The sequence below is a fragment of the Aethalodelphis obliquidens genome, unplaced genomic scaffold, assembly GCF_003676395.1.
Source record: "Aethalodelphis obliquidens isolate GAN/ISIS:26980383/991018 unplaced genomic scaffold, ASM367639v1 scaffold6, whole genome shotgun sequence".
Taxonomy (NCBI): Eukaryota; Metazoa; Chordata; class Mammalia; order Artiodactyla; family Delphinidae; genus Aethalodelphis; species Aethalodelphis obliquidens.
Window position 1 is genome coordinate 57320370 of NW_020837950.1, and position 72089 is coordinate 57392458.

At 39.1% G+C, this 72089-nt stretch overlaps 1 protein-coding gene and 1 long non-coding RNA gene across 3 annotated transcripts in view; both read left to right on the forward strand.

Annotated features, from left to right (window-relative positions):
* The first annotated feature begins 25089 nt into the window (after positions 1 to 25089).
* Positions 25090 to 58103, forward strand: LOC113619081 (uncharacterized). 2 transcript variants are annotated; one of them, XR_003432270.1, is made up of 7 exons: positions 25090 to 25140; positions 31698 to 31824; positions 35499 to 35605; positions 37820 to 37875; positions 52681 to 52855; positions 56306 to 56355; positions 57373 to 58103. It is a non-coding gene; the product is annotated as an uncharacterized LOC113619081 (long non-coding RNA). The 2 variants fall into 2 exon arrangements; XR_003432271.1 differs by lacking the exons at positions 56306 to 56355; positions 57373 to 58103 and adding an exon at positions 55344 to 55941.
* An 8907-nt stretch (positions 58104 to 67010) lies between these two features.
* FGF2 (fibroblast growth factor 2) overlaps positions 67011 to 72089 on the forward strand; it is a 54713-nt gene continuing 49634 nt past the window's right edge. Inside the window, exon 1 of the mRNA XM_027103653.1 lies at positions 67011 to 67624. Coding sequence (XP_026959454.1) covers positions 67447 to 67624 — 178 coding nt within the window. The 5' untranslated portion in view covers positions 67011 to 67446. The remainder of the gene's footprint in view (positions 67625 to 72089) is intronic.

Genomic DNA, 72089 nt, shown 5'->3' on the forward strand with positions numbered 1-72089 from the left:
GAGGTAAAATACAAATATGAATATAGACATAATCTGAACTAATTTTTAAAAGAAATACATTGTGGTGATCATTTTGTAATGTATAAAAATATCAAATCACTATGTTATACACCTGAAAACAACATAATATTGTAAGTCAATAATACTTTAATTTAAAAAAAAAGTACATGAATCCCTGCTATGCCAGCTACTAGAATGCCAATCTAGTAAAACCCTGTTTCTTGGGGTTCAAAGGGAAAAGTAGAAACTCAGACTTTCCTAGCATCTTTCTTGACTATATTCCTCCTCCCCAGTCCAGGTTAGGCACCCCTCCTATGTTTTCTCAGCAACCTGTTCATAGAAATACCATGTACCACACCCTATTACAGTAACCTATGTATTTATCTCTCTCCCCCAGTAGGCTGACTATAGGCTCCTTGAAGGTGGGCACCTTGTTGGATCATTTTATGTCTCCAGGTTCAGGGGAATCAGGCACTGGTGTTTTTAAGGGCTCCCCATGTGATTGGAATGTACAGCCAGGATTGAGAACACTGACATAAAGGGACGATTTCCCCCTTGTTCAGTGGTTTTCAATCTCTGGCTGCACTTTAGAATCACCTGGGGAGCTTTTAGACAAATTAAATCAGAAGCTCTAGAGTTGGGGCCTAGATATCTGGATTTTTAAGGCTTCCCATATGACTATTATGTGCAGTCAGGATTGATCAGCACTACTATAACTCAAATAGAATATGAAGAGATTAGACAGAATATGAAGAGGTATTTTTAATACAAAGTAATTGCTAATCTTCCCTGAGAAAACTGTGAACCCACACATTCCGGGGGAATACATGGTTGCAACTTTGCAAAAATATGAAAGTCATGCACTTAGGTCCAGGCTGGGGAGGATAATGTAGGAAAAAGTCACAGTGACAAAGAAGGATAGGGAAAGATGACAGATCTTCATGCATTATTTTATATGAAACAGCTGGAATTCTAAAATATCAGATATATATAATCAACTTTAACTCAGCAATCTAAAGAAGGATTGCTCCTGGCAAAGTGTCAATCATAGATCACAGCTACCAATAGAGAGCACTTCTTCATGCCAAGTGTGATGGCGGACACTTTACAGGCACTGGCTTACTTGATCTTCACAGCAGTTCTGTGAGACAGGCTCTACTATTATCTTCATTTCACAGATAAAGTGAGGCACAGAGGCCGTGTCTTGCCTTAAGTACACAGCTATTTAGAAGTACAGTCTGGCAGTGGAACTAGAGAGACCCTAATGGCAGCCAGTGGTCTCTGAAGAGGGGCAGGTGCAGAGATGAGAAGGTCCATTGGGGTGCAAGAGGAATATAGTAGAATTTCTACTTCCTTTTGCTTTTGTTTTCTGTAATTTTAATTTTTTTATGTTATGTAATTTACATATCATATTAGTTTAGTAGGATATATTATTTATAAATAAGCAAATGTGCACATATTGGGTCAAATGATGAGACAAGTTTGAAGACCATTTCTCTAGGAGCTAATGGGTATACAAATAGCATGTGGCAGAATATGAGTCTGTTTTGAAAGAGTAGAAAGTAACCTAGGAGCAAATTTCCGCTAAAGGGAAAATCAGATGGATTTTGGTTAGCTCTGTCTTCTTCTATAGGTAAAAACATTGAGACTTAAAAAATATATATTTTAGTGACATACTCTCAAATACTTTGAACTACTTTTCAATGAGCCATTCTAAAAAATCTAGTTTCTTTGTTACTTTTAAATGAGTTTTCATCTGTGACCACTTAGCAATGTGTTTTTGTGGAGTTTTTTAGACAGCATAGGTCTTTATTTAGACTAGAGAATTTATTATCTGTTTTAGATTGACCCCTGGGGGAACAAAATCCACCTTGTGCAAAGCAGCAGGCGTGCGAATTTGCCCGTGCTGCTTGTGACCTCAGGTCCATGCGCCTCGATCATGTCGTACAGGCTCTCCTACTTTGCACCTGACTTTATCCTTCGCCAATTTGTTTGCATGTTCTGGCACCTCCATTCTTCCTAAATACTTTTCTTTCTCTCCTCATAGCCAGGCCCCATTCTTTTTATCTTTAACTATGGATTGTCTTTTCCTCTTCCCCTATTCACACTTCCATCCTGGGATTTATTTTAACACATTAATTATTCTTTCCATTATTCTTCAAGAACAGTTTTAGAGGAAACTCTTGATCTCTTTTCCCCCCACACACGAAGGTAACCATTATTAATATTTGGGGTTTGTTTTTCCCAGGCCCCTTCTGTATGTATGGATGTAGATGTGTTTTTTTATAATCTCTAAGTGGGATCATATGGAACACACTGCCATATAATCTACTTCTGTCAAGTAATATGTTAAGAAATAGCCCTAATATCATTAGAGGTCAGTAAAATAGTTTCAGTGGCATCATATTATTACAGCACAATAGCCTACTATAATTTATTTACCCCATATCCAATCAGATATTTAGTTCAGTTACAGCTTGGCTGCTATAATAAACAAGGGTATAAAAATGTATTTATAGATGAATCTTTCCTCTTAATGATTATATCATGTGAATAATTCTTAGAGATGGATACTGGATCAACAGGTAGGTAGACATTTTAGCTTTTCTAATATATTTTTGCCAAATTGTTCTTCCAAAAGGCTCTGTAAATGGAAGAGTCATTTCCACAGCCATTGTCAACACTGGATATTATTACCAAAATTTTGTTTCACTAATTTGAGCGAAAATGCAGTCTCATTTTGATTAACCTTTCTATGATTATTAGTGTGAAAGAAAGAACAGTGATTTTTATTTATTTATTAATTTTTTTTTTGTGGTACGAGCCGCGCAGGCTCAGCGGCCATGGCTCACGGGCCCAGCTGCTCCGCGGCATGTGGGATCTTCCCGGACCGGGGCACGAACCCGTGTCCCCTGCATCGGCAGGCGGACTCTCAACCACTGCGCCACCAGGGAAGCCCTTATATTTTTTTAATGTTTGTAAAATGTCTATGTTTTCTTTTGATTTTCTTCCTTTGGTGTTAGGTTTAGAAAGGTCTTTCCAACCCCAAGTTTACATTATAATCACCTATATAGACTTCTAGTAATTTTAAGGTCTTATTAATCTTTTACGTTTAAATATTTAACCCATCTGGAATTTATTTTAGTAGATGATATGGCTCTAAAAGAAATTTTTCTAAATGGTTATCTAGTTGTCCCAATATCATTATAGGGTTTTCTTTGTCCATTCAGATATTTCTTAGCAGTGAGGTGGAGATACCAATAGAAAGAGAAATACCATGTTCTCAGTTGCTATGAAACATTTTCATTCCGGGCTAATTATGGATTCATGCTGTTCAGTGTTCCATCATTCTTTTCTGCTACCATATACTACTGAAAAAAGAATGTAATAAAAACTTGTCACAACAACAGTGATGAGAATGAAGGCAGAATCCCCTTTATAAAAGTCTTCCTGTGCTATATTGAGAGCTACTGTCTCAAAGAAGTATTCTAAAACACTTTTGCTTCATAAGGGGCATCAGAGCTTTACTCTGAAAACCCTGAAACATTTCTTCTTTCTTTTGACCTGTAGGTGGCAAACTTTCATTCTTATGCTCTTTTAAATTTTTGACCTGCTTATTTAAAGTCCACAGAAAGAAAGATGAGATTATTTTAGTGTGGGTTAGCATAAATACAATGGTAAAGGAGATTTAAAGTAAAAGGACCAGTAAAAGTAACAGGCAGTTCCTTTTTAATTATTATATGTTTTGAGATGGTCAGCACAGACCTGGGTCAGAGTCCCAGCTCTGCTGTTAACTAGCTGGGACTAGGGAAGGTGATTCAAGTTCTGTTAGCCTCTATCTCACCTTTAAATCACAGGGTTGAATGAGGTCATCCCTATTATACTTTCCAGCTCTAAATTTTATGATCCTTGTAACACATTTAAATCCCTGACAGATTTTTAGTGACAGTGAAACTCGTTTGAAAGGGAGCAAAAATGTCCAAAATTCCTTCTTTAAAGATTATAATGAGGGCTTCCCTGGTGGCGCAGTGGTTAGGAATCCACCTGCCAATGCAGGGGACACAGGTTCGAGCCCTGGTCCAGGAAGATCCCACATGCTGTGGAGCAACTAGGCCCGTGCGCCACAACTACTGAGCCTGTGCTCTAGAGCCTGCGAGCCACAACTACTGAGCCCGCATGCCACAACTACTGAAGCCTGTGCACCTAGAGCCCATGCTCCACAACAAGAGAAGCCACGACAATGAGAAGCCCGCACACCGCAGTAAAGAGTGGCCCCCGCTCGCCACAACTGGAGAAAGCCTGAGCGCAGCAACGAAGCCCCAATGCAGCCAAAAATTAATAAATAAAATAAATAATTTTTTAATAAAAGGTTATAATGATAAGGACAGACTTTAAAATTGATTACAAAAATCTTTAGTACATGATGTGTATAACATTGGAGCTTCAAAAATTGGCCAACTATAGTTTCAAACCATTATAATAACTTATTGCAAACAAGGAGTAATACAATAGAGTGAGATAACTTTTTTCAATGATATGGAAAAGGAATTAACTTAGATCTGTTGTCACTGCAGCCAAATTAGTAGTAATGGGTTCACAAGTAGAATATAAAATATAAATCTGCAAGAAACCAGAATATAAGATATAAAACCCAAAGAAGCCAAAATAGTATATGTGTCGCTTTTGTGGATGGGAGATAAGTTAGTGGATTTTAAAAAGCAGAAGAAGGTATTAACACAGCATACATTTTTCTGCACTACAAGAATAAAAACATTTTCAAATGCCAGGAAGAACTAAGTGTGACACACCATTAAAAGCTTACTATTTTAAATGTATGAATATGTATAATCTGGGCAGCAATTGGGGTCTCCCTAACTTAAATCTAGTCACTCTGATATCAAAAGGCCTTCTGAGAATTCTATTGTGCTCCCCAGACACACCACACGCACATGCACACGCACATACACATACAGTCCTTTTGCTTCCGTTTTTCCTTTATCTTAACACCCTTTACTTCTCTAATCTTAGTGTCTACAGCTAATCTACCCATTCATATTAAGCACTTTATGGGCTTTTAAAAGTACTTTATTAAAGATCTGAGTAAGTTACAGAGAGGGCAGGATTCAGAATGTGGAGTGCTGACCTTTCACTATTTCCTCATTACTCCCTCCTTTCTTGCTTTTCCTCTCTCACTCTCCCCTCTTCCTTAATCAATTAAATCATCCCTAGTTTCAGGAAGAGTTCTTCTTACATTCACCCTTGACTATAAACGCCCATTGTCCCAAAAGGACAGTTCTCCCTAAGAGGCATATTGGTAAATAAAATTTTTACCATCTAATTTCATCTATAGGGTTGGCATTTAAATTCCACTTTAAAAAGGAGAAACAGTTTACACAAGGAGACATGGAAAATGCACAGCTTGCTCCTATAATGCAGTGTTTGCTTTAATGCAGCATTGCATACTAGAGTAGAAAATATATAAAAGGTAAAACTCAGTGTTGGTGAGCATGTGGGAAAGCATGCATTTATATACATTGCTGGAGAAAATGCAAATTGGTTCAACTTTATTTATTTTATTATTTTTTAAATTTAATTTATTTTATTATTTTTTTAAAATTTATTTTATTTATTTATTTTTGGCTGCGTTGGGTCTTTGTTGCTGCGCGTGGGCTTTCTCTAGTTGCGGTGAGCAGGGGCTACTCCTCATTGCAGTGTGTGGGCTTCTCACTGCAATGGCTTCTCTTGTTGCAGAGCACGGGCTCTAGGAACACGAGCTCCAGTAGTTGTAGCTCGTGGGCTCTAGAGCACAGGCTCAGCAGCTGTGGCACACGGGCTTAGTTGCTCCGCAGCATGTGGGATCTTCCTGGACCAGGGCTCGAACCCGTGTTCCCTGCGTTGGCAGGCGGATTCTTAACCACTGCGCCACCAGGGAAGCCCTGGTTCAACTTTAAATTGTTCTTGTACACAAGTGTTAATAGTAGTATTATAGAAAGTGGAGACAAACCAAATATTCCACAATGGGGAATATTTAGATGAATATATTAATATGATGGAATGAGTACTGTACTGCTTTTTAAAATGTCAAATATGCATTTTACTTCAACACATAAACAAATTTATAAATAATGACAAATTAAAAATCAGAACTCAAGATAATATTAACATTATGGCTATGTGAAAACAGTAACAATGACTGGAACCCAGAAGAATGTAAATAATTTCAATTCTCATTAATTTGTAAAGTTACGTTCCAATTTTTAGAAATGACAATAATTCTAACTACTAGTCAGAATTTTATTCTATCTTGTACTGTATCTCTATATACACTAAGACCAATTATGCAAGTCTATTAGAGTTGATTCTAATAGTTTGAACCACCTCCCAAAGATTTTTTTTCCTTTTAATATTGCTGTAAGTCAAATTTTTCTAGTGCATTAATTGAATATAGGAATAAATCAGGGGGCTTTCCTGGTGGCGTAGTGGTTGAGAGTCCGCCTGCCAATGCAGGGGACACAGGTTCGTGCCCCGGTCCGGGAAGATCCCACATGCCGTGGAGCGGCTGGGCCCCGTGAGCCATGGCCGCTGGGCCTGCGCGTCCAGAGCCTGTGCTCCGCAACGGGAGAGGCCACAACAGTGAGAGGCCCATGTATCGCAAAAAAAAAAAAAAAAAGGAATAAATCAGGGATGTTTAAAAGTTTGTTAGTATGTGACATTCAAAAAACTGTCTGACCAGCACTGCTTAGGACTGTCAAGGTTATGACAAAGCAAGGAAAGTGTGAGAAATAGGCACAGAGGGGTGTAAGGAGACATGATAACTGAAAGTAATGTGCTGTCCTGGCTGGGATCCTGGGACAGAAAGTGGACATTAGGTAAAAATTCAGGAAATCAAAATAAAGTAAGGACTCTAATGAATAATTATGTATCAGTACTGACTCATTAATTGTAATAAATGTACCATACTAAAATAAGATCTTAATAATAAGGGAAACTAGATGCGGGGTATATGGGAATTCTCTGGGCTATTTTCACAATTTTTCTATACATCTAAACTATACTAAAATTAAATTTTAAATTTTAAAGTGTATTAGTACATTCAGACAACTTTAACACCATCTCATGTATTGAACTAATGCATTAAATAACAGAACCTAGTTTACTGTTAGTGTCCAGCTGCTAAGATGAACGATTATGAGGTCATGTCTATAATCAGGCGGTAGAACGAGAGAACACCTCTTGTTATAATGGAAGATACCCTTCAGTAAAGAGAGTGATACATTATTAAGAGCTGAGGATCTGGAAAGTGCTACATAAAGCCCTGCCCTTGCACCTGGTTATATAAGCTGTCTCCATCAGGAGCAGGTGATAAGAGCACATTACAAGGGCTATTACTAGGGCACGAAGCAACCTCTAGCTTCTAACAAAATGTTCTTACTTCTCCGTATGTGAAGTTGTTAGTATCATACTACGATATGAAATGAAGTCTGTTTCAGACTATTTGGAGATTTCTTTTTCTTTTCTGAATTTTCTTTTTCCTTTTCCATTTTGTTTGCTATTCTTCTTGGCAATTGCATTTTTTAAATTTCCCAATGTGTTTATCTGGTGATGTGAAGAAGATTCTTTGTACACTTTCCACTACGAACAAAAAGCAGTTGGGAATTGCACAGTCTGTTGACAGCACTGAGACTTGTTTGACGTCTAAAAAAAGTAGACCTGTTTTCCTGTGTTAACCTCAGAGCAGGAGGTGGAAAAAGCTACTTCCCAATAGGTTTCCACTTTGGGCTACTATCAAAACAAAAGAAGTGAGGCAGATGTAATACATTTTTCTCCTCATCATTCTAAATTATATGTTAAAATAGTTTCTTTTTGGTGTATTAAAAATATTTTAAACTAGCATTTGTGTTTTCTTGTTTAAAGGCAGTAGAAACCTCTGTTGATGAAGTCATTTATTTTCTTAGTAATAATTATTGGTTTCCTGCAGCATTTCTGAAACTGTCTTATAAGGAGCACATGAACCTCTTGTCAAAATGCAGATTCCCAGACCCACCCGCTGAAGATTCTAATTCAGTATGCCCCAGGGCCCAAGAGAATCAGTCTTGTTAACTAGAGCCTACTCCTGGTGAGGTTAAGTCTTCTGATTAGTTGTTTGTAGTAGTTCCTAACCCTGGCTACACAACAGAATCATCTAGAAAACTTTTCAAGCTGCTAATGCTCCTTCTACACCATCGAACTGTCATTTATTTATTTGGGATGGGGCCTACACATCAGTGATTGTTAACTCTCCCTGGTGGATACTAGTGTGCAACCAGGGTTGAAACCACTAGTCTTGTGTATGGAACCAAAATTAATTAGAAAAACCTGTGCTTTACTCCTTAGGCTCTATTAAAAAAAAATTGGCTGCCAAACACAGCGTATGGGTCTCACAAGCATAACAGTGAACAAAAGGTTGCTAGTAGGCACAGGGTGTTTGGCAGGGGGCCGGAGGGGAGGGGTGGTGGTAGAAGTGTTCTGGAACTAGATAGTGGTGACAGATACACAACATAGAGAATATAGTAAAAAAAAACAAAACAGACTGATGGACACTTTAAAGTGGGGGATTTTACGTTGTGTGAAGTATATCTCAATTTTAAATGCTACTAAGAAAGAGAGAACACATGGTTTAACCATTGTAAATTTCCAAAACAGGCATGTGTAAACCAGAGCATTAGAAGTCAGGTCAGTGGTTATCTTTGGGGAGGCAGGAGGGGTGGCGATTGGCAAGGAGAACAAGGAGGGGTCTTGGGTGCTGGCAGGGTTCTTATTTCATGACCTGGGTGGTGGTTACAGGGGAGAATTCACTTCGTGATCTTTCATTTTTGAGCTCTATATTTATGATTTGTGCTTTGGGAAAACTGAGTCATCAGGAAAAGTTTAAAAGATATTCAGGCTCCTCCACTTGAGAATACAGGAAAGATTGACTAAGATGCTATCTTAACCTATGAGAAAAAGCAAGTCTGATGAAACATACAGTGTTTGACAGTAGGGTTCATTTAATATTGGATTGTTTACCAAAGGCGCTATAGAATCTTTGTCCTCAGAACTCTCTGAAAAACAGCCTTGCTGTAAAATCTGTTCTATTTGGGGATGGTATCTTATGGTAATTGGCCAAATAATATTTTGAGATTTAATCCAGTTCTTTGAGACTACCTTTAGTTTATAGTTACTTTTTATTCTGGGAAATTTGAATTCCTATAAGGATACTTACCAAAGAGAATTAGCTAATTCAAGTAGTTTTAGTTACAGGAAACCTTATTGCAATCTGTTTTTACCAATTATCAAACTGAATTTCCCTAAGCTCAATTAAATTTTTTCTTTTATATTGTTGCCAGTAATTTTTTCTTAATTGCTACTGATATGCTGACAATCCTAGATTCTCCTTCCTTTCTTTTTTGCTTATTGCTTTTCCAGGCTCTATGAATTTGAACGTTTCCCACTTTCTTTCTTCATATGCTCCAGAGTTTCATACCTCTTTTTATATTTCTTTAGCACTATTCGTATTTCTAAGACCTTTGGTTTCTAGAAATGACTACAGTATTGTGAGGTTCTGGAAAATGTCCTCTTCCTTTTGCAATAATGTTTGTAGGCTAAAACAATATGGTTCAACAGTGACTCCTCTGGTTCCAAGATTACATGTTTAGAATTGACTCAATTTAGCATTGCCACTGACTTCATAAGCTCCGTTTTGCAAGCAATCTACTTCCTTTGAAATCTTTTCATGAATTTCCAGAAGTCCTTCTTTCCATTAGCCACTTGTAGATTATGCCTTTATATTCTTGCATCTAAGGTTTTACTTATTTTATAAAGAAAACAAACATCATTTTAAATTTGCTTTGTTCTTAATTGTTCTAATTTCTCTGAGGACATCACCATCCTGATCATAATATTAGCCAGATTCAGAGATAATGAGTATTTTTTTCTAATTCTTAGTTTTTCCAATTGTTTCTTCACTGATTGACAAATCTTATGTCAACTCTTTATTAAGGATGTTGTTTTTTTCCCGTAAGAAAAATACAGTTACAGAAAGAAAAGTACATCTTGGTTCTTAGCTACTAAGCAAATGTATGTAAAACACATATTTTAAAAAAATATGTATATTATATATATGCATATTCCCCTTTATTGAGGACCAAGTCCGTGTGGTGATATTTTCTAGCTACAAGGGATTTTATAGATTCTCTCCTCTAACCTCCTCATTTTACAGATAAAGAACCTGAGGCCCAGAGAAAAATCCATATAGTTAGTTGCTAATAAAGCCATTTTTATCTTCCACAATTCTTTACTGTTTCGTTTTACTTAATTTACATCTTCTTTTCAAAGCAATATTTTAACATGTGGGCACATCGAGCCATTCTGGCTTCTTCTCTTGTTTAATGTCTTTAAAACTTTTTGGTAAATCATTTAGCTCTTTTTCAGTACCAGTTGTTCAAGCTAACTATTTCAGCACCATCTATTACATTATCATATATATTAGCACAACTTTAAGAACTTCCTCAGAGCAACATATTTTTCTTTGTTGTTGTTGGTTTTTCAAGTATTTTTCCCCTCCACCCTTACTAAATTTTCCAAATGTAACTGCTCCAAGAAAAGATCCATCCCTTCACACACTCATACTCTATTTCCTTTTTTAGATACCCATTGGATAATAATAACAGCTGACAGATATTGAACTCTGTTGTTCATTGAACAATGTTGATTGTCCCATTTTACTGACGAGATAACTAAGGCACAGAGATGTTCTTCATGGCAGAGTAGGATGAGACTTAGGCTTCCTTATTCCAGATCTAGTATTTAACTTTTTATGTGTTCCTTTAATAAATTATACTTTTATGTATTTCATAATGTTCATTATGTACTTATATGTAGAACTTGTGTATAATTTATAAATTTATAAAGGTAAAGAATTATCCTCATCTAAAGAAAGACCTGGCCTTTTCCCTCAGCTCCCAGGAGATGATCTCTGAGCCCTCGAATGTCCTGTCTGATAAGAGTGTCTCTATTTACCTGGCGACCTCAGGCTACACTGGATAGTTTAACTATCTGACTTACAGTAGGGACTTTCAGCCATACAGTAGCATTGGCTTGACCTTCAAGGGCTCTGGACGCTAAAGGCATGACCAAGCCCCAGTAACAACTCTGGACACCAAGACTCCGGTGAGCTTCCCTAGTTGGCAGTACTCCATGTGTAATGTCATATATTGTTTCCAAAAGTTAGCACTATTTATGACCCTACAGGGAGAGGACAATTGGAAGCTCTATCCATGGACGCCTCCTGGATTCGGCCCCGTATGCATCTTCCCTTTGCTGATCTTAATCTGTAGCCTTTCACTGTAATAAATCATAACTGTGAGTATAACAGCTTTCATTGAGAGCCGTAAGTCCTTCTAGGGAATTATCAAACCTGAGAGTGGTCTTGGGGACTGCCTGAACTTGCAGTTGTTGTCAGAAGTGAGTGTGGTCCTGGGGACCCCCCAAACATGTGATCAGAAAAGTTTGGAGCCCATTAGTCTAGGCCATATTAGCAAATGATTATCTATTTTCTTCTTAAAGGTCTATGGAGATGTAAATTTCTTCAGTGATCTATATTATATTATGATGATGGTATACGTGTAAAGTCACTTACAGCAATAACCAGTGAAGGTCAAATTTCACCTGCTCTAAAAATGTGAGTCTGTTTCCTTTTTTTTTTTTTTTTCGATTTCCTTGGGTTATTTTGTTATCTTCCTGGTTCCTTTGACTGCATTAAAAATTGTTGATGGTTCCATCCCTCTTAAAAAAACTTTCTCCTGGATGATGCCATAGAGTCAAAGGCCCCAGTGGGCTGAGACCACAATTTATTTATATTTTTAGTCCCAGCACTTAACACAATGCCTGAGTTTCCTTTGTTAGGAGAAAAAACAAAATCATGTCTCTAGTGTACAGACAGTATTAGAGAAAAAGGTTGATTTCTAGTCCCTGTTTTTTTGTTTTTTGGTTTTTTTTTTTTGCGGTACGCGGGCCTCTAACTGCCGTGGCCTCTCCCATTGCGGAGCACAGGCTCCGGACGCGCAGGCTCAGCGGCCATGGCTCACGGGCCCAGACCCTCCGCGGCATGTGGGATCTTCCCGGACCGGGTCACAAACCCGCGTCCCCTGCATCGGCAGGCGGACTCTCAACCACTGCGCCACCAGGGAAGCCCAAGTCCCTGGTTTTTTATTTGCTTTGTCAACAGTGGGCAAGTCACTTACCTTCTCTGAACTGTTTCATCCTCTGTTGAACAAAGAATGTGGTACTCTTTTCAAATAAAATCTCACACAGAAGCTGGGTCGAAGCCCAAACAGGTTGAGGAAGCTATGGGAAGGCCCCTGGGGCTCTCCTGCTCAGAGCCCTCCCTCACCCTCCCTGTTGTGGCTCCCAAAGCCTTGCAGGCTCTTTGGAGCAGCACCAGAAACTCACTGGGACAGACAGTGTCCACGGTTCTCTTTGTGTGATTCAGAGTTTTGCTTTGTATTTTTTAAATGATGTTTGCATTGTAAAACATTCAACCTGAACTCTTAAAGAGATGGAACAAAGAACAAAGTAAATTGGAAGCCAAATTTGTCGTTTTCCTTCTTTTCCAACTTAAGTCCAGTAACACTAAACAGATGGTGAGTAGTTAACAAGGCCAGAAGCCTTCAATGACATGGGTGCTTCATCTTGTCAGGAGGCTGCCATTCTTGATCTGCTGGGAGAAAAAGAAATCATTAAATGAGTGGCAGTTATGGAAAGCCGAGTACTGAACTCTCTAAATGCTTTGGAAAGTATCTTCCAGTTGGTTTGTCTTAAAGGTCATTAGCAAAACCTGAACTTGGATTGAGAGTGAACATTTTGTGTTGTAACTAATAAAAATTTACATGGCATCTAATTTCATTTAAATCTTAAAACTTTATGAGCTGAGTATTAATATATTATTGTCATTAATTTGTGCTGATAAGTTTAATATATTTATTTTTATTGTGATTAGTAATATAGTTGAACTTATGTTCACCACCTTTTCTGTGTTTATTTACCATGAATTTTCTTTACTTCTTATTTTCTTCTTTTTTGTTCCTTTTTTAAATTGAATTATAGTTGATATACAATATTATATAAGTTTTAGTTGTACAACACAGTGATTCACAATTTCTAAAGGTTGTATTTCATTTATACTTATAAAATATTGGCTATATTCCCTATGTTGTACTATATATCCTAGCTTATTGATTTGTAGCTTATTTATTTTATACATAGTAGTTTGCATCTCTTAATCCCCTACCCCGTGTTGTCCCTCCCCCCTTCCCTCTTCCCCCTGATAACCACTTGTTTTTTATCTATATCTGTGAATCTCTTTTTTGTTATATTCACTAGTTTGTTTTATTTTTTAGATTCCACATATAAGTGATATCATACCATATTTGTCTTTCTCTGTCTAACTTATTTCACTAAGCATGCTACCCTCCAAGTCCATCCACGTTGTTGCAAATGGCATAATTTCTTTTTTTATGGCTGAGTAGTATTCCATTGTATACATATGCCACATCTTCTTTATCCATCATCTGTTGATGGATACTTAGGTTGCTTCCATATCTTGACAATTGTAAATAATACTGCTATGAACATTGGGGTGCATTCTCTTTTCAAATTAGTGTTTTCAGGGTTTTTTGGATATATACCCAGGAGTAGAATTGCTGGGTCGTATGATAGTTCTATTTTTAATTTTTTGAGAAACCTCCATACTGTTTTGCATAATGGCTACACCAGTTTATAGTCTCACAAGCAGTGTAAGTGTTCCCTTTTCTCCGCATCCTCACCAACATTTGTTATTTGTGTTCTTTTTGACGATGGCCATTCTAACAGGTGTGAGGTAATATCTCATTGTGGTTTTGATTTGCATTTCTCTGATGATTAATGATGTTGAGCATCTTTTCATGTGTCTGTTGGCCATCTGTATGTCTTATTTGGAAAAATGTCTATTCAGGTCTTCTACCCATTTTTTAATCTTGTTGTTTGGTTTTTTGATGTTGAGTAGTATGAGCTGTTTACGTATTTGGATATTAACTCCTTATTGGTCATATCATTTGCATATGTTTTCTCCAGTTCAGTAGGTTGTCTTTTCACTTTGTTGATGATTTCCTTTGCTGTGCAAAAGCTTTTAAGTTTAGTTAGGTCCCATTTGTTTATTTTTGCTTTTATTTCTTTTGCTTTAGGAGACAGATCTAAAAAATGTTGCTATGATTTATGTCAAAGAGCATTCTGCCTATGTTTTCTTCTAGGAGTTTTATGGTTTCCAGCTTTACATTTAGGTCTTTACTCCATTTTGAGTTTATTTTTGAATATGGTGTTAGAGAATGTTCTAATTTCATTCTTTTACATGTAGCTGTTCAGTTTTCCCAGCACCACTTATTGAAGAGACTGTCTTTTCTCCATTGTTTAGTCTTGCCTCCTTTGTCATAGATTAATTGGCCATAAGTTTGTAGATTTTTTTCCGGGCTCTCTGTTCTGTTCTGTGTGTCTGTTTTCATGCCAGTACCACGAAATTACTGTAGTTCTGTAGTATAGTCTGAAGCCAAGGAGAATGATCCCTCCAGTTCTGTTCTTCTTTCTCAAGACTTTTTGACTATTTAGGGGGTTTTGTGTTTCCATACGGATTTCAAAATTATTTCTTTCAGTTCTGTGAAAATTGTTCTTGGTATTTTGATACGGATTGCATTGAATTCCCAGATTTCCTTGGGTAGTATGGTCATTTTAGTGACATTAATACTTGTTTTCTTCTTTACAGTCTGTTATTAATCTACTAGATGAGAAGAAGGTTAACATATTATTTCTATTCTTTTGAGTGGTTACTCTTCAATTTTAATATGTATATTTAATTTAATAAAATTTAATCAATATATAACCCTTCTACCAAACAGAGATCCTTAGTATGCAACTGGCTTTCCTCCATGCCTATCCCTGATAGATGTTGGAGTTTTCTGGGCCCCATTTTATGGCCAAAAGGCCATTTCTGAGCCTTTTGGGCCCCTAGGTTTATGAAGGAACCTCTGTCTAGCACCTAGCATGCATGGGGCCATACACACCTTAACCTGTTTCCTCCTATTATTAGAAATCCCCAGCCCGTTAGTTGTATATCTTGTTCTAATGCCCCTGTGAGTGTTTTTAGCTCTCTCTCACTCTCTACATCTTAGCTTCTTGTTTCCTCTTTATTTTATTATTTGGAGAGCTCTCCTTCTTACATTCAAGCCTGTTTTAAAACTTTGTGGAATGAGTAGATCTCCATTATTGGCCCAATCTACCATAATAACTGGAAGTCTCAGAGACACTTTATCATCTTCTTTCTAATGTGGAAATAAGCATAAAGAAGTTATGACTAGCCTATGCCGGTATTAAAAAAGAATAAGCAGACTTTCCTTCAGACCTTATAACTCCAAGTCCAGTAATATTTCCATAATATTGGAGTTCTCTCTTTTCCTCTTCCTCCTTACTTATCCCTTGAAGTCATTCCTAGATTCCTATTGACTCATAGCACACCAGTCTATTTTTACCCTTCCAAGGAAAGTCCTGTGCATTCATTATGGTCCCAGAAACTTTAGCCCAATCTCTGCCAGTATAATTTTTTTTTTTTGCTGTACGCGGGCCTCTCACCGCTGCGGCCTCCCCCGCTGCGGAGCACAGGCCTCCGGACGCGCAAGCCCAGCGGCCACAGCCCACGGGCCCAGCCGCTCCGTGGCACGTGGGACCCTCCCGGACCGGGGCACGAACCCACGTCCCCCGAATCGGCAGGCAGACCCCCAACAACTGCGCCACCAGGGAAGCCCCCGTATAATTTTTTAGAGCCACTTACACGCATTTTTTTCCAAGCTTGTATCAGGAAAAAACTAGAGCTCTAAGGCCTTAGATGAATCATGAAAACTAAGGTTTACTTTAGTCCTCTGGCTTTTACCTCTTGTAGACTGATACAAAGCCATGTGACTCTTGTCCCCTTTGTTTATAAGTCCACACCTTTTTTTACCCTCACAAATAAGAACGAGTTTTTTGGACTCCTGTGAACCCTGCATGAGAGAGTTTGCATACATAGCCATCAATGTAGTTGGCTTTTGAAAAATTACACCTGTATGCCATTTTTAAAGGCATATTCTTCCTCTGAAGAATTATTCTCATCTTCACTATTACAAATATTTCCACTACCTAAGCTCACACTATTCCAGCTTGTATCTTAATGTCCACTATTCATTCAAGAAACAGTTTTTGACTGTTATTCTGTGCTAAGCGCTAGAATCACAAAGACGAGGGAACAATTTTGCGGTGAAATCAGTGCTGGTATAGCCATGGGCAGATTATGCTATGGATATGTAAAGAAGGAACATTTACTCCCTTGGAAATGGAAAGGGTAGGGAGAGAAAGAGGCTACAGCATGTGCAAAGGCATCAAAGTCAGGGTACCTTTGGGAACCTGCAAGTCTGTCTGGGGCTGGAGATCTAAAAGAGGAAGGAGGACTCGCAGGGAGGAGCCCAGAGAGGCTGGCTGGCAAGAGCTGGGCTGTCTGCCCCAGATATAGGTGTTTTTGTTTCATTTTGGAATCACTGGGCAGCCTTGGAATAATTTTAAGCAGAGAAGTGGATTAAAGTAGGGAAAGCTGGACCCAAGGTGACACATGGGATAATCACAGTACCTGGCTCATGGTTAGCACTCAGTGAATGTCAGTTAAATTGTTATGTTTTTATTCATGAATGAGTACCCCATCCTCCATATTGACCTGCACAAATTTAAAAATCTTTAACTGTGGTAGAATGAATGATATCTGCATAAGGTAGAAACTAGTTTGGCTAGACCACTTTCACTGTTGACATTAATAAAAACGGGCTCATTTAGTTTGCTATTTACTTGGAGCAGAAGTAGCACTCTGTGTGCCCAGAGTGGGCAGAATCCTTGCTTAGGTTTTGAACACAGGATGTTTGTTTTCACAAACTTTTTGGTTACTCAGAGCTTCTGTTATTCTGTTTATAATTCAGGTCTTTGCTTTTCTTCTTATTCCTTCTAATGTCCAGTGTTTTACCTTTTAGGGACTCTATTCACATTCAGATAGTGGAGAGAATGAAAGAAGAAAATAAGTTAATTTTTATAAACATTTTGAAGTAGGAATTTTCACAATAAGTTTCCCTAAATTCTATGTGCTTCCTTAAAGACTTTAATATCATAGGTGTATTTATGCACTTCTGAGAATCAGGTTCTTTTGTAGAGACAATATCTGTTTCACCCAAATTTTGTTTGTATGGAAAAATATTTACATGGTAGTGAATTTAAATTCCCAGTATTACTGATTTATTTTTCTGACTTTTTTCCTTTGTGAACAGTTAACAATGACCAGGAAAAAAAGAGAACTCATGAATTTTATCTTAAATATTTCAACAACTTGGAACCATTTATGTCAAAGTATTTGCACCTTCACTGACATATGAGCTAAAATTTCAAATATTTACTGTACTTTTACATCTGAGTCAACCCAGGCTATCTTTCCATAGCACAGGTTTTTTATTTATCTTTCCAGAGCACAGGTTTTTTATTTTTATTTATTGGTGGTACAGATAAACTTGTAAAGGTTGGTTAGGGACGTGGATGACAAATAATTGAAGTGTTGATTCCGTGTGTTCGTTACTGAAGATGAGATTTGGGATTCCATGTGTTCATTACTGAAGATGAGATTTCAGTTCATTACTGAAGATGAGATTATGGTATATATATATATTTTTTAAGTTTATAAAGTTATAGTAATAAAAACAATCTGATACTGGCATTAGATTATCAAATGCATAAGGTATCAAACAGATTAATGGTGCAGAAAAATAGCTTAACAATAGATCCTATTATATTACAAAAATCTAACAGGATGATGCATTAAAACTCAACAGAAATTAGATATTCATATTACAAAAAATGAACCTTGATCTGTATCTCACACCTCATACAGAAATTAACTTAAAATCGATCATAGACCTAAAAGTAAGACATAAAACTATAAAACCTTTAGAAGAAAACATAGAAATCTTTGTGTCCTTGGGAAGAATTCTTAGATATGATACCAAAAGTGATACCATTTTTAAAAAACTGATAAATTGGATTTTCAAACTTAAAAGCTTTTGTTCTGAAAGCTTTGTTAAGAGAATGAAAAGACAAGTCACAGACTTGGAAACATACTTGTAAATCACATGCTTGCACCAAGAATACTCAAAATGCAACATAATTAATTAATTGTGATAATTACACAACTGTTTGACTATAGTAAAAAAAACCCAGAGTTACACAGTTTAAGAGGTGAGTTGCATAGTATGTAAATTATATCTCATTAAGCCTTTTATTAAGAAGTGGAGGAAGAATTTGACCACCGAGGGGTCAAACTTATTTTTTAGGATGATGAAGCTTGATCCTGGTGGTGATCACATAATTCTATGCATTTGTCACATTGCACACTAGAAGCGTGAATTGTACTGCATGTAAATTTGATAATAAATTTTTAAAACTTAAAAAATTTCAATGGAGAATTTAAGGTTTAAGAAATAAATGGTGCTGAGAACATTCATTAGCTAGTTAGGAAAAAAATGTTAAGAAGCTAACCTTGCACTATCTACTGAAACAAATTCTGGAAGGATTGAAGAATTAATTTTTTTGTCACAGAAAGTAAAAGGAGATATTTATCAAGACTTTGGAGTGGGGAGAACTTTTTAAATTAGAAAAGATGAAGGAAGTGCTGAATGAAAAGATTTATGGATTTGGTTATATAAAAATGTAGACATCTGCATATCAGAAAGCCCCCAAAGTAAACAAATTGGGAAAACATATATTCAACAAATATTACAGAATAGTGTCTTTACTATGTAAAGAACTCGTACAGATCAGTGAAGAAATCACTTAAACCTAAATTGGTAAAACATGTAATTCCCATTTAATTTTGCAGTTACTATTTTTTATTTTCTCTATTATAGTTGTCATATTATGTTCTGTACATTTTAAAGAAGATTGAAGGAGGAAGAATGTACTCCACTTAATTATATTTCAGAAAATGTGTCAAATCTATCCCACCTCAACTACAGAAATACAGTTTGGGATTTTTTTTTTTTTAATTCTTTATGACTGGTTCTTTTGATTTCATTACTGACCTGTGTCAAGCACACGGCAGTGAAGGCCACGTCCAAGGCCTGCCATATTTGGCCAGTAAAGACAAAATGAGCCCTTTTTAGCTTTAGATGATTTATTACTTACATAGACAATGAAAAGAAGAGTAGCCAAAGGTGCCAGTTTCCCACAGTTCTTGTTCTACAGACCAAAAAGGTATCACTGAAACAAAAGAGCCAGATGACCGCAAAGCAGTTGCAGCATACTCTTGCCCAACAGGGAATTCTAGATTGCAAGTCAACAGTTTTACAGCATGCACTTTGTCTAGCGGGGGCAAGGCAGAAAGCCTCACACCTTCTCAGAACCCGGGAGGTGATGAGAACCCGTCTCCTGTCAGTCTCCCTGACAGATAGGGAAGTGAGTGAGAAGTGTCCTGGTATTGCAAGCCTTCATGCTCTCATGTTGCAGGAAGATCCTAAGGAGGATCTGCCAGACTTACGACAGGCTGCAGTCTAAACCTGGCCTATTTGGATATGTGCAAGGTCACCAGTGTGCCATGGCGGAGCCGTTCCTCTACAACTTGCTGCTTACCGCCCCAATCTGCAGTCACTCATCTCTTCCAATCTGCAATGAGACTTGCTTCATTTTGCCCCTTTGCTGTCTATGAAGTAAAGCATGTGATCCATCTTCATAGAGTTTACTGCCTGTTCTCCTTAGTTCACTACCTTTTTCCAAATTATCTAATATTTTCCACTATGCTACCAGGAATAAGAAGAAAAAGTATGAATTGTATATTTCTGTGTAATAAATCACTCCAAAACTTAGTGGCTTAAGCCAACAGCCATTTACTTTCTCATGATTCTGCGCATTGGCTTGTTGCTACCTTGCTGGCTTTGCCTGGGCAAACAGCTGGAGGTCAGCTGGGCTGGAAGGTCCAAGATGGCCTCTGGCACATATCTTGCAGTTGGTGCTGGCTCTCAGTAGGGGCACTTGGTTCTCCAGTAGCCTCTCATCCTCAGTAAGCTAGACTGGCTGCCTCTGTGTCAGTCTCAGGGCAGGATTCCCAGCAGACCAAGGCAGAAGCCTAAGGTCTAGTTTGGAAGTCACACAGCTACACTTCTACCACATTCTTTTGGTCAAAGCAGGAGATGAGACGAGCATAGATTCAAGGGGTGGGGAATAGAATCCTCTTCTTGATAGGATGAGCTGCAAAATGAGAGTGCCCAGGTTTTTCAATCTACAACAGTGCAAAACATCTAGACCGAGTGCCTTCAAGTGAAGAGGTTCATTAAAACCCAAGCAAAATGTGACTTTACTTTTCATTCAGGTAAGTAAGGATGTCAGTTGACTAAACATCTTCACTTCTGGTCACTGTAATAAAATCACTGTAACACTAACAAGTCAAGAGGATAGAAAATTAAGGAAACTACTAAAAATTGTCATAGGCCCAGAAAATGTTTGCAAGAGGAAGTAGAGGTACTAAGTCTGATTTCTGTAGGCAAACTGACCTGACAAGTGTAGTTTCCAAACCTCAGAGAGTTATGCCAATTTGATTCTGAGCCTCTTTAGTTAATAATAGAATGGAAAACGCCCAGCCAAAGGTTTTATTACTTAAAGGGAATTTACAGATTAACTCTTTTAAGTAACCATTGGTTGGCCAACATTCGCTGGCAAGAGTTTGCATTTTTACATTCTACCTTGCATAACTGATGAAAGTAAAATGAGATAATTAATGTAATGTGCCTAGTGTAATAACTTGCTTACCTTTGCCTCTAAAAAAAAATGATTGCTACTATCATTTTATTCAAGGCCTTTACCAAGAACTTGCATTGTTTAATGATAGATGGACCTTCTATTAGTATTTCTTAATATATTTTTATGGTCAAATTGGATGCTTGATAAACTTGCCTTAAAAATTTTCCAAGCTAAAATTATCATTGCCATATTCTATGGGGTAAATATTTAGAACCTCTGTTTTCTATTTGTACATATGTTGGAAACTTACCTAACACTATTGCAACAGTCAGCTATTGCTGTGTAATCACAAAAAGAATACCCGTGGCATTTAACAAAAGCATTGCTTTTGCTCATGGATCTGTGAAGTAGCTGGGGCAGTTCTGCCTCTGCCTGCAGCCCCTGGCTCTGCCTCGTGCTACAAGTCTACCCATAGGCTGGAATAGTTCTCAATGCATGTTTATTCTGAGCCCCAGACTAAAAGGGCAGCTGCTACCTAAAGTAAAGTTCGTCTCATGGTGATAGTATACGTACAAGAGGACAAGCAAAAATATGCAGGATCTCTTAAGGTCTAGGTTCAGAATTGGCATCCTGTCACTTTTGCCCAAGCCAGTGGAATAGCTAACTTCACCTTTAGTAGGAGGAACTACTGAGTCACAGGGCAAGCTCCAAGTTACAATATGGGATGAAGAGTCGAAGCCAATAATAGAATCTACCACAGTAATGACTATAGAATCTTGGCATGTTGGCAGATACTCCCTAATCTTACTTCCATAAAGAGGCATGTATCCAGGTTAGGCTTCTCATACTTTCTCAATAGGGTAAAAATCCCTTCATTGGCTGACTGTTGAAGCTTATGATTCTTTCCTCAAATAATAACATGGGATGTCTGCCTGTTAGTTACCTAACAGAGTATACCTGTGAATTCTGTGCTGCCTCATAACTATAAAATCCCAGTTTGGAAAATCATATTTGCAGAGGATTTCTTAATGGATTATCCATCCCTCAAAATAGGCTAAATTTCATACCTTGAACAAGACAGGTTACAAAAAAGCTTCTCTGTACAGCATAGCATGTTGGCCTCTTGTAAAATTGCTTTTACTTAACTAAGCTTGGATATTAATCTCTCTGCCTACATTGCAGAAAGTTATAAAGAAATAGTTTATAGACCTAATTATTAGTTAAGGTTGACATTGGTGTGATCTACACATTCCATTTTTCGAATAACCATAGAAGAATTTTCTCTTGGCTCACAGAAACAAGAATTTTCCATACGCCTCCTGACAAATTGGCTTATTTTTATCTTATAGTCACTGTGAAGTAGCTGATCATCTTTCCATTTTTATATTGGCCAGTAGGAAGCTCTGATGCAGACTTACAAGCCATCTCTGCTGGAGCACAGAGCCTTATGCATAGTGTAGCCATTGTGTGTCATGCTTTAATACATATTAAATCCTTAGAAGTGCTTGGCACATAGAAAGTGCTAAATGTGTCTGCCATTTTTAACATTATTTTATTATTATTATGGATAATAATGAGATAAGTTGGGTAGAATGGGATCCTAATATCTGATCTCCTATATCATTTTGGAATTAAAAGTGCTGAATTCGTCTGTTGCTTTTCAAGACTTTTGTAATCAAATTACCTAATAGGTAAGCAGGCCAAATATCAGATGGGGAAATTTTCTTCTCTCTCTGCTTAACTAATATTTTACTGATTAAGTTTAAGTTTGTACTGTTGGACCAAAATAAATTTCCACTTCTTGCCAAGAACACTTATAATGATATAAGCAAAAACTTCAGCAAAGACCAAAATAAATATTATTAAACAGTGGCCAAGAGACTGAACCTCTCTCTAATCGTTTGTGGGATGAGGATTGGTGAGGGTAAGAAGTCCAATAAGGAACTCTCTTCTTCACAACAGCTAGTTTTTGGCCTAAGCTGGGCCGCCAAAATTTTACTTTGCTCCCTTGTTCTGTGGACTGGGTGGAAGTAACGGGCCAAATCAGTTAGGATTGATAATCTCACTAGCAAAGACACTATTCCCCCAGGATCTCCTGCGGGGAGAACAGACCAGAGTACAGCTTTTGATCAAAGAAAAGAAGATGAATTTTTAAAAATTTAAAGAAAAGAATAGAATGTAATATGCAAAAAATATATGAAAAATCTATACTAGAAGAAGACGTCCAAGATAAAATTCTCAGGTAATAAACTAGAAAGATTTTACACCCTAAAATAAATTATAGAGTATATCTACAGTGAGGAATCTGCAAATATTTTATATCCCAATGAAGAGGGTATAGGGAAAAAGCAGTTAAATTAAATTAGATATTAAAATGTAGGCTAATTTAGTTATCTATATTAAATTGTAGATAAATTAGTTTAAATGTAGATAGTTGGTTTTTTAAAGACAAAAATAATACCATGCAAGTTTTGTGGGAAGCAATTTGACAATATCTATAAAAATAACAAATGCCAGTAGGAGGACTTTATTCTGTGTGACATATGTGTGTGTAAAACATGTGTAGAATCATATGTGTATTAAATGATGTATATATGAGATTATTTATTGCAACATTGTTTGTGCTAGTAAACTATTGGCAATGACACGAATTCCCATTTGTTGGAGACCAACCTAATAAATTATGACAATTCATACACTGCAATATGCCGCCATTAACCAAAATGAGGCAGATATTTGTATAATAATAATCCAAGCTCTCCAAGATGTATTGTAAGGAAGGTATGGAAAAAGGGCTATAGAATTACTGTTCATGTAATAATACTTATTTACATTTACTTGTTTTCATATACACATCTCTGGAGGGATCCAAAAGAAAATGACAAAAGTGCTAGCTCCTAGGCAGGAACTGGGTATCAAGTGCAAGGGAGTTTTTCACTGTATACCTTTGAGTTCCTTTTGAAGTTGATGTCATATGCATTTAAATTCATTAAAAATGATATTAAAGAAATAATGAATTCATCTGAAACAACAAGTAGCAAAATTGATCGGCGCAGTCAATCTGTGATATGGAGGACAAGCTTGAGAAAATCATGCAGAATGCTGAGAAAAATGTCAGAGAAGTGGTCCAAAGAGGTATGGAAGACACATCACAGAGGTTCAACCTATAAATAATCAGTATCACTAAAGTATGTGTATTATGACCCTAATTTTGTAAAGATAAAGCTATATATACAGATAAATTACCTTATATTTGTATGTGTAAATATCTACTTATATGTAATTGTATCATCATCAACAAAAAAACAGCACTTACCATGTACCAGGCACTGTTCCAAGTGCTCTATAAATACTACTGTTAATCTTCCCAACAACTCTGGGAGGTAGGTAGTTACCCCACCATACAGATGGGATTCCAAGGCACTGAGAGTTCAGCTTCTTGCCCCACAGTCACACAGTACGTGACAGAGCTAAGATCTGCACCCAAGCAGTTTGATTCCCAAACCTGCCTTCTCAACTGCCAGGTCACAGTGCCTCCCTGTTGTGTAAAGAAAAATGTTTCGGAGATTAAGCAACAGTCAATTAATATCTGGAGAATGAAACTGTTGGGAATTTTTTTTCTATATTAACATGTTTATATCATTTAAATTTTTATAATAAAGTACTACTTTTGTAATTTAGAAAAAAAGTAGCTATAAATTGAAGAGGGAGTATAAACCACTAAGCAACATGAGACTACTCTCCCTAACTCACTCTTATTACCAGAAGTTTTGTAAGAAACCATGTTTTTGGAAGAAATCTACAGAACTCATGACACACTTCCTACAAGTCCAGTTTTTAGGGTTCTCCCTGATGCTCATTGATCTGTTAGCCAGTAAAGTTCTCTGATTGCAGGTAAATAATGTCTACTTTGCTCCGTGTGGCACTCTCTTAAAACAGAGTATGCCAGGATTCCTTGTCCCTCCAACTTACGCTTATCCACCTAAATCACTGAGTTCTGGCTCCTACATAGATGTATATAGTTGGACCTTGCTGCTGCTCCTCTAATCACCGTGTCAGCTTCAAAACTCTAGCCTGGATAGTATGGTCCTCTCTGTAAGGATTACTGTTTTATGTCTTTCTCATTTCAGTTAAACAATACTGGAGAGAGGAACCAAGATGGCAGAGTAGAAGGATGTTCTCTCACTCCCTCTTGCGAGAACACCAGAATCACAACTACCTGCTGGACAGTCATCGACAGGAAGACACTGGAATTCACCAAAAAAGATACCCCACATCCAAAGACAAAGGAGAAGCCACAATGAGACGGTAGGAGGGGCGCAATCACAGCAAAATCAAATCCCATAACTGCTGGGTGGATGACTCACAAACTGGAGAACACTTATACCACAGAAGTCCAACCACTGGAGTGAAGGTTCTGAGCCCTACGTCAGGCTTCCCAACCTGGGGTTCCGGCAACGGGAGGAGGAATTCCTAGAGAATCAGACTTTGAAGCCTAGTGGGAATTGATTGCAAGACTTCGACAGGACTGGGGGAAACAGAGACTCCACTCTTGGAGGGCACACACAAAGTAGTGTGCGCATCGGGACCCAGGGGAAGGAGGAGTGACCCCAGGGGAGACTGAACCAGACCTACCTGCTACTGTTGGAGGGTCTCCTGCAGAGGTGGGGTGTGACTGTGGCTCACCGTGGGAACAAGGACACTGGCAGCAGAAGTTCTGGGAAGTACTCCTCGGTGTGAGCCCTCCCAGAGACTGTCATTAGCTCCACCAAAGAGCCCAGGTAGGCTCCAGTGTTTGGTGGCCTCAGGCCAAACAACCAACAGCCCCACCCATCAACAGTCAAGTGGATTAAAGTTTTACTGAGCTCTGCCCACCAGAGCAACACTCAACTCTACCCCCCACCACTCCCTCCCATCAGGAAACTTACACAAGCCTCATAGATAGACTCATCCACCAGAGGGCAGACAGCAGAAGCAAGAAGAACTACAATCCTGCAGCCCGTGGAATAAAAACCACATTCACAGAAAGATAGACAAGATGAAAAGGCAGAAGGCTATGTACCAGATGAAGGAACAAGATAAAACCCCAGAAAAACAACTAAATGAAGTGGAGATAAGCAACCTTCCAGAAAAAGAATTCAGAATAATGATAGTGAAGATGATCCAGGACCTCCGAAAAAGAATGGAGGCAAAGATCGAGAAGATGCAAGAAATGTTTAACAAAGACCTAGAAGAATTAAAGAACAAACAAAGAGAGATGAACAATACAATAACTGAAATGAAAAATACACTAGAAGGAATCAATATCAGAATAACTGAGGCAGAAGGACGGATAAGTGACCTGGAAGACAGAATGGTATCTGCTTCACTGCTGCGGAGCAGAATAAAGAAAAAAGAATGAAAAGAAATGAAGACAGCCTAAGAGACCTCTGGGGCAATATTAAACACACGAACATTTGCATTAAAACGGTCCCAGAAGGAGGAGAGAGAGAGAGGAGCTGAGAAAATATTTGAAGAGATTATAGTTGAAAACTTCCCTAACATGGGAAAGGAAATAGCCACCCAAGACCAGGAAGCGCAGTGAGTCCCATACAGGATAAACCCAAGGAGAAACATGCCGAAACACATAATAATCAAATAGGCAAAAATTAAAGACAAAGAAAAATTATTAAAAGCAGCAAGGGAAAAATGACAAATAACATACAAGGGAACTCCCATAAGGTTAATAGCTGATTTCTCAGCAGAAACTCTACAAGCCAGAAGGGGGTGGCATTATATGCTTAAAGTGATGAAACGGAAAAACCTACAACCAAGATTACTCTACCTGACAAGGATCTCATTCAGTTTCAATGGAGAAATCAAAAGCTTTACAGAGAAGCAAAAGCTAAGAGAATTCAGCACCACCAAACCAGCTCTACAACAAATGCTAAAGGAACTTCTCTAAGTGGGAAACAGAAGAGAAGAAAAAGACCTACAAAAACAAACCCAAAACAATTAAGAAAATGGTCATAGGAACCTACATATCGATAATTACCTTAAACGTGAATGGATTAAATGCTCCAACCAAAAGACACAGGCTTGCTGAATGGATATAAAAACAAGACCCATCTATATGCTGTCTACAAGAGACCCACTTCAGACCTAGGGACACATACAGACTGAAAGTGAGGGGATGGAAAAAGATATTCCATGCAAATGGAAATCAAAAGAAAGCTGGAGTAGATAAAATAGATCAGATAAAATAGACTTTAAAATAAAGAATGTTACAAGAGACAAGGAAGGCACTACATAGTGATCAAGGGATCAATCCAAGAAGAAGATAAAACAATTATAAATATATATGAACCAAACCTAGGAGCACCTCAATACATAAGGCAACTGTTGACAGCTATAAAAGAGGAAATCAACAGTAATACAAAAATAGTGGGAGATTTTAACACCTCTCACCAATGGACAGATCATCCAAAATGAAAATAAATAAGGAAACAGAAGCTTTAAATGACACAATAGACCAGATAGATTTAATTCATATTTATAGGACATTCCATCCAAAAACCGCAGATTACACTTTCTTCTCAAGTGCGCATGGAACATTCTCCAGGATAGATCACATCTTGGGTCACAAATCAAGCCTCAGTAAATTTAAGAAAATTGAAATCATATCAAGCATCTTTTCTGACCACAACACTATGAGATTAGAAACGAATTCCAGGGAAAAAAATGTAAAAAACACAAACACATGGAGGCTAAACAATACGTTACTAAATAACCAAGAGATCACTGAAGAAATCAAAGAGGAAATCAAAAAAACCTAGAGACAAATGACAATGAAAACACAATGATCCAAAACCTATGGGACACAGCAAAAGCGGTTCTAAGAGGGAAGTTTATAGCAATACAAGCCTACCTCAAGAAACAAGAAAAATCTCAAATAAACAATCTAACATTACACCTAAAGGAACTAGAGAAAGAAGAAAAAACAGAAACCAGAGTTAGTAGAAGGAAAGAAATCATAAAGATCAGAGCAGAAATAAATGAAATAGAAACAAAGAAAACAATAGCGAAGCTCAATAAAACTAAAAGCTGGTTCTTTGAGAAGATAAACAAAATTGATAAACCATTAGCCAGACTCACCAAGAAAAAGAGGATGAGGACTCAAATCAATAAAATTAGAAATGAAAAAGGAGAAGTTACAGCAGACACCGCATAAATAAAAAGCATCCTAAGAGACTACTACAAGCAACACTATGCCATTAAAATGGACAACCTGGAAAAAATGGACAAATTCTTAGAAAGGTATAACCTTCCAAGACTGAACCAGGAGGAAATAGAAAATATGAACAGACCAATGACAAGTAATGAAATTGAAACTGTGATTAAAAATCTTCCAACAAACAAAAGTCCAGGTCCAGATGGCTTCACAAGCAAATTCTATCAAACATTTAGAGAACAGCTAACACCTATCTTTCTCAAACTCTCCCAAAAAATTGCAGAGGAAGGAGCACTCCCAAACTCATTCTATGAGCCCACCATCACCCTGATACCAAAACTAGAGAAAGATACTACAAAAAAAGAAAATTACGGACCAATATCACTGATGAATATAGATGCAAAAATCCTCAACAAAATACTGGCAAACAGAATCCAACAACACATTAAAAGGATCATACACCATGATCAAGTGGAATTTATCCCAGGGATGCAATGATTCTTCAATATACGCAAATCAATCAATGTGATATGCCATATTAACAAACTGAAGAATGAAATCCATATGTTCATCTCAATAGATGCAGAAAAAGCTTTTGACAAAATTCAATACCCATTTATGATAAAAGCTCTCCAGAAAGTGGGCATAGAAGGAACGTACCTCAACATAATAAAGGCCATATACAACAAACCCACAGCAAACATCATTCTCAATGGTGAAAAACTGAAAGCATTTCCTCTAAGATCAAGAACGAGACAAGGATGTCCACTCTCGCCACTATTATTCAACATAGTTTTGGAAGTCCTAGCCACAGCAATCAGAGAAGAAAAAGTAATAAGAGGAATACAAATTGGAAAAGAAGTAAAATGTTACTGTTTGCAGATGACATGATACTATACATAGAGAATCCTAAAAATGCCACCAAAGGGGCTTCCCTGGTGGCACAGTGGATGGGAGTCCACCTGCCAATGCAGGGGACACGAGATCGTGCCCTGTTCTGGAAGGATCCCGCGTGCCGCGGAGCGGCTGGGCCCGTGGGCTGTGGCCGCTGAGCCAGCGCGTCTGGAGCCTGTACTCTGCAACGGGAGAGGCCACAGCAGTGAGAGGCCCGCGTAACGCAAAAAAATAATAATAATAATGCCACCAGAAAACTACTAGAGCTAATCAATGAATTTGGTAAAGTTGCAGGATACAAAATTAATGCACAGAAATCTCTTGCATTCCTATACACTAATGATGAAAAATCTGAAAGAGAAATTAAGGAAACACTCCCATTTACCATTGCAACAGAAAGAGTAAAATACCTCGGAATAAACCTACCTAGGGAGACAAAAGACCTGTATGCAGAAAACTATGACACTGATTAAAGAAATTAAAGATGATACCAACAGATGGAGAGATATACCATGTTCTTGGATTGGAAGAATCAATATTGTGAAAATGGCTATACTACCCAAAGCAATCTACAGATTCAATGCAATCCCTATCAAATTACCAATGGCATTTTTTATGGAACTAGAACAAATAATCTTAAAATTTGTATGGAGACACAAAAGACCCCGAATAGCCAAAGCAGTCTTGAGGGAAAAAAACGGAGCAGGAGCAATCAGACTCCCTGACTTCAGACTATACTACAAAACTACAATAATCAAGACAATATGGTACTGGCACAGAAACAGAAACATAGATCAATGGAACAAGATAGAAACCCCAGAGATAAACCCACACACCTGTGGTCAACTAATCTATGACAAAGGAGGCAAAGATATACAATGCAGAAAAGACAACCTCTTCAATAAATGGTGCTGGGAAAGCTGGACAGCTACATGTAGAAGAATGAAATTAGGACACTCCCTAACACCATACACAAAAATAAACTCAAAATGGATTCGAGACCTAAATGTAAGACTGGACACTATAAAACTCTTAGAGGAAAACATAGGAAGGACACTCTTTGACATAAATCCCAGCAAGATCTTTTTTGATCTACCTCCTAGAGTAATGGAAATAAAAACAAAAATAAGCAAATGGGACCTAATGAAACTTCAAAGCTTTTGCACAGCAAAGAAAACCATAAACAAGACGAAAAGACAACCCTCAGAATGGGAGAAAATATTTGCAAACGAATCAACGGACAAAGGATTAATCTCCAAAATATATAAACAGCTCATGCAGCTCAATATTAAAGAAACAAACAACCCAATCCAAAAATGGGCAGAAGACCTAAATAGACATTTCTCCAAAGAAGACATACAGATGGCCAAGAAGTACATGAAAAGCTACTCAACATCACTAATTATTAGAGAAATGCAAATCAAAACTACAATGAGGTATCACCTCACACCAGTTAGAATGGGCATCATCAGAAAATCTACAAACAACAAATGCTGGAGAGGGTGTGGAGAAAAGGAAACCCTCTTGCACTGTTGGTGGGAATGTAAGTTGATACAGCCACTATGGAGAACAGTACGGAGGTTCCTTAAAAAACTAAAAATAGAATTACCATATGATCCAGCAATCGCACTACTGGGCATATACCCTGAGAAAACCATAATTCAAAAAGACACATGCACCTCAATGTTCATTGCAGCACTATTTACAATATCCAGGACATGGAAGCAACCTAAGTATCCAACGACAGACGAATCGATAAAGAAGATGTGGTACATATATACAATAGAATATTACTCAGCCACAAAAAGGAACGAAATTGAGTCATTTGTTGAGATGTGGATGGATCTAGAGACTGTCATGCAGAGTGAAGTAAGTCAGAAAGAGAAAAACAAATATCGTATATTAACGCATGTATGTGGAACCTAGAAAAATGGTAGAGATGAGCCGGTTTACAGGGCAGAAGTTGAGACACAGATGTAGAGAACAAACGTATGGACACCAAGAGGGGAAAGCTGCGGGGGTGGGGTGTGGGGATGGTGGTGTGCTGAATTGGGCGATTGGGATTGACATGTATACACTGATGTGTATAAAATTGATGACTAATAAGAACCTGCTGTATAAAAAACAAACAAACAAAAACTAATACTAAACTTTCTTTGGGTTATTTTTATGGAAATATTTTAATATAAATGTTTCAGACATTACATGAAATTCCTAAAAATCTTATATGTTCTGGTATAATGTTATAAGTCATAATTCTAGTTATTACTTTAAAATGTATATCTCAGAAATAACTAAATTTCCTTGTCAATTGCATTATTATGAACTTTCATCAAATCTTTAACCGTGGTCATTTTTAAGTCTTTTGTCATTTACAGACAGTTCTGGGTGTACTCTGATGCTTTTACAAAAATGTTTCTATAAAAGGGTTTCATCTTCATCCTTTCATTTTCACCTTCATCATGGAAAAGACTCTGACAAGTACAGGTTTCTGGTAACTGACTATACTGCTGAACTGAATGAATAAGCATTTTCAGAACTCTAATGGAAAACTGATGAATTCATAAAAATTCTAAGAAAAGATCAAGATGAAAAAATAATTAATGACATGGGACTGAGTGAACTGGTGAGAATTATTATAATTTTTGTGACTTTCTGTTTGAATAAAAAAAATTTAAAAAAAAACAGTACCAACATGTCTTGGTTCAGGCTGCAATAAAAGAATATATTTCTATTATTAACAGAAATTTATTTCTCACAGTTTTGAAGGCTGGGAAGGCCAAGATCAAAGTGCTGGCAGATTCAATGTCTGGTGAGAGCTTGCTTCCTGGTCCATAGACTGCCTATGTGTTCTTCTCACTGTGTCCTCACCTGGCAGAAAGGGCAAGGTATGTACCTGGGGTCTCTTTTATAAGAGAGCTTTACCTTACCTCCATGACCTAATCACCTCCTAAAGGCCTCTTGTCCTTATACTATCACACTGAGGCTTAGGATTTCAGTTTGTGCATTTTGGGAAGATCAAGCAATGTAGCAAATTTATGGAGGTGAGCCTTATGATAGCAATTGTGACACTTCTAATAGCCCCAAACTTTGGGGATGTTCCACGTTGAAAGCAATGCTGTAAACAGCCTTTCCACTGCTTATAATTTCTACACTATAATGCAACTTTTATTATATTTAATACAATTCCTACAATATATACTATTATGTAAGAACTGATACGAACTAATCTATAATATACATTGTATATAAATATTATATTTATATACAATGTATATTACAGATCAGTATGTATATAATAGTATGTACTATTATATACACACATGCATGCATGAGCACGCCTGCACGCACGCGCGCGCGCACACACACACACACACACACACACACACACTAGATGTTCATCACATTGATGAGGGACACAGATAATTGAGTCTATTTGAAATTTAAGCTTTTCACCATGGTGTTGTTTGAATAGCTATGTTCCCTTTATCTTAAGACTTCTAGTGCTGATGGCATTTTCTCTTTCATGACAGTAGGATGTTTAGTAAGACACTAAGGCTTATATATAACATTTAAAATTATTAAGAATAAGCAATTATAAAAATCTTAAGAGCATCTTTCCCTCTCAAGAATCTAGATGTCTGTCAAGAGCCTAGATCGCCTTAACCGTTAAGATTATTGTAGAATTAACAAATTCAACTTGTTCCTGGTCTCTGTCAGGTTTATTTAGATATAATAACTCCTATGTGTGGGCATACCGTGAAAAATAGATATGATGAGATGTAGCTGTAATAAGTGTAGGTATAATAACAGCTTCTATGTATCTGTGTGGCGTGGGGATCCCAGCTTGAACTTAAAGTACGTCTACAGCTCTACTGACAATTCCCACCCTCTCCCGCCATTGAATTATCAGGAGTCCTTGGGGAGCTTGGCTTGAAGCAAAGCCTGTCTCCCAAACATGCCCAGGCATGTTGGAACAATGTGTTGCCAAAAGATTAGAAATCACGAAATACCATGGGACAGAAAATGAGGTCCCAGTTGGCCTAGTTTCCTTAGTATTTCTGCCTAATGAGTTAATCCTGTAATCCATCCTTTTAATTTATTCTTTTAATTCCAGAATCTCGTGTTTATTTAGTCATCTGACTACTAGGAATTACTTTTGAAGTATAATATTACAGGAAGACAAAGACCAGAAGAAAGTATTACACACAGGGTTTCCTGTTTATAGATTTCAAAATACTTTAGGAACCCCATTAAATGATTAATGGTGGAGAATGGAATATATCCAATGGATGCACTAGAAGTTTCTACACAAATGCATTGGATAGCTTGCTCCAATGTCTGACTCGGAGGGAAACATTCTAGTCACTCATGTACACAGAGAAGAAATCTGATGATAGACGGATGTAACTGTTGGGAATGAAGTGGCAGTGTTAATACTTCTGTTTTCTTTTCTTTCTTTCTTTTTTTTAAATTAATTTTTATTGGAGTATAGTTGCTTTACAATGTTGTGTTAGTTTCTGCTGTACAGCAAAGTGAATCAGCTATACGTATACATATATCCCCTCTTTTTTGGATTTCCTTCCCATTTAGGTCACCACAGAACATTGAGTAGAGTTCCCTCTGCTATATAGTAGCTTCTCATTAGTTATCTTTTTTATACATAGTAGTGTATGCATGTTAATCCCAATATTTCATTAAAAAGATTTCATCAAAAATATAATACTGGGATGCTGAATTTTTTAAATGACAGCATATTCTGCTATCAAAGTGTCCAATGACACCAGTCAGTTTCTCTTTCCTTGTAACTTCAATTCTCTTCTGTTTTTCTGCCAGTTTTTGAAAATAAATATGCAAGAAAATCACCAAAATAAACTATCATCATTTTCATCTTTCTAACCTCCAACAAGTGCTGACTCCTCCCCTTTTGGACAGTAATTCTGATGTGTGGAGCAAAGGGATTTTCTGATTCTTTTTATAAAAAATATTTATTTGATTGCACTGGGTCTTTGTCGTGGCAGGCGGGCTCCTTTGTTGTGGCAAGTGGGCTCCTTAGTTGCGGCATGTGGGATCTAGTTCCCTGACCAGGAATCGAACCCAGGCCCCCTGCATTGGGGGCATGGAGTCTTAACCACTGTGCCACCAGGGAAGTCCCTCTGATTCTTTTTTTTTTTTTGGCTGCTTTGGGTCTTCATTGCTGTGCACGGGCTTTCTCTAGTTGCAGCGAGTGGGGGCTACTGTTTGTTGCAGTGCACGGGCTTCTCATTGCGGTGGCTTCTCTTGTTGCAGAACACGGGCTCTAGGCGCATGGGCTTCAGTAGTTGTGGCACGTGGGCTCTAGAGCGCAGGCTCAGTAGTTGTGGCACACGGGCTTAGTTGCTCCACGGCACATGGGATCTTCCTGGACCAGGGCTCGAACCCGTGTCCCCTGCATTGGCAGGCAGACTCTCAACCACTGTGCCACCAGGGAAGTCCCCCTCTGATTCTTAATAGAAGTAACAATACTTGGAATTTCGGTGCTTTGGGGATTTTTTTTCTCAAAAGCACAAACTAATCTTTTGTACTCTTTCCAAGAATTACTATATGACAGTTTCCAATCTGATTATGACTGTTTATCAATGCACAGAAAATTCAAAGACAGTATACAGTACCAATGATCAATAAAAAAAGAAAAGGAGAACTCTACAGTTTTCTTTTTCCCCCCACATCTATAACAAACGTGGCAAGAAGTTTCTTAAAGCATTTAAAGAAGAAAAAGGGCAAATTTTTATAAAAAAGGAAAGAAAAGAGAAAAAGAAAGAGGAGAAATGGGTGCTGTTCAAGCTCGGAAGATTCTTGAGTTTGATGAAGTTGTAATAGAAATAGTTTAAGGGAACATGGAATTTGAAAGCAATTTTGAATGTTGGAAAAGAAGTAGCAACATGAGGCTACTGTTGGAGCATATACGAATGCTGATTCCTTCTTTTGGAGCAAATCAAAAGTCTTGCATTACCAGTCCCTTAACTAACCTGCTCTATTCCAGCTTCAGTTTTGTGGTATATCTTTTCCCAAGGTAAAAAAGCTGTCATCAAATGAACATTTTTTTAGATATACTATTTTCTGGCTATTTTTTTTCTTGTTGCCCAATTACAGGGGTAAACAAGTTATTTCTTCTGGGTTCCATGTCTGAAACTCTTTATAGTAGAGAGGATTGTTACAAAGCTCAGAAAGACACTGTATATGAACATACGTTGAAATATACAAAGAATCATATAAATATAAGGCAACATCATTACCAAAATCACTTTGTGATATGTCCATTTTCTTTCCTTTTGTTTTTATTTTTCTCTCTTATGCTATCTTTATTTTATGAATAACCAAAACTGCTATATTAGAATTATAATATTATTCAGTTAGGTTGAAAATGGGAAACATTTTTGGATTTACTTTTCAGGAAAACTAACAAAAATACTCTAAACTGCAAATTTTTACTTTAAATTGAGGGTGGTATGTTAAAAAAGATTAGAAAACACAATCAAAAGAAGTTATTTTCTAAAAAGTAGTTTTTCTTCTCTATTTTCAGTGATTAGCCAGCTGCTTTGGTAGTGGTCATTGTCATCAAAACTGCAATGGAAGCAAAATTCCATAGCCTGGTATGCAGCCCTCAGAAAGCTCCTCTTATACTTCAAGGTAATTCAAGTTGTTACAGTAGTCATTTAGAGGAAAGAAGTCAATGGTCATAATAAATTATTTCTTTTCTTAGTATTTATAAACAGAGATCTCTGGGAAACAGACTGTGTGCAAAAGAAGGCAAAGAAAACAAGAACAAATTATCAGATGGCTACAGTCACAGGGAATACGGTCTGTGTTTGGCTTGCGTCCCGTTCCTAAGCGTTTCTGCTTAGACCAGTACTGCAGCAAGCACACATTTTGTATATTAAACATGCAAGAAGGAAAAGCCAAAACCTGAAATGCCGTCCACTTCCAGTAATCTGCATGCTTTTTTTCTGGTTTATCAAGTAGTGTTTTATATCAGATGGGAGATCTGGCTTACTCCTTGGGTGCTTCCCTGACGATTGCTTTAGTGTTTGCTATGGTATCATTACTTAATGTTTTATTATTTCCCCAAGTAAAAATAAGAAGGAAAGAAGTAAACCCATTCTTTAAAAAACATAACCCATTAAAAAAGGAAAAAAAAAGGACTTGGAGTTTGGCTACAGTTCATTCTCTAGAATGAATAATTATGCGGGGCTCTCAGGTCAATACTAACCAGAACAGAGACGTGTGCACGAACCAGCCCTATTTCACTGTTAGTTATTGGTCTTTAGTTTATCTTCCCTCAGTCTGCTCATCTGGAGACCCACGTGGAAGAGCCAACGCCAGTAAAAGAATGTTCTGCGTTCTCCCCAGTCTCCCTTCCTGTACAGGCCCTTTTTTCCTGAAGCTTGGTCACTTTGCTCTCTTCACCTTCAAAACCCCATCAGAATCCACACGAAGACCGAATACTGGCAGAGTATGCCTCCCCAAAGTATGCCACTGGGCATAAGGATTATTTCTAGCTGCAGGTGCTTGAAAAACAGCAGGTACAAGAAGGATGCTCTCACCTTCCCCCCACCCCCTTTTTTTAAAATTTATTTTTGGCTGTATTGGGTCTTCGTTGCTGTGTGCAGGCTTTCTCTAGTTGCAGCGAGCGGGGGCTACTCTTCGTCGTGGTGCACGGGCTTCTCATTGCAGTGGCTTCTCTTGTTGCGGAGCACGGGCTCTAGGCGTGCAGGCTTCAGTTGTTGTGACGCATGGGCTCAGCAGCTGTGGCTCGTGGGCTCAGCAGTTGTGGCTCACAGGCTCTAGAGTGCAGGCTTAGTAGTTGTGGCACACGGGCTTAGTTGCTCCGCAGCTTGTGGGATCTTCCTGGACCAGGGCTCGAACCTGTATCCCTGCATTGGCAGGTGGATTCTTAACCACTGCACCACCAGGGAAGCCCCTCACTCCCCTTTTCTTCCCCAAAGCAGAAGATAAAACTCCCTTTTGAAAGATGCCCTCCTGGTACCAGGAGGAAAGGAACATTCTTACCACCAGAGATGGAGAGTGGAGGCCAAGAGCACTCTGTACAAACAGACCTTGTTAAAATAACTCTGATCTTCCTTTGCTCTCCCCATATATGTTAGTTACTTTTCCACAACTTTCTTTATTCAACCTAGTATATAAACACTTAGGCCTGGCCTCTTCTTTGGGTCTTCATTTTCCCGTGAAGGCTCCCATGTACATGTAAAAATAAAATTTGTATACTTTTCTCCTGTTAATTTGTTTTATGTCAGCTTAATTCCCTGGCCTAGCTGGAGATCACAAGAGAGTAGGGGGAAAGTTTTGCTCCCCTTCAAGGCCAAGTGTAGACATTATACAATGGCTCAGATTCTTTTGAACTAGTTTTTCATTATAGCTTGCTGTTCTTCTAATCCACCTGGAATGAGTATTCTTGAGATTGGAATTGGGGTAATCATAAAGCTCATCTTCTATATGATTCCACTTACTTTCTGGTTTCCGGCTTTTTACTTGACTGCCTGCCTTGGGTAGACATTAAACAGGAAGGCACTTAAGCAGGAAATGAGATAAAGACTGACAAATGGCACACCTCAATAAAACGGAATGTGCACACATTTCCCATAGATGTAGATTTCGATAATCACAATTTCTATTAGTAAACCATGATGACCTGCTCGATATTTTTGTTATGCAGAAGTTTTTCCTCTTGAAAAATAACTGTTAATATTTGAATAAAAAGGAAAAATACATACCATCTATGTATTTTAAGCAAAAGACTTTATTTGGGGGGCAATTATTTTTAATAATATTAAAATTTTTCCAGAATACCAATGCTTTCTTACTCTTTTTAATTCTCATTTAAAGGATCAGTTTATCCTGAAATATGTTACAGAGGAGAAATGGAAAGATTCTTTGAAAAAGTGAGTATTGAATATGTTACATAAAACTCCTGCATATCTAGTCATCACTTGCTAGATGACTATTAAACTGAGTATGCAATCAGCTAAGCTAATAGGAAACACAGTTTGAAACTTTATTGATTTTCTACTGTATAGCACAGGGAACTCTACTCAATGCTCTGCGGTGACCTAACTGGGAAGGAAGTCTAAAAGGAGAGTGGCTATATGTATATGTATAGCTGATTCACTTTGCTGTACAGTAGAAACTAACTCAACATTGTAAAGCAACTATACTCCAACAAAAATAAATAAATAAAATAAACTTTACTGATTTTGACTAAAAGCACAATTTGCCTTTCCTATACTTACGTTAAGAACCATATATAATAAGGCAAAAAAAAAGCTTTAGATTATCTTTTTAAGTTGGACATTGAATTATAAAATTATAATACTTAATAAAAATAGAACACATAGAAACTTAGAGAAGAATTATACAGAATATGAACTAAGGTAAAAAAATATTAAATCAGTTTTGCCATAGTGACAAACAGAAATAGCAGTACAAAGCAAAATTGGTGTCACTGGCCAAATTGTATGCATCTTGAATTGATCTGTGGTGTGCAAGTTAATTCTGTTCTTCAAATATGTCTCTCTCTCTCTGTTTCTTTGTTTCTCTCTCCCAACGCACACACGCATGGACACACATTCACAAATACATACATTCAACTTCTTTGGTCCCAATCTACCAGAGAACATTATTTCTTGATTCAATTATCTTCAAAAAAATGTTTTCTGGGGCTTCCCTGGTGGCGCAGTGGTTGAGAGTCCGCCTGCCGATGCAGGGGACACAGGCTCGTGCCCTGGTCTGGGAAGATCCCACATGCCGCGGAGCGGCTAGGCCCGTGAGCCATGGCCGCTGAGCCTGCGCATCCGGAGCCTGTGCTCGGCTACGGGAGAGGCCACAACACTGAGAGGCCCGCAAAAAAAAAAAAAAAAAATGTTTTTTGAATGCCCTGTATGTAGTAGTATAGCGCAGTAGTAGCTATGTAGTGGCAAGTAAGACACTGGTCCTCTAGGTACTTAGGGGAAGAAATAAATTATGCACACAAACAGTTATAGTAGAAAACAGAGTCAAACACCATAAATGAGACATCTAATGGTTCAAGAGATGTCATTTTGCTTGGGGACAAGTCTTATGGAAAAAGACAAGTCTTTTGGAAAAAACAATGAAGTTTAGTGTAGGCTATGCAGGTGGTGAGGCTTTTATAGAAATGATGGCAGGAAAGCTGAGGGGACTGATGGAAACCAGCAGCGTGAGCAATGACACAGAGGAGAGCCCAGTCTAGAGTGATTATGAGCAAGTCATTCTATTTAGCTGCAATGTAAAAAGTGGCGAGTAGCTGGCAGGGCAGGGAGGATGGAGAGAAGCTTGAGAAGGTAAGTAAAACCACCAGTAGGAAATTATCCTTTACTCGGAAGACAGTGAAGATTCCTAGGAGGTTCTGGAGAAAGAGCGTGGCATGCTCAAGTAGCAGTTGAGAAAACATTATTTTTAAATGAGACTGTAGGTTAGACTGTAGGTACAGAGATCGATTAGCAGGTATATGCACTGCCCAGAAAAACGAAGGAAGCAGTGGAAATGGACAAGAGGACACCAAGCCACAGATAGTTCAGAATCTTTAGGACCTGGTAATCAGAAGAACTTGGGAGCTAAAGGTGTTACTCTTGGTTACAGCCAGATAACAGAAGGTTAAATTGAATTAGCTTAGGCGAAAAGAGTTCACAAACTCCAAAGGGGGGCTGAAACCCAGCCCTGGGAGCACTTAGAGCCAACTAGAAGCAGGGACCCAAATGCCATCCTATCTCTCACCTACCATCCTTCCTGCAAGCTGTTGTCAACCAACTTTCCATCTTACAGAGGAGCTTTTTCCACGTGGCAGACATGGTCACTAATACCTCCTGAGGTTTATGTCTTTCAAGTTCTACCACTGAGAGGAAATAACAAACAGACATTGCTTTCTTCTCAAATCCAAACATCACAGGAAATAACTGCTTTCCATGGTAATTTACATGTACTATCTCACTTGATACTCATTAACAGGCCAATGAAGCAGGTACTTTATCATCAGAGAAACCCATGCCACCCATCTAGAGGATAGTAACCTAGTGATTAAAATCCTGCCGTTTACTTCAGGGTCAAGCCATCAACCACTGTGTACTGCTGCTCTCCACAGGCATACTGTGGATCCACCCTTTAGCCAATCATCTGAGGCCACAGAAGGTTGAACCCTGTAAGACTGTGGCCATGTAGCTAGGATGGGACAGTTCTTGAAGAAGCAGGGCTGGCAGACAGAAAAGCCTCTAGAAAAGCCACTGAACAAAGACAAATCCAAAGTATCAAGCTAGGGTGCTGAAAGATGAAGCATCAGGAAGTGATCATTTGCAAGAGAACATAATGAGTTTGACTTTGACTAGTTTGGTTTGTGCTGGCCGCTCACGTATGTAGATATAGCCACCAGGCAGGTGGGAATCAGATAGCTGTGTACCCAGGTAGAGACTAATTTTATAAATCTAGGAGTCATGCTCAAAGCAGGGGTAATTAAAGAAAAGGGAGTGGATGTTTGCTGAGGAAAAAAGTATAGAGAGGGTTCTAAAAATGAAAGAGAGAGTAGGAGTTCTTGGTGGAGGACCCGGGGAAGGAACTTGGGAAATACTTCTACGTTTGGAGAACAGAAAAAGGAAAAGTCAGTAATAACAGAAGCAGAGAAGAAGCCACCAGGAAAAGACGAAAAGGGTGAGAGAGGAGGGTCCAAAGACAAGAACACTGCAAGATGAAGTAATGACAGTATCATCTAGAGACAGAGAAGGAAGGCCCAGAACAACCTAATTAGACAACAGTCACTGGCGTCCATTTGGCAGCAAAGCGTGGGAGGGAATGTTTAAACTAATCACGGTTTAAGGAGTAAGGAGGGGCAGTGGGTCACGAAGTGGGTCGCAGGTGTGATGAGTCTTTGACGAGGTTCAGTGATGAAGGAAAGAAGAGAAGTCGTATGGAAAACAGCGTTTTACGATATGGGAGCCCTGAGTCTGCTGTAGGTCCAGGGGGCAGAGCCGTTAGAAAAGGAGGACTCACACGTGGGCAGCCCTGAAGGAAGGAAGGCCTCGTAGCACCTCACCTACCTAGAACCTGGCGAGCCGGCAACCTCTCCTATCCAGAATACAATCAAGAACCACGAGGCAAAAATGGCCTCAACAGCCTAAATCAATGTCATTATACTTTTTCAATCAAGTTCATGGGTTTCACCTAAAAGAAAACTCTGATTCTTCTGCAAAACTGAATCAGTCTTACTCTCCTCTAGGTCAGAGATGGAGAAATGTTTCTCCTGGGCTCTAGTCTGACAGTAGAAAACCACACCCACATATACTCATGATAAAAGGTTGAATCAAATTCCCATTTAATTAGCTAAGGATACAAAATCTCATAGGACATCAGGAAGCCACAGAGCAGGAACAGATGTAGCATAGTTCAGCATGGCTTTCCTTGACCCAGGGTCCCTGGGAGCAGAGGTGGGATAGGGACAAGAAAATAAAACTGACACTGTCCATACAGGGTGGGGTTTTCTACCTGGAAACATAATTCTGGCTAAAACCCTGTCCTTCTATACTAAGTATTCAATCACCATTCTAGAACTTACACTAACACCATAGGTCATTCCGTCTAACAGAAGGCTTACAGATACCAGGTTTCCTGGTCCTTGAACCATTCTCACCATCAGCAGGATACATCAGTGTATAGTCAGTGCCAGGTATCCCCAAATAACAGCTCTGCGTCTGGTTCTCCAGTACCCTAGAAAGATCATTTCCCTTCTGAGTCAGAGATTTTCTGGTGCCTCCTATGTCCCTTCTCCAGCCATCTCCATCCTGCTCTGTGCCCTGGGAGAGGGATCTGTATGGACTGCACCAAAGAGATCTATCTTGCCTTCTGTATTCCAGTTGGGGTCGGCCAATAGGAAACACTGGAAGGACACTGAAATAGAGGAGGGAGATGAGGTCAGAGATTTGTTCTCATAAACTCTCTTCACATCACCAAGTTTGAGATGCCATTTATTTTTTGCAGGACCTGACTGCTACTACCATCCCATGACAGATAGGTTTCAGCTCCCATGCCAATTCTATCCATTGGTAGGCACTTCTGGGAGCATCTTTTGTGAAGGATTCTAAGACCACGTCCAGGCTTTTAGTGATTGGTGGGTCATGATTGGTTGGAGAAGAGTAGCTCTCATGCCAAGGGTTGCCAGCCCTTGTTTTGCATCTTAACAATCATCTGGTGTCCAGATTCTCAGAAGATGTAAAGCCAGAGAGACAGAGATTTGTTACAAGCGGTCAATCTGGGAAAAATTCAAAGTGGCGGCTGACAGAGTAGCAGAAGAGGAGCCTGAAAGGAAAGCTTAAAAAGTAAACAAACAAAAAAGCTAAACACAATGAGATTTCTGCTGAGATCCAGCCTCAGCTTGCTGGGGAGCCCCGGGGTGTGAGTGGCACCACAAAGTCGATGCTCCTTATAACTGTTGAACCAGCCCAAACTAGCCCTATCCTGTTTCTAAAAAGGTACTGAGTTGTTTTCAGAGACAGCAGAACAAAACCCGCAAGCCATGTGGCCAAAGCATGCCCACAGGAGAAAATTTTGACCTAAAATAACACCTGGAACTAAAGTTCCTCCCTACAGAACCAAAGGACTGAGGCATGACTGGAACCTGAATGCCGGAACGCTTTCAGAAGCGAAGGGTGCTGAGACAAGGGGGACAGGTTTTTGTACCCCGTGTCAGTCAGTCATTGGTTCCCTGGTTGGGTGGGTGGAGGCAGGGGGTGTGCAGTAAGCCTCCCAAGTAGTTTTGGGCAGTTCCCTGGTGAGGGCAATTCTCTGGAGAAGGGCGGATCCACAAGCTACTACCAGCCAACACTCACAACAGCTGAGGGTGGTGTACTGGTCAAATAAAGGCGGTGGGGTGGGACCAACAGTGTCTAGTAGAGGGGGCTTCCAAGGTGGCTAGGCATCGACCAGTGTCCTGGATACTTGTTCTCCTACCACTCTGTCATCCAGAGGTCTCTATTTATCAGCACTTACTGACACTGGTGGCGCACAGATATGCCATCCCATGTGGTCTTTAGGTGGTCATCATCAACTGAGATCTGGTAACTCATCTGATCCCCAGGTGTAGTCAGTGCTGTAGTCGCCCCTCTGAGTCCCAGCCCTGAGGCCCTGCAGTCTCTCTCCTCTCTCTGTCTCTCTGTCTGTCTGTCTGTCTCTGTCTCTCTCTCCCTCTGTCTCTCCCTCTCTCTCTGTGTCTCTGTGTCTCTGTCTCTCTCTGTGTCTCTGTCTCTCTCTGTGTCTCTGTCTCTGTCTCTCTCTCTCTCTCTCCCTCTCTCTCTCTCTCTCTCTCTCTCTCTCTCTCTCACACACACACACACACACACACACACACACACACACCCCTCTCATCCCTCCCAGGGCCTGGAAGCACTGGCTGCACGCTGCACCTTTCCGGGTGAGTGAGGTGGGTAAGCCTGCCCCAGGCTCTGTGTGGGTCTTATGAGGCTTCCGGCCATCCCAGAGCTCCATCTTAGGACAGGAGGCTCCCCATCTTGGCATTTTGAAAACTTGTCAGTAGAGTCTCTTCAGCTACCATCCAAGGTTTCAACCCCTAAGGAAGTGGGACATACGCCTTCTCTGACCCACATGCCATCCATGTGCTCTGAGGCACTTTCCACCCCTCTTCTGGGGCAATACTTTTCTACTCTCTGACCTGCTAGGTTCTTCAACTACTTTCTTTACAAGGTAATTTTTCTGTTAAACTTCATTAGGGGATTTTTTAATTGATACTGAAAACTAACTTTTTGGAACTGAAAAAACCTTTTGTCCCTCAAAAAGCCCTGATATATATATTTTTTTCTTTCACAGCTATTGTCTCAGCTCTGGGTTTCAAAAGTCTGTTCTTGAAACACAAAAGCTGAACAATAATTTTTTCTTTGTTTTTACATTCCTCCCTTAATAATGCTGATCCTCCCTGAGGCAACGATGCCTCGGACTAAATAATAGAGCCTTTGAAACAAGGAGGGTTTCAGAAGAGAGGGCACAACCTCGCCACAGCTGAGATGGGACTGCAAGACCAGAGGCACGGAAACGTGCAGCCGGCTTAGAGGCTCTGGAGGGATAAGAAGTTTTCTAAAAAGGAGGACTGTGCCAGAAAGGCAAATGAAAAGGAATGTGGAAAGAAATCAAGATGAGTTTTTAGAGGTTTCAGTTTCAGGCTTGGTAGGGAAATCCCTAGATCACTTCACCTCGCCTGGGGCTGCACCTCGAAGGGCATGTCCAGACTTGCAGGATCTGGACCCTGGAGAGGAGAATAAGATGGAAAAGAATAGGAAGAGAAACCACTTTAAATTTGTTCAAGATACTTAAAATAGGCAGCGATGAATATTTGGCCTTGGTCCAGATACACGAGCAAACATCCCAAATGTCTACTACTAGAGAAGAATTTAAAAGACATAAGAATTTAGTCCAAAATATGTCTGAGAGCTAGATAAAAAGAGTCATATGGAACGAGTAAAAGGAAAATGTTAGTTTTCTTCACTGTAGGAAACACAGATGAAGAGGGAATATTGTTCTGGTTTTAAAACTGGAATTAATGGTGTTAGGGCAGGCTGCCCCCAAATGTGCCAAAGTGGCATATTGATTATTTTGAATTACTTAAGAAACAGCCAATACAAGATGGACACTCTGACCCTCCTCTGTCTCCCTGAAAGCAGGAAATAAATCCCCCGTGTGAAAGGTACCCTCCCTGCACCAGGAGGTAGGGAGACATTCTTATCACCAGAGAGAGAGAAGTCAGTGCTCAGAAGGCTGTATAAACAACACTTGTTACTTTACTACCCCAAGCCCAAAGTTCTGTGTCTTGTCAGTTCTTCACAATTGTGTAGTTTCTTTGTCTAAAAAGTATAAAAGCTGCCTGCTCTGGTCATTTCTTTAGGTTCCATATCTATGAGACCTCGGAACACACAAAATTTAATTTGATTTTCTCCTATTTGTCTTGTGTCAATCTAATTATTATACCAGCCAAAAGAACCCAGAGGGTAGGGGAAAGTTTTCCCTCTTCAACAGTGGCATGATTGAAAATGGGCCCAGTAATCTAAATAAAACGTACAACTATCCATTGTGTTCCAGAAACTTACCAGAGTAAACTAAGGTTTGGGCACATAATTCCTCTTGGTTTCAGATATTTGGGTCAAAGAAGCATTTGTAAATTTTTAAAGTATTTTTGTCTGTTTATAAATAACTGACAGAGTTTGTTTTTCACTTTTTGATCTTTTAATTGATAATTTATTATCAATCATCTCCGAATTGGTTTATAGTTGATAATCAGATTAACATTTACTGAGAACTTATTATATGCACTTTACATATAATAACTCATTTAATTATCACAAAAACTGTGAGATGGATTCCCATTTTATAACTGAGGAAAAGTTAATTAAGCAAATACTATGTACCAGGCACAAAGTGCTTTGTATGTAGTATCTCATTTAACCCTTAAATAAAAAAATAACTATTGTTACCAAACCAAACTTGGGTCCGCTTGCCTGCCACGCAGCAAAACCAATCTAATGATACCAGGTTGTTATGAAGGAAAGTACAGCATTTATTTGCCGGGCACCAAACAAGGGAAATGGGCAGCTCACACTCAAAAGACCCGAACTCCCTATTGGCTTTCAGGCAAGGGTTTTTAAAGGCAACATGTGGATGAGATTTACGGCTCCTGGGCTTTCTTCTGATTGGTTGGTGGTGACGTGACAAGGTGATGTTTCAGGAATCTAAATCATCAACCTTCTGGTTCCAACCGGTCTGGGGGCTAGTGCTGGTGCTCAGAATGTAGTCACCATCCTTCACCTGGACAGAGGTCTTTGTTTCTACAAAACAACTCAAAGATACGCATCAGATTGTTATGTATATCTCTTGAGAAACTAGGACTCCGTTTCATTGCTGAACTATTGTTTCTTGACTGCTTTTCCTTTGTTTCTGAATTCCCTCACTTTCCGAATTAGTAACTACTTGAGTTTGCTCTTTGAACTGAGGGAAGGTCTAGAAGACTAAAGCCTTCTTTTACAAACAAGAAAACATGGAGCACAGGGGTTTTTGTACCCGGGAGGGCCCTGCAGAGTCCTGCTTGGTTTCAATCCCCTCTTTTCTTTGATACCCCTCAATCCTGAGGGGGACAGGGATGGGGCAAAAAAGGGAATAAAGTTTTAGATAGAGAGGTTTGTCATAAACTCAGCAGGGGAACTCGATTTTAGGGGGACTCAGTTTCACTATGAGAGTCTATTATTTTCCCCATTTTATAGATGAGGAAATTGAAATTCAGATAGATGAATTTGTTTTAAGGTGATACAATTAGTAAGTGATGCAGGAAGGATTTTAACCCAAGCCTACCTATTAACCCAAATGTAATGTTAGAAAGCTAGAAATAATCTATGTTTAATAGGTAGAAATAATCTATATGTTCAGTAATAAGTAATTAGTTAAATAAGTTAATGGTACATCCATAAAATTAAATATTATGCAGGCATTAAAAACAATGCTGAACATATACCATATTGACATATAAAACAAACTTTTCAGCTGAGAAAAGTAGATAATGTAATATGCACCTGTGATTTCATTTTAAAATATATAAAAATAAAAACATGCATACTTTCTTAGAAAGGAATGATGGAAGTTAAATGAAAATGCAGGGACCCTTGTGAAGGGTAGCAAAGTATGCCACCCCAAAATATGCCTCTTTGACACAGGGATTATTACCTTAAACTGATTATTTTTGAGAGCCTGCAGACACAGCAGAAGCTCTAAAACAGAGAAGTTACCCTTTTGTAAGGGACATTTACATTTATAAAGGAAACCTCTGTGCCTCTCAGTACCAGGAATCCCAGGTTGACTAAATCACAAGAGAATCTTACTAATAATAGAGAAGGCACAGACGTCAATCTGCATAACAAATTTTACCCTTGTTTACCTGGCTTTTCCTGGTAACTTCCCATAACTGGTCTCTCCCTGTCTTTAGCAGAAGATGGAATTTAAGGTAGTGGCTTGGGCCATCTGGAGAGTTACTCATTTTCCCTGGGTATCTTCCACATATACATGACGTATACATGTTAATAAATTTCTGTTTGTTTTTCTCTCTTGTTAACCTGTTTTTTATTAACAAGGGGGCCTCAACCAAGAACTCAAAAGGGTAGAGGGAATGTTTTTTTTCCCTCCCCTACACTTGTTCAACAATTGCCAAGAATTTCAGGATGGTGACAGCAGGGCATTGAACCAAGTGCAGGAGCCTTCTGGGTGCAGGGCTCTGTGTGACTGCACAGGTCACATGCCCATGCAGCTGGCCCAGTTATAAGTACTCTCTACTTTCTTCTTTTTGCTTGTGAAAGGAATCAGCACATACCACCCCAAAATATGCTACTTTGGCATAAGGATTATTTTGAGCTGAAGGCAATTGAGAAGAGGTGACACAGGAAGAACTCTTTGCCTCCCCCTTTCTACCTAAAACCAGGGCATAAATTTCCCTTTGTAAAGGTGATATAAATTTCCATTTGTAAATGTGCTTTCCTCTCCAGGAAGAGGAGAAATATAGCTCTTATCTGCCTAACTAAACAAGTTTTGTCTCCCATATATTTCCTAGTCATCTTTCCACAGTTTGCTACCCACAGAGGCCCCAAACCCCTTTTCCTTTGCTCACTTCTCCACAATTTATTACCCTTTGTTAAAAACGATACAGACATGAGTCCACTGGTTTAACGGATTCTTTGGGTTTTCACTTTTATCTTGAAGCCCCTATGCATGTGAAAATATTAACATCTACAAAGAAACACACAGTTTTTCTCCTATTAATCTATCTTTTCTCAGTTTAATTGTAGGCTCCCAGATACAAAACCTGAGAGGGTAGAAGAAAATGTTTGTCCTTTCCTACACTTATCAGTATTACATTGCTTGTATGACCTGCTTTGGTAATAAGAAAAAGAAAATAAAGTAATAAAAGAAAGGGCATCAATTATGGTGATGGGAGTTTTGGAATATATACATATAAATGTAGGTATACATACACATATATGTATAGATAGATAATTTTTTTTTCTAAATGCCTGCCTTCATTCCTTCCTTCTTTCCTTCATTCTTTATTGCTTAAATAATTTGGTACTAAAGCCAGTAGGTGAAATTGAGCAAAAGTAAGTATCCACATTGGACAGTGGGTGCTAGTGGCCCAGTGCAAGGAGGTGGTTCCTAAGAGGGATGAGAAAGGCCTTTGCATGGAGTGGGGTTGTAGCAATGGCGTGGCATGTGCGCCCACGCAATATAGGGACAGCATCCGTACATGTGGGCAATTGCAGAACGAGGTGAGTGGATGCCCACTCAGGGGGCAGTGGGGATGAGAAGAGACTGATTACCTTGGGGGTTGATCCAACAAACAAATATATTGGGGTTATGGGGGCCAGGCTTCTCCCTCTTAGAAAAAGGATTTACGAATATGGAAAGGGAGGAAACTGGAATAAACCCTGAAGTATGTAAAATCAGAATTGGATATATCAGTCATTTTGTGTTTGTGTTTTCGATAGTATATGTATATAGGTGTGTGTGTGTGTGTGTGTGTGTGTGTGTGTAGATATATATGCCCTAGCTCTTTCCATTGAGAGAGCCTAAGGGCAATGCCATTGCAAAAACATTGAGAATACCTACTGTTCAGATCTGTTACTAAATACCATTCTCTGCAAAAAAATAACAAAAGAAAAACAGACAGACAAACAAAACAAAAAAAAGCCCAAAGCTCTTTGAAGATATACTTGATTCCAGGGCTGGGGTTGGAAAAGTATAAGATAAGCCTGGAAAATTTTTGTGTGTGTGCCAGAGAGTACAGAAGTGTTCAAAGAATGATGAGAATATGTCAAAAGAACTGAAAGCCAGCCTAAAGGGGCTAGGCAAATCCGGGACAATTTGAGGGTCAGTAAACAACAATAGAAACAGATATTGCCTACTGAATAAATTAAGCAACCATGAGTTCATACTAATATACAAAAATGAATGAATGAATGAGAAGAAAAAGCTTTTCCTTACACTATACAACACTATATATATATAATACTCACTAATAAATGTGGAAGGAATGATGGATTTAGGAAATCACCATTTGGCATCATAGTTGAAAATCTTCCAAGGCTTCTAGACAAAGAACAAAACTTTCAAAGGCAATTGATAATGGAAAGATAACTAGACTAGTAATAGACTTCTTACCTGTAACCTTGGTTGAATCAGACAATTTGCATTTATATTTACAGACCACTGGCAATATCCCTCTATCAAGGGAAGTTCTCATCCCCGTGTGAGAGCAAAGTAAAGAAGTTTTGGAGTGTTGCAGAGGCTCCAAAAATATCCTACCTGTGTACCTTTCTGAGAAAATTTTCTAACCAAATGAAAATCAAATCTCATGATAGGGAAGATGAAAAGTTCAGGAAACATTGATGAACAATGAATTTCATAATATTTACAATTATATCTAAATGGAATATGACAGTTAACTGGAGATTATACTCTGGTAAGAATTTTGAAACAGGAGATTCTATGAGGAAAAACTTGATGACTGTCTGGGTTTGAAATCCTATAATTATCTCATACAAACTCAAGATTTGGGCTTCCCTGGTGGCACAGTGGTTGAGAGTCCGCCTGCTGATGCAGGGGACACAGGTTCGTGCCCCGGTCCGGGAGGATCCCACATGCCGCGGAGCGGCTGGGCCCGTGAGCCATGGCCGCTGAGCCTGCGCGTCCGGAGCCTGTGCTCCGCAACAGGAGAGGCCACAACAGTGAGAGACCCACATACTGCAAACAATAGGGAAGGTATGGGCAGTCAAATGTTCTAAAGGTTTCATTTCAGTGGAAGAAGTGGAGAGGTATTAAGCTAGTAATAGAGTGTGGTAGGAAGGCAAAGTTGTTACTTATTTTTTGATCCATCGATAGAAAGATGTAATTATTACAGTTGGGAAGACAACTATTAGTAAAATTGAAAAAATGTATGTCTGGTAGGGAATGAGCAAGTTGGGGGACATTATTTAATTTTCACATATCCATAGAAATATAAAAATAACTTCTAAAGCCAGGAAAGTTATGAGTAGCAGAATGGAAATCCAATTTATGAGTGGAAGAGAAACAGATAAAAAGAAACCTTATCAATCTAATAAGAGTGAGGAAAAGAGAGAAAAGAAAGTATACAAATGTACAATAAAGTGGAAGAAATAAAATTAAGTCTATAAATTTTCACTACCATTGTGAAATTCTCCTATCAAAAGGCAAAAACTCTCAGATTGAGTTTGAAAATCAAATTCGATTATATTCTGTATCAGGCAGGGCCTCAGTAAGATGCAAAATTGGAAACAGGATGATTTGAGAAAGGCCTCCTCTGGAAGGTGTGCATGGGGAGTGGAAGTACAAGGCATAGTGTGATACTGGGTGAACACCAGCAGGGCTGTTCCCACTCCGAGGCCCAAAAGGACAAAGGGAGGGTGGGATTCCCAGAACCTGGAAAGAAAGAATCATGTAGAGTAGGACACCCAGAGAGGAGCAGTGACTCTTAGTTGAAGGTCATAGAGGTGACATCACAGGAAGGAGTCAAGAATTAACTTCAGTCTCCCTCCCTTGATTTAGCCAGAGAGCAAGGGAAGAAGTTGGTGTGGTCCCTACAAGTCAGCCCTTTTGCAGGGACCAGAAGGGTGAATAGTGGGTCCAGAGGAGCAAGCAGACAAGATACTTGCCACACATACTGTTTACAAGCACTAGACCAAAATTAAAGCAACAAGGAAAACTTTGAAGAAAGGAAAGGTATATAATAGTAATAGGATGTTAATAGGATTTTCCTATTACCCAGAAGTTGTGAGATTTATGCTAGACCCAATGCTGGGGAGCAGATGGAGACAAATGTTCTCCCATAAGAGAACTATCTGGAAGTCAAGCTGCCAGAATATCCCGGCAGGACTTCCTAATGGGCACATCAGCCAGTACCCTCCTCTCCCTAGTCTGTGTAAAGAAAGATTTGGGGATGGGGAAGAGTGATGTTTAGGCCTTAAGGAAAACAATATTCCTGGAGAGAAGCACTTGAGGAGATGCACAGAGATTGTAAATGAGGTGACTTGTGTCCAGTTCCTTGGCTGGATGCTTGCTGAGTTGCAGAACACACAGGTATGGTCAGGTGATGCCACCAAAGTAATGCATACAGAGAGTTCTTGGGAGAGTAATGTGATCTCCTGAAGTATGGGGCATACCAGAACATGGACACTGTGTCTACTTCTGGGCTGGAGAATCTTGAAGATGGCCACTGAATGACCCGTGCCATCAGGGCTTGAAAGAACAGTGGTGAAGTGTAACCAGGAAGAAGATGAGGCAACCGTCCTCCCATCCCAAGTCCAACTTGATGTGACATGATATTACGGAGGATCTTATACTTTTTCCATAGTAGATAGAATACCAGCCACTATATCATTGGATAGTTATACCACATTTTAAATGACTTCTCTACAATCTACATGGACAAACAATTCATACAAAGGCTACTGGTAAATTAGGTACATGAAGTGCTTAACCAAAGCAGTATTTGTAACAATGGTAAAATACCATCTAAATGGCCCAAAATAGTGGATGGTGAAATGAATTATACACGTATCAACTAGATGAAATTTAATTCTTAAAATAAGAATTCTTTAAATTGTGTAGCAAGATAGGAAATTATACTGTTAAGCAAGGAGAGTAGCATAAAAAAAATATTCCTAGTCTATGATTGGAACAGGGTAAAAAAGGGCATACACCAATGAGCAAATACAAAAAGCAAGCACAAATAAAACAAGAACTGATGTCTTAGGCTAGTGGAATGTGGATGAAGTCTTTTTTGCAGTCATCACTTCTGTTGTCATACAGTTGCTTAAGCAATAAATGAAATCAAGGGCTCAAAACAGAGAAACAAATGGGTGGAAGCAGAAGCAGCAACAATTAGACAACCCTTGAGGAATTTTGCTTTAGAGGGAAGCAGAAAATGGGGTGGTACCTGGAAAGGTCTGGGCCAAGGGAAGGGAGGGACTTTTATGAAGTTAGGGAAAGAGCTACATATTTTTATGCTGATCATATTTTTATGATCTACTGGGAAGGAGCAAAACTGATGCTGGGGAACAACCCTTCAGCAAGGGAGAGGAAATGTGAGCCCATACTCAGGTGGAGGTGGGCACGGGGCAGGTCAAGGGCCACATAGAGTACATGGGAGCAGATACAAGTAGGTTGGCTGTTTGATGGTGGGAAGTTGAGGGAATTCTATTCTGATTGATTCCATTACCTTCAGTGAAATAAGAAGCAGAAGGAGGAGTCAACTAAGAATGGGGTTTGTTGGAAGTTTAAGATAAAAGGAGAAGTGTGAAATGGTCTCAGAGGTTGAAAGTGTTCAGCAACCGAGGCAATATGGTAGAATTCCCTGAGAAAACTGAGGGTCTACTTGAGGTTTGGGCAGTAACAGGTCTTCTTGACATATCCTGTGCAAGACAACCTATCTCAACTATATGATATCAACGCCTTGAACACATGGTCTTTCTTTTTGCTGTGTCCCTTAAAGAGTTCAGTTTCGGTGCCGTAAATTGCTAGTATCCTCCCTTTTCATTTTATGTGTGAACAATGATGTTGAAAGTACACTTGCAAGCAGCTGTCTTGAAGTATCAACTTCCATTTACTCTTTGAAAGTTTTATCATTATACCAGAACATCTTCTGGAAATATCAGAATGAGCTGACCCTAGGCACTGACGCCATCACCCATCAGAAGCCATGACCTGTGATTTATGGGTGTGAATTAGATCGTAGACTCTCAAGAGAATTGACACCCTCAGCAACTGCAAAATGAAGAAATCTGTGTCATTTTGCTCAGGATGAGTGAGGTAATTTTTCTGTTTTTTTTTTTTATTTTGGTTTTGTTTTTGTTTTTAATGTGATGGCTTTAAGTGAAAACAGGGCGACACAAATTGCATGACTAGCTCCTCTCAAAAGTTAGGTATTTTTTGCAGCCTACACACTGATGTCACTAACAGTACTTAATACCAGTGAGGTGGATATGATTGCACAGTGGGATTTATTCAAAGTGTATCAGGAAATGGGGGAGAGAAGTGAACACATTAAGAGGAAAAATAAATTTAAATTAAGTGCTTATAATAATTGACCAAGAAAAACGGTCAATGAATATTTTATCTTTTGTTCCTTTAAAAATCCATGTCGTATGGAAATGTGATGAGCAGAAAAGAACAATTAAAAGGTACAGGTACCTGACTGGCTTTTCCTGTCTCTTTCCCCAAATGTCAGGCTCATAGGAACCCCTATGGTCCACCTCTGTGCAGATGAAAATCTTTCCTTTCCAGACTAAGAGTCAAAATTCTGAATATTTATAGCCTGAAGTTATTGTCTGTGAATCTGGTAACTTGGACCAGAGAGTGTTGCTTTGAACACTGGTATTTTAGGCACTTTCCAGATAACATTGAAATGACCTTTTCTTAGCACTTGCCAAACTTATGAAAAAATTTAAAAATCTAAATTAACACAGTAATTTAGTGAACTGACATTTTTTGCACATCAAGGTGATGCCCGAGATGATACCCAAAGTGAATATGGAAAAAAGAGGGACTCTCATCATGCTTTCAGGAAAAGTGTAAACTGACACAACTTTTTCAAACAAACTTGATAAAATGTACCCCAAAGTCTTAAAACATTCATTTATTTAATCAGAAGTATTTATTTATTGAGTGTCTTCTATATCAAGGGCTGGAAATTATATTCTATCAGTGAGTGAATAGACATTACACAAATAATTAGAAGTGCAATGAGCCCCATGAAAGGGAAATCAAAAGGACATAAGAGCAAAGAATTAGTCCTAAGAAAGTAATTAGAATTATACAGTAAGATGTAATTTAAACAGTGAGAACTACCTAAATGTCCACAAGCAGTGGATTAAGTAAATTATTGTATATCCATGCAATGCAATAATACGATGGCATTAAGAATAAAGCTACAGAAAAATACTTAATGACATGTAGAAATGTTCATAATATACTGGTTAATGGAAAATGTTATAAAAATGTGTCCAGTATGACCCAATTTGGTAAAAACTAAACTATTTATAGATCTCTATCCTTATCCATCATCTATGAAGGATACACCAGAAAATGTTAGCATTATAATTGCTGGCTAGGGATATTACAGCAATACTTTCTTCTTTGTGCTTATCTTCATGAACATTCTTGTAGTTGTAAGAAATAATAATAGTAATAAGTATATAATTGGGCATGGGGTAACTGATATTTGAGAGAGAAGACCTAAGGAGTGTATTATTCAACTGTTCTTCTAAATTACGTAAAATCTGTTCTTGTATTAAATTAGATCAACAGAATACAGTGTTTCTGAAATACATTTTTAAAATCCTCTACAGAAATGCTTTCACCAAGTTACAACTGAATGTTGAACTTGGCTTTATTAAGGAAATCTGAGGAATATTTTCTTAATCTTTGGCTAAATTACAGTTCAAAATATTGGTCCTTACGTTACTTACTGCTCCCTTTATAAAGAGCCACTTAACAGGTTTCTAAGAGAATTGATGCCAGGAAAGAGTTAACTTTTCCGTGAGCTCTTATCAAATAGCACACATTTTAGAACACAACTTATTTCCCTTATTGCCTTGTCTGCCAGGAAGATTAGAGCTAAATTCAGTGATCGATTAATGTAAAGATCCAGCTCCTGGTACAATTAGTACTGTCCTTTTAAGTGACATGTGTTGCTCATTTTTATAATTTTAAGCTCTTCTGTCTTTTAATAGACAAGTCCCCTCAAATTGTTTTTCTAAATAGACATGTAAGGTAGAGAGATATCCAGATGCTCTATAATAAATAAACAGGAAAAATTGGAAATTAGTACTCATTTGCTGTTCGTACATATACATAATGCTAAAGTTTTTAAATAGTTGTCCTTATAATAACATTATTGATTGTTTTTCTAACTATGTTTGCCTTTTACATGGATAGTGAAAACATTAACTTTATCTCAGCCTATTTGAATTGCAATGGTTTTAAATAGAATCTTTAAAATAACTTCATTATTCTATTAGTTAACTACTGGTCAGAATGTTAGTTTTTCAGACAGCACATTGTTTTGGAGAGTTTAAATTAATGAAATGCATTTTCTGATCATAGGAGGAATATTGAGAGAACACTTGAAAATTTCAAGTCTAGTCAACACTGGTTCCAGTTTTTTTGTTTTTTTTTTAATCACTACTCCTTTCTGTATTACTTTTGTGAGAAGACCTTAACACTAATTTGAAATGAAATTTTGTATTCTCCTAATGACTAGGGACTGAAGTGTTTAAATAACCTTTTTCATCCCCAGGGAGATGACTGCTGTAGGTCAGTCTTGAGGTCATTGGCTGAAGAGTTACAAAGAAAGTCATAGTTTTGGCTGAAGATATAGTAAATTGGACTACGATAAAGCTGATGCTTCCTCTGAGATGAAAGAGAAAAATATTCAATCCTCTCCTCTGAACATAAATAAACATTGGCTATAGTTAGCCAGTTTGGGTGGGTTGGAGTTTAAAATATTTCTAAATTTGGTACACATTACCATATGTAGTCAGGTTAAAGCTACTGATGTCTGGGAACATTTCTGGGAAAACAGAAGTATATCCAAGAAAAGATAAAGAATCTTAGAACTGTAGAGATGGAAGCCCTATGGTGGTCCATTCTCCTGTGTCTAGAAAGGATGACAAAGAGTCCATAATAAGTAGAAACTCTCTTTGGAGAACTGAAGGAAGAGTGTTTCTGCAGCTTCTTGCTGTAATGAACTTTCATTCAGCCTTTGCATAAAAGAACCTGATGAAAAGTGGCAATTTGCATGATTATGGTAATCAGTGTCACCCTATCTTGAAAACTCTGTCTTGTCAATGACCCCTTAAGATATTAATGTTCCAGGGCTTCCCTGGGGGCGCAGTGGTTGAGAGTCCGCCTGCCGATGCAGGGGACACGGGTTCGTGCCCCGGTCCGGGAAGATCCCACATGCCGTGGAGCGGCTGGGCCCATGAGCCATGGCCGCTGAGCCTGCGCGGCCGGAGCCTGTGCTCCACAACGGGAGGGGCCACAACAGTGAGAGGCCCACGTACCGCAAAAAAAAAAAAAAAAAAAAAAAAAAAGATATTAATGTTCCATATGTGATGTATTCAAAGTTCAGAGAAATTGTACCCTCTTATCTGCTCACTAAACATCTATTAATGAAGCCCAGTTATGGTAGTTTTGGGGGCAATTATTTACCCTATTGGTTTCTACTAATCATGTGATCTTTTATTTTTCTTTTTTCAGTATACCAACAGCAATGATGACCTTTATTTTCAAATCATGGACAATCAGAGGTATAGATTTACACGGGGATTGTAGGCCTGGGATTAGGCCATTGAATTTTTAACTTCCATGTGGTATTTTTTACGTGACTTTTTTCTAAGCCAGATTCTGCCATGCTATACTTGCTCAATTTATTCTTTTTTTAAACTTAGAAGCAGAACTTTACTATATCTACTATTTTTACCTTAATCCTTCTAAGTTGTAGAAAGGCTTTTAAGTTTTAATTTTATCATCTGTACTACTAATTAGCATTTCCAGCTTTATGATGCTAAAACTTTAGCAAGAATGGCACCTCTGTGAAGGCACGAGCGCTGTTCACTGGCCAGAATGTAACACAGTACAGTTACTTTGGAGGTGAATTTGGCAATGTATTTTAAAATTAAAGTTGAAAATGCAGGAACCCAATAAATCCATCGCTAGGTAACTCTGGAGAAAAAGTTAAATATATGCACATGGAGATGGTCATCGCAGCACTGTTTGTAGTGGCCAAGACTTGTGTAAAACCTAAATGTACATCAGTCAGGAAATAATTTAGGACTCTGGAATACTCTGTAGCCATTAAAATGAACAAGGTAGATCCATGTTTAATTATCATGGAAAGAATTCTAAGACATACACTGAGCGAAAACACAAGTTACTGAAAGTTAGGGAAACGTGATACCATTTATGTAAAGATATATACACTCATACTAAATAACACTGTATCTTTTCTATGGTACACATATGCATGTAAATGCACAAAGAAAAATCTGAAGTGATACACCCCAAACTGAGAAAAATGGTTTTATCTGGGAAGAAGAAGGAAGTGGGGGTGGAGTCCAAAGAATACTCTCACCATTATCTGTAATGCTTGCATTTTTCACGAAGATATTGTATAACTTTGTATTATTGTACAAAGTTAATTTTTAACCAGTTAAAACCCAACAACAAAAAGAATGAAAAGAAACCTAATTCAAGGTGTCAATAAAAATGTTTAAAAGGAAAACATCCATAAGCTCACATTAAAAAAATACTCCTTCATTTTATAGAAATGGTAAATGAAGAAATAAGAAACCAATTATAAGACATTAGCTGCCTGAGAAAGTCCAGGAACATCTTCTCACTGGAAGATTCTCAACATGTCCTTGTGGACATTTGGGGAATGGGCACCAAATCAATCCCTGCTCTCTCCTGTTCCGTGATGTGGCCTATTTCTGGGCCCTCATCCCTTCATATTCAGTATGAATTTTGGTTTTATCTCTTATAATGGAACTGAAAATTAAAATACTTCAGAGTCCAACTTTGAGGAGCGAGGCAATAAGTGGATGAAGGGATACCTACAAAGATCTTCTCTCAAAATACAACTGCAGCCACTTTCCATTGGGGAGGATAAGATGGAGTGCAGAAGTCAGCAGAGAGCTGTCCCTGGAATCCTACAGGACGTGGCCAGAGACGACACAGGGCATCTTTACTTCATGGACCCTCTGCATTTACTTTCTGGTTTTTATTGAGGAATTTTACCTCAAATTATTATATTTTTCTCATTACATATGTTTTCAAATAAGTAGGAAAAATTAGTACATGCATATGGTTTAAAAAAATCAAGTAGTACAAAAACAGTACAATGAGAAGTCTTCCTTTAACTGCAGATTCCAGTCCCTAGAGGCAGACACTCCTGAAATATTCTGTCTATAAAAGCATGTATTGGGTTGGCCAAAATGTTCATTCGTTTTTTTCTGTAAGATGCCTCTAGTAGCACTTAGTTGTCTTTAACTTCATTCGAAACAATTTTGTTAGATTGTATTGTGACAGCTGTCGTATCAGCGTGTATTTTAAAAAAATTATCAATATTGGTGAATTTTTGTGTAACCCTTTTAATATTGAAGTTGGAAGAAAAAAGCAACATTTTCGGCATATTATGCTTTCTAATTCCAAGAAAGGTTAAAACGCAACTGAAACGCAAAAAAAAGATTTGTGCAGTGTATGGAGAAGGTGCTGTGACTGATTGAATGTGTCAAAACTGGTTTGCTGGAGATTTCTCACTGGACGATGCTCCACAGTCTGGTAGACCAGTTGAAGTTGATAGTGATCAAATTGAGACATTAACTGAGAACAATCAATGTTACACCATGCGGGAGATAGCTGACATACTCAAAATATCCAAATCAAACGTTGAAATCATTTGCACCAGGTTGGTCATGTGAATCACTTTGATATTTGGGTTCCTCATAAGTTAAGCGAAAAAAACCTTCTTGACTGTATTTCCGCATACAGTTCTCTATATACATAATCTACATAACGAAAACGTTCCGTTTTGAAAACAAATTGTGATGGGCAATGAAAAGTGGATACTGTCCAATAATGTGGAATGGAAGAGATCATGGGGCAAGTGAAATGAACAACCACCAACCACGCTAAAGGCTGGTCTTCATCCAAAGAAGGTGATGTTATGTATATGGTGGGATTGAAAGGGAGTCCTCTATTATGAGCTCCTTCCGGAAAACCAAACGATTAATTCCAGCAAGTACTGCTCCCAATTAGATCAACTGAAAGCAGTACTCGATGAATAGTGTCTGGAATTAGTCAACAGAAAATGGATAATCTTCTATCAGGATAACGCAAGACCACATGTTTCTTTGATGACCAGGCAAAAACTGTTAGAGCTTGGCTGGGAAGTTCTGATTCATCTTCTGTATTCACCAGATATTGCACCTTCGGATTTCCATTGATTTCAGTCTTTACAAAATTCTCTTAATGGAAAAAAATTCAATTCCCTGGAAGACTGTAAAAGGCACCTAGAACAATTCTCTGCTCAAAAAGATAAAAAGTTTTGGGAAGATGGAATTATGAAGTTGCCTGAAAAATGGCAGAAGGTTGTGGAACAAAAGGGTGAATATGTTGTTCAATCAAGTTCTTGGTGAAAATGAAAAATGTTATCTTTTGTTTTTACTTAAAAACCAAAGGCATTTTTCTGCCAACCCAATATATATTGCAGGCATATGCATGTTTTCCCTTCATGAAAATGGAAGCATGCTAAACACATTGCAATATGCCTTACATTTTTCACTTATTTTCTACTTTTTCAGTATACCTAGATCATTCCACAGCCATGTATATAGATTGACTTCATTAAAAAAAAAACTGCAATAGTTCTTTATAAATTGCATCTGGCAATGATGGGCTCTCAAAAAACATTAAATGAATGACTCCACATAGTTTCTTTCATAAGCCTCTAATGAAGACCATTTTATTGTTTATTTCCAGTCTTTTGCAATCACAAGCAAAGCTGAAGTATATATGTTCACGCATCTTTGTGCATGTGTGTGAATATGTCTGTAGGATAAATTCCTAGACAAGAAATTGCTGAATTAAAAGATACACTTATTTCAAATATTGAATGCTATTGTTGATCGATCTCCCACCAGCAGTGAAAGAGAGTACCTGTTTCCTTCAACTCTCTAATCCTATATGTTAAACTTTTTGACTGTACCCATCTGAGAAATAAAACAATGTATTTCTTTCCCTCGAATGTTTTATATTTTGTTTATATATTTTAAAAGGCTTCTTTATGTAAAAAGTATGTATTAATCTATATATTTTATTTATATTTCTTTTTCTATGAACTACTTGTTCATGTTTCTTTGCCAGTGAGTCGTTTCTCACTGATATTTAAGGTCTCTTTGTTTTTTAGTTTAACTTTGATGTCACAGATACTGCATAATTTCCCAGTTTGTCATTTATCTTTTTTTTTTTTTTTTTTTTTTTTTGCGGTACGCGGGCCTCTCACTGTTGTGGCCTCTTCCGTTGCGGAGCACAGGCTCTGGACGTGCAGGCTCAGCGGCCATGGCTCACGGGCCCAGCCGCTCCGCGGCATGCGGGATCTTCCCGGACCGGGGCACGAACCAGTGTCCCCTGTATCGGCAGGCGGACTCTCAACCACTGCGCCACCAGGGAAGCCCTGTCATTTATCTTTTGACTTGGGTTTAGAGCAGGGAGGGGGACAGCACTAGTGGTGGATACTTGTGTTAAATTTATATAATTGAAGGGTTTGTTCATATAGCTTTCCCCAAACCAAGGAGCAGTCTGTCCCAAAGGTAAATTCAGGTTCCTGCTTCTTACACAGTTGCTTTAAGATGACAGGGGTTTTTTTCTGCTAGTTTTTGCACATTAAAAAAAAAAAAAAAAAGTGCCTTGAATTGACGGTCAGGATGTCCCCTTTACACTAATGTCAAATAAGAACAAATGGACAATGATATTCGAATCTCTCTAATCTGAGCAGACCACACAGAAGATAAGGAATAGCAGGGTCTTTCTGTGAGGGGCTATCTTTGAAATAATATTTATTATTAACAACAATTTATTTGAATGAAATTAATATAAGGAAGGCTGAGCTCCTCTGATTCAATAGCTTTGTCATCCAACTCTTACTGTAGGGTTGAGCTAATTAAAAAACATAGAACATATGAATAAACCTAGTTACTTCTAGCATCCCTCTCTTTTCAAAGGTAGAAGAACAAGTCCTTGCAGTTGTCCAGTGGCCCTCAGGGAAGCCCAAGATAATTTAAAGGTAAAAGACATCATGAAGTTTTTATTTTTCTGAATTTAGGAGTTGATCTTGGGAAGGCAAAATCAAAGCCTATGAGAGGAGACTGGTCACTTGATTAATATGGTCACAGACATCTGAAAATAGTGCATGATTGTAGCTTGACTGTCTATGTAGAGTGACAATACACTATTTAAAAATAAGCTGACCGAAGGTGACGTAATTAAGCCTTGGCTATTTCAGGAACTTCAGTGTGTTCCTTGTTTATTTATCTGTTTTTAAAAATCAAGGACACAAAATCCACATAAAGCACAGATCATTATTCTGGGTGAGACCAGAATCTGCCACCTGGGCGTGAAAGATAAACAGTAACCTTTTTTTACGTCTCGTGGAGATAGAGGTGCTCACGCTATTATACCACAGCTGATGGTCATAATGATGACTCGAGAACTGATTAGATGACTTCTGATGTACCAGGCTTTAGAAGTCAGTAATTTGTATATTTTAGTAAGCTTTCATAAGGAAATGGGCTTGGTGTGATTTCATTCAAAAACGGTTAACATTTAGAGTCATTGACCACACCCATACATAATGTAGACGAGGAGTTTGGTTTTCAAAAACAACTTTCTAAAATGAAATTAGTGCATGTGTTCATTTAAAATATATATATATTTGTTCAGACTGCTTAGTGCCACTAGGTCCAAGGATACAGCAATGTTTAGGGCAAAAAGATCTCTCCTTTAAGGGACTTTGTATTCTGTTGAAGTGAGGGGACAGATAATATATAATATAAGGAAACAAATAAACAAGACACAATTTTAGATAATAAGTTTTATGTAATAGTGAGTAGCCAGAGGTTATTTTTATAAAATAAAAATAATTTGACCATCCAAGGTATCAGTACTAACATTTAAACATATCTCATTCTAATATGGGTTTGGGAGTATATAACAAATGGGATATTATTCTATAGTTTTGTAAACTACTTTCAATTAACAATATGTATATTGCAAGTACTTTTCCATGTTATGAATTCTCCTACAAAGCCGTCTATGTGGCTACATGGAACACATTGGTTTCTATGACTATGACATGATTTATTTAAATTAATTTGTTCACCTTTAATTATTTGGATTATCCTTCATTTTTTCCTTATTATAATCAATGTTGTAATAAACACCAAGGTTGCTAAATGTACGTGTCTGTGATTTTTTTCTTTAGAGTAAATTTCTTGCACCAAAACTGTTGGCCTAAGTGATATTTAATTTCAAAAACTTAAGGACTTGGAACTTCCCTGAAGGTCCAGTGGTTAAGACTCTGCACTTCCAATGCCGGGGGCGCGGTTTTGATTCCTGTTGGGGAACTAAGATCCTACATGCCAGGTGATAGGGTGAAAAAAAAAAACCTGCTAAGAAAAAAAATTTAAGGACTTGATGCACACACTTTTAAACTGCCTTTTCAAAATGCTACAATAATTTATCCTCCATCTGGCAGCTCATGAAGTTTCCAGTTCACCCTGTCCTTGACAACCTGGGGTGATATCATTTCTTTTTTTCTCTCAACTATATAGGAGAAAATTTTCATTTTTATTTCAACATGCATTTCTTTATTTTTTTTCTAAGATAATTCACATGCCATAAAATTCACCATTTTTAAGTGTACAATTTACTGGCTTTTTAGTATATTCACAAAGTGGTGCAACCATTACCACTATCTAACTGCAGAGCTTTTTCGTCACTCCCAAAACACCCTACACCCGCTCGCAGTCACTCCCCAGCCCCCTCTTCTCCCAGCCCTTGGCAGCCCCTTTATCTACTTTGTATTTCTGTGGATTTTGGTCTCTTCTTGACATTTTGTATACATGGAATCATGCTCTTCTTTCTGGCTTTTCTGATTCCACTGTAACAAGGTTCATCTATGTTTTAGTATGTATCAGTATTTCATTTGTTTTTAGAGTCAAATAATATTCCATTGTATGGATATACCAAATTTTGTTTATCCATTTGTCAATTGATAGACATTTGGGTCGTTTCCACTTTTTGGCTCTTATGAATAATGCTGCTATGAACATTCATTGACGTGCTTTTGTGTGAACACAGTTTTCATTTCATATATATATATATGAATGCAATTGCTAGGTCATACGGTGACTCTATGTTTAAATTTTTGAGGAGCTGCCAGACTCTTCTCTATATTTATGTTCCCACCAGCATTGTATGAAGGTTCCAATTATTCCACACCCTTGACAGCCCTTGTTATTTTGTTTTTTGTTTGTTTGTTTTTTATTATAGCTATTTTTGTGGGTGTGAAGTGATAACTCATTGTGGTTTTGATTTACATTTTACTAATGACTATCTTGAACATCTTCTCACATACTTACTGGCTATTTTTGTAGATTCTTTGGGGAAATGTCTATTCAAATACTTTGTCCACTTTTAAATTGGGTTGTCTTTTTACTGTTGAGTTGTAACTGTTCTTTATATATTTTGGAGACTAGACTCTCATATATATGATTTGCAAAATTTTCTCCCATTCTCTGGATACCTTTCATTTTCTCTATAGTATGATTTGATACACAAAACTTTCTAATTTGGATGAAGTACAATTTATCTATTGTTGCGTCTTTAGTGCCATATCTAAGAAACCATTGCCTAATCCAAGGTCACAAAGATTTATACCTATGTTTTCATCTAAGAGGGTTCATAGTTTTACATTTAAGTCTATGATCTATGTTGAGTTAATTTTTAAAAATATAGTGTGAGGCAGGGGTCCAAAGTAATTCTTTTCACGTGAATATCTAGTCCCAACACCTTTGTTGGAAAGACTCTTCTTTCCCCATTGAATGGTTTTGGCATCCTTGTTGAAAATCAGTTGATCATAAATGTCAGAGTTTATTTTTTGACTCTCAATTCTATTGCATTGATTTATATGTCTACCCTTAATCCTGTATCACACTGTCTTATACATTGTAGCTTTGTAGAAAGTTTTGAAATCAAGTCTTCCAACTCTGTTCTGCTTGTTCAAGACTGTTTTGGCTATTCTCAGTCCTTCACCTGTCCATATCAGTTTCATAATTGGCTTGTCAGTTTCTTCAAAAAAGGAAGTTGGAATTTTGACAGAGAATGCACTGAAGCTGTAGATCAATTTGAGTATTACCATCTTAACAATATTGTCTTTCAATCCGTGAATACAGATGTCTTCCCATTTATTTACATCTTATTTAATTTCTTCCAAATAATGTTTTGTAGTTTTTGGTATACAAGTCTTGAACTTCTTTGGTTAAATTTATTCCTAAATATTTTATTTATTTTGATGCTATTGTAAATGGAATTGTTTCCTTAATTTCATTTTTGGATTGTTCTTTACTAGTGTTAAGAAATACAACTGATTTTAATGTACTGATCTTGTATCCTGCAACCTTACTGAAGTCATTTATTAGCTCAGATAGTTGTGTGTGTGTCTATGTTTGTGTGTGTGTATTCTTCAGGGTTTTCTATATATAAGATTGTGTACTCTGCAAATACAGATAGATTTACTTCTTCCTTGGCAAACTGGATCCTTTTATTTCATTTCTTGCCTAATTACTCCATTATAAGAACCCACCCTTATGACTTCATTTAACCTTAATTACCTACTTAAAAGGCCCCATCTCCAAATACAGTCATACTGAAGGTTAGAACTTCAACATAGGAATCTGGTGCGGGGGGGGGGGACACAATTCAGTCCATGACAGTTATCTGCAACTTACAAGAGTTGTAAAGTTGCTCAAAGACAAAGGTACAGAGACCCCACAGAATCAGATAACCTAGACAATGCCTAATTTTCCATTGAAGATATATAGTAATCATTTTTGTCCACTTAAAAGTCTTTCAGATTTTTTCCCTGCAATTAAGAAAAAAGTATTTGCTATTCTTATACGTTTATTTGTCCAATTGAATTTTACAGTATTGTTAGATTGTTTTAAAATGGTGCTAAAATTTTAAACTAATATTGTTTAAAAAATTTAAGTATGGTTAGGGGTATTTGACATTGTTATTTTACTGTATGTTTCCATCCAGGAACACTTAAAATTTTTTTTAAGTTCTCATTAAGCCTTTGTACTTTTCATCATTTAGATTCTGAACAATTCTTATTAATTCCAAAGTAATTTACCTTGGTGTTGTAAGGGAAATTCCTCTTTCCTTTATGGTTCCTAAATAGTTATCACTGGAAACTAATAATTTTTAAAAATAATGAGTTTTGTATCCATCATCTTATAGAATTCTCCTATTGGTTCTAGTTATTTTTCAAAATTATCTTTATTTTAATATTCATCCTTATAGTTGGGTAAATTGAGGATGTAAGTTGAGTGCTTATGGTTCAGCTGAGAGCAAATTGATTGCATCTAAGAATATTTTGTCTGTCTCTCTGTATGTGTACAGGGGTGTGTTGAGAAGAGTCTGGGTAGGAACATGAGACAACTTTCTTAATGATGTCTTCTTGGAATTAACACTATTTGTCTTGGAGACCTAGATTCCCAGAGCTGGCTTATCCATTTCATGTGACATCTCCTCCTCTGGTTTTAGAAGGAACTAGGAAACAAGTAGTTATTGTACATGGGATGCAGGTCCTCAGGACCTGTGGTCTGTTAGCACACAGATTCCTTAACTGCTTGTAGGTGTTCCCCAAATTTCTGGATGCTACTGTTCAAAAATATTTTGACTTAGCTTTTATCCCTTTGCTCTTGGAATACTCAGGTTTGTGTGACACGGAGTTCAAGACTTCTTCAAATCTAACTCGATTTCAAAGTTAAGTGGCAACCTGATGCATGCTGCAGTAGCTTTAAGCATTCCCTAGGATACCCACAAAGATCGTCTGGAAGGGAGCTGTTTGTCTTAACAGATTTTCAAAGCAGATAAAACCTGTCCATTTTGGAGACAGATGTCAGAGAACATACATCAGCCTGGAGAAGAGTACTCGTGGTTTTAAAGCTCCAAAGAATCGATTCATACGTCCTAGAAATGCATCTAGAGTTAAACACCTCTTGGAGACTTATGAACAAGTGCACTGATGGATAATCTTTTGAAACCAAATATGTTCTTAAATAGAGGAATTTCTGTATTCTCACATCTTCCAAGAAGCTTTCCCTAACCGCTGCCTACCCTCAAGCTGAGTTACCCCTTATCTGAAATCTCACGAAACTTTATTTTTACACTTCTATGGCCTTGACACTTTCTGCTGGTATTTGTGTTGTTCGTGCTCCCCATGTATCAGCCTCACTGTGCCAGAAGATTGGGTATCTCCCACTGCACTTACTGAAATGCTTTGCAAACAGTAGGTGCTCAGTATATGAAGTTCTGTGGATGGACATTTTGATAATCTGTAGTACCTGTTATATTCTACTGAAAATTAGCAAAGTGCAATTAACTTCAATTTTGTAGTTTGGGATTTTCAGTAAACTACCCTCCCTCCAAGAAATGCCTAACAGTTTAGCTACAATAAGACATTAACATACTTCCATCACGATGAGGATTTGAGGCCCTTCATCTTTCCACTTTTGTCTAATTCAAGTTAGTCAGGCTAGTAAAAGAAAAGCCTTTTCCTCTTAGCAACGCAACCCGCTCCCCTTCTCTGGCCTCTTTCTTCGCTTATGTTAGTGAACTACTTCAGCCCCTGCCTTCAGTGTTAACAGTTTGTGCTTGTGAGTAACCCTCGGCTTTTGGTGATGAGAGATGTTCGAAACCTATTCTGACACAGAACCCTTCCTCGCTTCCGATTCCTCTGCTTCTTGGGGGTGGAAATAGTTTCTCCGCTTTGAAACGCTGGCAGGGAAAAAGAATGGGGGAGAAAATTGCATTTAAACTTTTAAAAGTTGAATCACGGCTGGTTGCACAGCAAAAGCTCCACAGTGTGGAGAAAGTCTGAATGTGATTTGGGTTGCGCGGGGTTGGGCTGGGCGCCTTCGGGGGGAACCGGCGGGGTCGAGCCCCCGGAGCGGCGAAGGCCCGGGCCGTGGCCTCCCGCCGCATCCCCGCACCTCCCCCGCCCCCTGACTGCGTTCGGGCTGCGCCCCCCCCCGCCGGGCACGGAGGTCGCGCGCTTGCGTGTTGCGGCCAGAGCGCCCGACCCGGAGACCGGTCCCATAAAACGCCGAGCGAGTAGGGGGCGGCGCGCAGGAAGGGAGGAGGACCGGGGACCTGCGGGGCTGGTGGGCGTTCGCGGGTGGAGACGTAGAAGATGTGACGCCGCGGCCCGGCTGTTGCCAGACCAGCGGACGCTGTGCCCGCGGTTGCAAAAGGATCCCTGGCGCTGCAGCTTCGGGAGGCGGCCCTCCCGAGAGCGGCGGCTGCGGAGACACCCAGCCCTTACTCCCAGCTCCCGGGCCGCTCGGCTCCCCGTGCTCTAGGGCCGGCGGAGAGGGAAGCGGCGGAACAGCTTGAGGCTGGGGGCCCGCGGGCGCGGCCGCGTGCCGCGTGGAGGGAGGCTGGGGGGCCGGGGCCGGGGCCGCGCCCCGGAGCGCGTCCGAGGCCGGGGCCGGGGCGCGGCGACTCCCCGCGCGGCTCCAGGGGCTCGGGGACCCCGGCAGGGCGCTGTCGGGGCCATGGCAGCCGGGAGCATCACCACGCTGCCCGCCCTGCCGGAGGACGGCGGCAGCGGCGCCTTCCCGCCCGGCCACTTCAAGGACCCCAAGCGGCTGTACTGCAAAAACGGGGGCTTCTTCCTGCGCATCCACCCCGACGGCCGAGTGGACGGGGTCCGCGAGAAGAGCGACCCTCACGGTGAGTGCTGGCCGGCTCTTCCTACTCCGTGCCGTCTCCATCCCCTGCCGTTCTCTCTCCCGCCCCTGCCTTCCAGCCTCCGCGCTCCTTCCTTCTCTTCACTCTGACCCCAGTGGGGCTTGTGGTCTCTCCCCGCGCGGCCCTCGGCGGTTTTGGGTTCACCACTCGGCCCCTCCTGCCCCGAGCTGCGGTGGCGGGTAGACGCTCGCCCAGGCTTTGGAGTGTGCCGGTTTCCACTGGTACACCAGTACCCCGGGCCCGGAGCCGCAGGGCGCCCGGGCCTTGCCGGTGACTCTCTGTGGTAATGTGAATTGCAGTTGCAGACAACCTGTCGCGTCGGGGATGCCCGGCGGCCGAGCAGAGGTGGGTGGCTCACGGAGGTGCCCCTGGCGCCCCCAGCCTGAAGTTCCGACCCCTTCTTTGTGGGATGCGCGCAGTCCCCGGGACAAAGCCAGGAGGGACCGCAGCCGAATTAAACGTTCCTTATTGGAAAGATACCTTTCCAGAGTCGTGCCCTTAAATTCCAGTATGGTAGGATCCAAGGCAGTTGGCACACTGCTGTCACCCATCCATTTCTGTTTTTTTTCCCCGAATTTCGGAAAACTGAAAAAGCAGAAAATATGGACTGTATTAATAAAGTGCTATAGACCTTTGTTGCAGTAGTGAAAAGAACTGCAAAAACTTTAATCTTCCACTTGCAGTTATTAGCTATGGGACCTTGAGCGACATTTAACCCTTGAGCCCGTTTCCTCATCCCGAAAGGGGGGGATAATCAACCTTGCATCAGGATTGAGGATCAAATGAGGATTTATATAAAGTGCACAGAGGACTCAGTTTACTAGTATGCAGTTTCGTTTTCTGTAAAAATAAAATGAAATAAAATAAAATCTATCTGTGGTTATAGAAAGAAGATGGGCCTAATTCATTAGTTCTCAAACTTTAGGGATGCATTAGAATCACCTGGAAGGTTTGTTATACCACATGGCTGAACCATCTCCCAGAGTTTCAGATTGCTTAGGTCTGGAGTGGGGCCTGATTTGCATTTCTAACAAGTTTCCAGGTGATGCTGACCAGGGAGCACACTTTGAGAACCCACTGGTCTAGAGAAAAGATGGAGAAAAAGGTGTAAAATGGGCTGGTAAAAATACTGATGAATTGGAAGTGAGAGAAAGAGATCAGATATATTTTAACTGTCACCCTGTAAGTGTAGGTAAAACATCTCTTTTGAAAGCTGTTTGTTATGCCATTCCTTCCTTTATGGGTTTCAGGTGGAAAACCTGATCCTCTTATTGCCTGAGAAAAGACCCGCAGGAGTCCGTCTTTACCTTATGATGCTAATGGTGTGTCCTTCACTTTGGAATGCGGGAGTAGGAAGTGGAGAGAGCTCTGCGGCCAAGCCTCCATTGACAAATTCGGGAATGGGAAATGTGCTTTCATAAGAATTGAGTCTTTATTGGTTCCAAAATAGCAACAAGCAAAAGATGCAGGCCTGTAATTTTTTTCAGGCCTGCCGTAATTAAAAAGTTTTCTCATGTACTATCCAGTAAATCTGAAAAGATGCTTTTAGTCCAGTCTATTGGTTGCGCTCCTTCTCTATTTTGGTAACTTAAATGGATTTCACAAAATTACCTTTGTGTTTGGAGTTTGTTCTGCAGTTGTCTGCCAGGCTAGCCCAGCTGGTTAGGGCAAGGTGCACATATGTCCCAATTAGTTTTGCTCTTTTCTAGTAGCACAAAAAGGAACATGTTCTTTGACTAGAAGACAGAAGAACTCTCCCCCAGATTGGGTTCATATTGAGGCTTCCCCTAGTAGTCTCTTTTTTTTTCCAGACATTTTATTACAGTTTTTTCTTTGACACTCTCGATACCCTATTTATTTAGAACAAAACTGTATAGGGGCTAGTGAGTGAGGGTAATTCTGAATTGTATACCGCATTACCACCCTTGTAAAAACAACTGTTAACTTTTTATTCCCAATTCTGGGCTGGGCTGTCATTTTTGTAATCTGATTTTAACTCAGTGGTACTCAAATAGGATTGGTACTGCCTGCCGCCTTCCACCTCCAGGGAACATCTAGCAATGCCTGGAGACATTTTTGGTTGTCACGCCTGGAAGGGTGCTATTGGCATTTAATAAGTAGAGGCCAGGGATGATGCTACAGTGCACAAGATACCTCCCTAATCCCTCAGCAAAAAATTTTCTGACCCTAAATGTTAGAAGTGCTAAGGTTGAGAAACCCTACCAACTTGATAACTAGCTAAAGACAAGATGTTTAAAAGTGAAGAGTAGAATATTCATCCAGATCTGTGGAGAGCACTGATTTTTTAAAATCACCTTGTACCAGGTGATAGCCTGTCAAGAATGTAAACCTAAAAATGATAAATTTAGGCCACTTTTGTATAGCCCAACCTGGACATAAGTTTAAGTACAATGTTTTTTTCTGGCATGTCGAAGGCGTACTGATAGTTGACCAAACCAGGAGGAGACTGATGGGAAATATATAAGAAAAAAAATGACTTAACAATATCCTCTGAATTACATCCCCTCCATTCCCCTGAACGAGCAAAACTGATCAGGAAACGTGGAGAAATCAGTTAACCGTTGCTACAGCTTCCCTCTGAATTAAGGCCCAGATATCTAGACCTGTTTGAAACGTTGGAAAACCCAAGGCCACATTCCTCAAACTGTTTTGCCCAATGGACCCTAAAATCTGTCATTGGAGATTTATTTCTTTGGCATTAACACTTTCCGGACGTTTCTAAAATGCAAATACAGTCTGCTCTCCGTATCCGAGGGTTCCCTATCTGCGGAGATGAGGGTCAACAGTGCTGCGCCACGGTCCTCGAGGGACCTGAGGCTCCATGGTTGTTGGTACCTGCGGGGGATCCTGGAACTGGCCCCCCACGGATACCGAGGGAGGAGGGTCCCTCTGGAAGGAAGGTTCAGCAGCGTTCGGATTTTACCGTTTAGCGTGGATTAAATTGCATGTGCAGTTTCTTCCCCAAAACCTGACCAGGAGGACTGGAGTTGGCGGAGCTGGGGGCGGGGAGCTGTGAAGGATGTGGCATGAATGTGGGGCGCTGGTTAGGGGCCGGGGCCGTAGCTCAGGTTCTGGAGAGGACACGGGGCGGGGCGGGGCGGACGGCGGCAGAAAGGAAGGGATCACACGCCTGGACGCCCGTGTTTCCAGCTTCACAGTGTTGCTGAAGATCACCTGTGCTTCTCACCTGGGTTCTCTCTTGAATTGCTTTCACAAGTTGCCTTTGAAAAGGCAACTTCCCTGCACTTTTCTTACAATCCTGGAATAACCTGTGTTTGACACGAGAGTCTTGCTAAAAGCATGATAAAAACAAGGACGGAGCCTGTGCTCCCCCCCCCCCCCCCCCCGTGCGCGGTGCACACCCACCACCTTCCCTTCGGCGTCCTGGATGTTTTTACAGGCCCCTTCCAAATGCCCATGGGAATGGGTAACGTTAAGTGTATGCTCTAAAGTAGTGAACCACGTGAAAACATTCAGAAGAGAGAACATTTTATCCCAAGCAGCACGTACAACATGTGGTGGAGTATAGTGAGGGCAAAGTATGCTGCCTGTGTGCATTTTAGCATCAAATTTATTCCAGATGCTGTTATTTTGGAGAAAATGAAGGTAGTTAGAAGTGCTGGGTCTGCCCTTGGGCCTCTCCCAGGAGGGCTTCTCCCAGGAGGTGACTGCCTGCTTGCCCCACTTCTCGGCTTCCAGACTCCAGAGGACACTGAGCCTTGAAGAGACTGAGGGACCCGTCCACTCCCATGTGGAGAAGGGATGGGATCCCAGTCTGTGTGACCCCTGTGCCCTGTGCCATGGCACATACTCCATGCAACCCCTCATCGTTAAAAACATGAACTTGCGAAATTCAAAGAGAGGCTTCAGGCCTTTTGTGTCACAGATTTTAAAGATATTCTGGGGGGGAAAAGTTTTTGTTGTTTTTTAAAGGAAGTTTGTATAGTGTAGTAATGATCTGGCTAGATTCTGTGAGTGGATTATTCTCTGTTCATGATTTATGCGCTTTGAGAAAATGCTGACACCTTAAGGTAGGAACCATGACTTCTCCATATAAGTAAACATCATAAAAGGTTTGTATCTTTTACTCTGGGAATTCTCACTAAATGTCAGCTGCTGATGAGAACATTCTGTGTGGACCATCCCGTGGAATAACTCCTCCTGGACCACATGATGTATAAAAGCACGGTCGAGGTTTATAGTTCTCTTGGTGCAGTTAACACATATGTTTAGACACTTGGTCAGTCTTTTAATGAAGATGATTATATGTAACAAAATTATATTTGGAAAATATTTTGGAATCTTCAAAGCTGACTATTAGCTTTTTAAGGGTAATCTATACAAAGATGAATCATTTCTCAGGATAATTAGTTTAAAGCTCTCATTATGAATCCTGTTTCCTTTAAAAAGCACCTGAGATTTTTAC